The sequence below is a fragment of the Ambystoma mexicanum genome, chromosome 2p (genome assembly GCF_040938575.1).
Source record: "Ambystoma mexicanum isolate Mex_15411 chromosome 2p, UKY_AmexF1_1, whole genome shotgun sequence".
In the NCBI taxonomy this organism is placed as follows: domain Eukaryota; kingdom Metazoa; phylum Chordata; class Amphibia; order Caudata; family Ambystomatidae; genus Ambystoma; species Ambystoma mexicanum.
In genome coordinates, this window is record NC_090923.1 from 217015853 (window position 1) to 217087941 (window position 72089).

Consider the following 72089-nt stretch of genomic DNA (forward strand, 5'->3'; position numbering starts at 1 on the left):
TGCCCGGAAAAACGCCTCGTCCCCTCAAAAAAGAAAATGTTGGCAAGATGGTAAATAGCCAACCTAAAAGTGTTGAAAAGAATCAACAGAAAACTAGAAACAATGGAGGAAAACCCAGACAGAGTAAAATACCAACTACAATTCCGAGCATATTAACCGGAAATTCTCGAAGCAAAAAAGAAATACTAAAACGACTGGATCGCAAAAACAACAATTAAAAAGAACAGTTTAACATCATAAATGAGATGAAAAACCCACCAGGATGCAACAACTCACTGATACCATCCCAAAAATGATGATATGATCTTGCAGCCCACTTCAAGAAAAAAATCACCAGTATACACTGAGTAATACAAAGCAGACCATTCAACCAAACAATCCACCAGCTAGCACCAAACCCGGGACGAACGAACAAAATGCACTGCGTCCAACAGATGTTGAGAGAAAAACTACTAAATTTGGTGATAAAGAGCAACAAAGCAGATTCCCCAGATGGACCCCTGCCATCCAGACATCTACAAATCAATTCTCGCACAGGACACACCATCGGAATACTACCTAAACCTCTTCAATCAATTCCTCTCAAAAGGAAAAGTACCAAGAGCTTTCCAAATGGCCTACATCAAACCTCTACTTAAGGACACAATGGGCAATGTGGAAGACCTCTCAAACTATAGATCAATCTCGAACATCCCCTACTCAACAAAAAACTAGAGACTTACATCTACCAACAATTGTTGGAGCATGTTGAAAATAACCAACTACTAAAACATGTGCAAGTAGGATTCAGACCGTTGAGATGAACCAAAACAGCACTAGTCTCAATCTGGGATGAACGCTGACTCCAACACTAAATTAGCAGTGATATTACTCAGTCTCTCAGCTGCCTTTGACAGTCAACCACAACATCCTGATTAAAAGACTGGAAGAAATAGGGCTCACTGACACAGCACTGCTCTGAATCAAGTCCTTCCTCGCAGAAAGGTCGGAAAGGATCTGGCTAAAGCCTTTCAAATCCACGCCACAGGATTCCTTATGTGGAGTACTCCAAGGCTCCTCACTAGCCCTGCTTCTCTTCAACATCTACATGACACCGCTAATCAACCTCATCAAAGACATGGGGCCTCATTATGAGTCCAGCGGAAACCGTGCTGGTAAAACTGGCAGGCTGCTGCCGGACTCGTGATGATATACTGCTGCCTGACTTGCCAGAATAACTGTGGTATTACAGCCTTGGCAGTCCGGTAAGTCAGGCGGCGGCAATTATTATTCCTCATTCCCATTCGAGACCCATAGGACTCAATGGGAATGGGGAGGACGGAAGCACTGGCATTGTGCGCAACAGTGCTGGTGCTTCTATCAACGTCTGCTGCCATTCTGCCCGGGAGGGTCTGACCTGGTGGGAGAAACAGCACCCGCCAGCAGACTCGTAGTTTGCCTGTCCAGAAACAACAGCGCCGGTAAGCTTAAAATTTGTAATGAGGCCCATGGACTGACATTCTACAACTTCGCAGCCGATACAAACATCATCTTTAAATTTAGTGACATACAAGACATACAAGAAGAGAAAACACCCCTAGTAGAGTGTAACAAGGAGCTCTATCAATGGATGAACATTAACAAACTCATAATCAACCCATGCAAAACTGAAATCATGAATACACTGAAAGACAGGAAACAACCAACACATCCCATGGCCGACAGAACTGGTAACCCCACCGACACCATAAAGCTGCAAACAACCGTGGAATCATCCTGGACAAGGAGCTAACACTTGAACCCCAAGTCAATGGACCGTACCATTCCTCTCCTTAACGCACAAAATACTAGCCATCATATCCCTCATTATGTCCAGGATTGATTATGCTAACAGCATATACATCAGAATGCCAGAATGCATGCTGAGGAAACTACAATGAATACAAAACACGGCAGCCAGACTTCTCAAAACCAGCATAGGAGACGACATCACACCCACTCTCAGGATGCTACAGTGGCTCCAGGTCAAAAAGAGAATCTCTTGCAAAACCTTCTGTATAACGCACAGAGCAGAATGCGGCCAGGGAACAGACATTTATCCAAAAGAAATTCTCTGTCTGCAAACCAGCCAGAACCCTGAGATCCTGCAATGATGTCGACCTGGAAACCAAACGACACAAAAAGAAAATGCTGTTCTCATTCTTAGCCATGAATCTATGAAACTCCCTCCCCAGGCAAATACAAAACCATCAAGGACCAAGCAAAATTCAGGAATTTGATGATAATCTGTCTGTTCAATTCTGAGCACAACAAAACCGGCTCAACGACGTCCACACACTGCACAACCAAGCAAGCATGGGAAAAAAACAGGCAAAACAAATTTGAGTTGTGACCAAAGAGAAGCACCCCACCCCTCCGCTCACCCACCCCCTCGACTAATCCCCTGACCCAATTAGAGGGTTCCATGTGTTAATATCCCGGCAAAAATATCACCATACAAAAATGTCTGCATATTTTTGCGGCAATATTAAGCCATGGAAACTGCGGGGGACACCCTGCAACCCCCATATTTTTAAAAAATGTACCCCAAATTATCTCCACCAATAATATTGCCTATGGCCTTACCACACGACCATATCTATGGCGATATTATTGGTGGGGATGATATTACCTGATACCAATTACAGAACATCCGGGCAAAGAGAAAGTGATACGCTAGAATCGCCAGGTCCAGGAAGAAGGCCCATGGAAATCCAGGGAGGCTCACCAATAGGCATGCCACAAGTAAGGACAAACAAGAGGAAACTAGACCAACCACGAACCCCACCCCTACCAGAAATCTAAGCTCCTCAAGGAATGCAGTCAAAGAACCTCCCGCCAACAAGTAAGGGCAAAGAAGAAGGAACTAGATTCAGCATCAACTCCGCCCCTACTAGAAACTCCTCAAGGGAATCCAGTCAAAAAACGCCAGTGCCACCCACCGCCCCAGCCCGCCGCTGACCACCATCGGGGCAGAAAACTGACACCCGGACAGAAATAGAGCCAGCCATCAGACATAGTTCAGGCAGAAAACGATCTAGCAGTGCAGCATTGGAACCCATCGCCACAGAGGTGACCTCACTGATACAACTAAAAAGGGCAAATAGATGATGGGTAGGTATTACTAAACTGGAAAAAGCTTAAGATCTGCCACTAACAACAACGAAAAATAAATAAGAATACTTATACTCAACCCTTAGCACCACCCTTACATACTGCACTACAGACAACCAGAACTCCTCAGCACAGCAAACCGCACATACTTCGCAACAGCGCACAAATCCTTGCACAACACCTCATGACGGCTGCCTTCCGAATCTTGCACCCAGGCTCAGTGAATGGTCCACCCGAACTGAAGCTGCCAACAGCACATCACATCTCTCCTGCACTTTTTCCACGCTCCTCCCACTACCCTTTACCCCTCCCCCTCCTTATTTTCACAGAGATGCCATAGCGCTGAGAGACGAAGCAAGTGGCAACTGTGTGTGGTATAAAAACCTTTAACATTAACATCTGCCTTCGTGCTAACATTTTCCCTCACCTCAAACCTGCCTCTGTCCCTCACTTTCTCTGCCTTGACTCTAACTTAGTCACATCCCTGACATAGTTGGCCATACCACCTACCTCTACTTAAATGTCAAATGTTGATTGTCCTTAATCTATATAAGTGTGGCCATGTATTGTCCTTGGTACTGTTCCATATATTCCCCAAAACAACATGGTCAGAATTTCACTCTAACTCATCCCGTTGTAAGAATCTAACCGCTTCCTGTCAAATCTAATATCTTATCTACTGTACATTTTTTTGCGATTAAGTGTTTTTCCTGTATATAAAAAAGTATGAATACATAATTAAAGGTTTATTTTATAGTACTTTATTTAAACATGTATTTTATTTTGGGATTATTGTTTCGATGCTTCCATGCCATGCACACCCCTCTTAAGAGTATAGCCACTGATGTTTTATCAGTAGTTTGAAAAATATTACCCATAACTATAGTCCTACAGAGCAGAAGTCATTTAGTCCCAGTTACCTTTGGACTGAGTGTTCTTTCCTTAATGTTTGCATTTACAACCTTTGTGCCCTTACCTTTTGTATAGGTAAAATTAACCACATTAAGCCTTTTTTCTAAACATGCTGCTTTTCCACTGATTTATATGTTCACCCGACAATTCATTTAACTGATAGCTATTCTGCAAAATAACCCATAGAAATAAAAAGGAAACAGCAAACATATAAGAACATTATACGTTGGAACTTCACTATTCTCCCACACCTCTGTATACAATAATTCAATACAATTCTCAGCATGCAATTTGCTAATTGAGAGCTCTGCATTCCGCAATTGATTAAGTGCTTATTGAATAATACCGATGGGGCACATTGGCAAGTTAATAGCAGTGAATGCTCCTAATTGGAAATCAAGAGATACTGAGGTACCCAATGTTTTACGTGTTCACCTGGTTCCACCTTTTTCTCCAAAGACCAGCTTATCTATCACGGTTTTACTCTATTGGATGCTGATCACATTCTCTTGCAAATGGAGAATTCAAATGTGTTCACCACTTGAAATCAGGCTCTTACTTCTTGAATAGGGAAAGGAAATAGATTGAATACCGTTGCATTTCTAAGTTTAAAAAAAAACAAAGACCTTCTGGCAATTTCTTCCAGAAGGTTCTAACTTAAGGACATCCAGTGAACATGTGAGGCAAGCCTGACAATTCGCACAGGCATCAGGCGCATGAAATTAATGGATACGAAGATCTTTTTATAGCATGTGTTTCCTTTTGTGGCAAGGTGAACCGTGGTCCAGAGCTCTTATATGGAACAGATATTTCAGGAGGCATTGATAGGGGAAAGAGTATGAATTGAGATAAAGTGTGTCATGGGTAATGTATAGCCCTGAAAACGACCAATTAGACTGCCAAGATGGTTTGGACCTTGCTTAGATGACCGATAGGTTTGGGAAGGTCACATCACGTGGATAATGAAATAGCTTAATGGTCAGGTCAGGACACATAATCGACCCATCCATTTGAGTTCGATTTTCTTCTTCTAGGTTTAGAGTCCGTGTCAGGGTTCGTAAACTCCTCGCCCGCTTGCATGCCGGTAAGACAGCTCAGCGGGTTGCACGCTCACTGCTGCGATCGGAGCGTGATCTGCAAGTCGCAGGTTCAAATCCCGGCAAGGCCAACTCAGCCTTTCATTCTTCCGAGGTTGATAAATGAGTACCAATTTCGGTTGGGTGATATTGGATGTAAATATGTGCTCTGTAAAGCGCTTTGGATAAAGGCGCTATATACATAACACATCATTATAGACATGCAGTGAAGAATAAAAAAAGGACTGGCGCGAGGAGTCCTGCATAGAACTGGGAACCTTGACAACTATGGTCTTCTGAACAGTGCCCTCTGTGCACCCAGGGAGGGCCCTGGGCTCAGCAAAGCTCTAATGTATTTAGCAGTTTCCAAGGGTCCTGCAGCCTCCTGCCCCTCAAAACCACCTGGGTGTTGCCTCCCAGGGCCACACAGAGGCGGTGTGGAGGGGGTCTTTTCCAGAAGGTCAGGGGCCTTGCCTGCCTAGCAGTCAGTCTGTAAAATAACTATCGTGCCCCGGTTTGAACTCAAGGCTGGCAGTGGGTGCTACCCCTGCCCTTGAATAACTACCTTGCATGTGGGACAGACACAACACATGACCTGACTAGACCCGGCGGGGTCCTTGCACCTTTGTGGAGGAAAAAGCTCTAAAGCGCCCGTGCAGAGTTCCAGAATAACCAGTGGTGCTACCTCATCTTATGGGTGCCTGCCTTGCACGTGTCGACCGTTCACCTGCCCAGTGGCAGACCCGAGGTAGCAGCCCCTCCTAGGAGGGAAAATCTGTAACACTCCCCGGCCATAGCTCCAGGTGCTGCCCTCTCCCTTGGGTGCCTGCCTTGCACATGGGTTGACCACCCCTGCAAAGCTAAAATCCCTGGTGATCAGCCATTCCTTTGCCAGGGTGCCATGGTTCGTTCCTACCCAGGCCCATTGGAATGCATTGCACTACCAGTTGGCGCTCTTCAATCCAGGCCATCTGGTAGTCGGCTGTAGGAATGTATGGAGGGGCCAGATAGCGGGCTTGCTCTGGAAGTCTGGATGGGCATCAATTTGAATTTACTTTCTCCAGTTGGATCTATAAGGTGTCACACTTGTTCCCAGACCTACCCCTCTGTCACCCATGGTATACAGATTACAAGAAATCTTAGTCACCTTCACACAGATTACTTTAGACAGTGTATATGATTCCTGTCTGTGCTCCACATAGTTCTCACTGCCCAAACCAAGCTCTGTGGCGAAACCACTGCACACCCCAAGCCGGACAAGGGCAGCTCCCACCCAATGTCCCTGCAGAACTTGGCATGCTGGGGGCCACCTGTCAGCTCAACGTGCTAGGGGAAAAAGCATTTGGTGCTTTTCCGACAGGCCAACTTCTTTCCAGGCAGCAGGGTGCCTGGCCAACAAAAGAACATCAGCCGACTTGCACGCGGACAGCAGGGCAGCCTACCCATGTGAATTCCAACACTACATGGGATCATATATGTACACTTGATTTGTCTAGGGTTAGAATGTGTGGCCGGCCTCAGCTGTAGTTTCAAGCAATTAGCTTCCACCCGCCTTTGGACCATGTGAAGGCTATACCCCCTCAGGGAGGGCCACCTTATGTGGCTGGCTCTCCCCTCCAAGCAGAGCAAATGACAAATAGCCAGGAAACTCCCTAGTGGTCAGATCACAGTGGACGGGGTCGGGTAGTGCTAGCCACAGTGAAGGACCAATAAGCCATGCTGTCGCCCCTTCGCCTCCAAGCATGTTTCTGCACCAGTTCGGACCAACCATTCCGTGGGGTTCCAACCCCCCATGGTCACAACACCAGTGGTGGCATGTGGAAAAAAACCTCCTGCTTTAAATTGTGCCTGGCACAGCCTCTCCACTTTGACCGGCTGGGCTGCCGGTTTCCGTATTGGTTGACCTGTCCACCCCCCTCCATCTCCACTAATGTTGGTGGGGGTGGGGGAATGCTCTTATGCTTGGATCTCACAGTCAACCCTTAGGGTGTGAAGGTGGGCACATGACTCCCCCCATTGCCACACTCCAGCAGGTGCAGCTACCTGGTTGATCTTGCCAGTAGCATATATTTGTCTCAAAGATTAAGCCATGCACGTGTAAGTACACATGGCCAGTATAGTGAAATTGCGAATGTCTCATTAAATCAGTTATTTTTCCTTCGGTCTCTCCATCTGTTACTTGGATATATGTGTTATTTATAGAGCTAAAATATGCCTGGGCTTGCCTGGTCGCTTTGGAGACTCTAGATACTTGGGCCAATCACACGTCCCTGTGACACTGATGATATATTCTGATATCTGCCCTATCAATTTTCGATGGTACTTTTTGTGCCTACTATGGTGACCACAGGTAAATGGAAATCAGGGTTTGATTCCAGAGACAACTGAGATGCGGCTATTACATCCATGGAAGGCTGCAGGCGTGCAAATTACAAACTCCAGACCCAGGGAGGTAGCAACGAAAAACAATAATACAGGACTCTTTTGAGGCCCTCTAATTGGAGTGAGTACTCTTTAAATCATTTAACGAGGATCCATTTTAGGGCATGTCTGGTGCCAGCAGCAACAGTAATTCCAGCTTCCGGGACGGGCAAGGTTTCCTGTGTTGAGTCAAATTAAGCCCCAGCCTTCACACCTGGTGGTGCCCTTCCATAAATTCCTATAAGTTTCAGCTGTGCAAACATACTCCCCCCTGAACCCAAAGATTTTGGTTACCAGGAAGCTGCTCAGGAGGTCATGGGATTAATGCTGGCATTGTTTATGGTCAGAACTACGACGAACACTACTTGCCTTAGAGGCACCACTTTTGGAGGCTTCTGTGTAGAAGCCCGCCAAAAAGTGGAACAAAGGGCTCGACTTGGGTTGGGGTCACAGAAGCGAACACAAACGCCATTTTGGAACCAGATTTTGGAAAAAAATACTAACCAGTGAATTTATATTAATTTAATAAACCGGCGATATGTTCGAGGCTATATTAAAAAGTGGTAGCCTCGAACAATGGGAAAATCCCATAGGAATATATTTGCGATCGAATATAAAAAGTAGTATCCACTGCCACCAGCCAAAACTCAGTCGGGGGGGGACTGGACAGGGCCCCCTCGAACAACAGACCCCGGGGCAATTGAATTGCCCCAACCAGTACGTCCACAATAGGATGGTTTGTACTGGTTCTGTTCAAATTTTGAGACTAGTAAAGCCAATGGTGACTTTACATGCCCTGGGAGACAGTAGTCAGTCCCAGGGTATGGAGTCAATGTTGGGGGTCGCTACGACACCCCCGGGTTACGGCACGGAGGGTGCTGTGTAACCCACATACCAAAAACACATGAAGCCCTATGGGGTAAAGGACCCCATAGCCCATAAAACACATACAAAGTCAAAGGAACACCTCAAATCATGTCTAAGAGTGGGAGAAAAAGAGTGTCACTCTTAGCAGGAGAAGAAAATAAACCCCAAAAATCCAGCGAAGCTGCTGGGGGACTCACTAGGTTTGGGAAATTAGCCTTTTCAGAGAATTCTCCCTAACATGGCTGACTCCTACATTTGTCTCCGGCCCATCTTCACAGTGGCTTAATGATCAATGGGATGTGTCTTCCTTCAGGGTGGCTCTGCAGCGCAGGCAGCAGGCAACAACTCTGCATCTGGACAGAGGCGGGGAAGAGAGACTGGGCCCTAGTTGCGAATGGGGGCTTATATTCCAGCCCCGGGGAGCAGAGTTGGAGACTTAATCTCTGAGACCATGTATGGTAGGCAAGACCAACTCTGTGGCCGCCTGGGCATTGCTTGGTTTAGCAGGCCCGGAACATCTGGTCCGACCAACGGGCCTGACTGGCCATCTGGCTGGGGTGGTCAGACTGGATAGCCTGAGTCGCAGCTGTTTGGCTTTCTCATACATTGGTCTGTCGCCAGGCTCCATAAGCCCCCACCTTGCATGTCCTGGTGGGGGCCGTTGCCCTCTCCGAAGGCAAAGCTCTAAGACATCGAAGGCCAATCCGCGGATGGCCGGGGGTGCAGTCCTGCCCATGGGTGCAGCTGGGTAGACCATAGCTGTCAAGTTTCCCTCTTCCATGCGGGTCTCCTCGAGCCAGTCCTGTTTTGTTCTACCGAGCACTGCATGTCTACACAAGCGGATGAGACTTTGTAATCCCTGCAAGTATGAAATTTGGAATAGGTGGTAAATTGTTCCATTTGGAGGAAGTTAAAGTTGGACAAACTTCAGAAAATCTACTTACTTAAATCGAACTCTGCCAACTGCAATACATACATTTTTTTACATTTATTTTGTCATTAAATCCACACCTCTCATATCCTCTTGGTTCCTGAAAAGAGGGGTACATAAAATTATATTTAATGTTCAGCCAAACACTAAATACTTAGCCAGGTTTTCAGAAATACTGAAAACACATCCTAATAGTGTTTTGTGTGTGTTTTTTTGTGTTATAGCATTTCTAGAAATGTTGAACACACTTCATAAAATAAAACACCTCTTTAAATGTGTTCCATTTAATAAAACATTTTTTTTTGTAGCCTGAACATGTCAACAGAATGCCGCTTATTCTGTGGTACCGGTCCTACGAAGGAGTAATCCAGTACCAGTCCTACCAGCCGGGGGCCCATGGCAGTTGAGAGGGCCCCAGTTCCCGCACCCTCCAAGTGGCAGCTTATACCAGTTTATGCAGTATCTATTTCCATCACCCCGTAACTCCGAACATATATGCTGGCGAAGATCTCTTTTTTAGACGCCAGAGCACCAGGCAACATGAGAGGAGGCTTCCAGAAAGGAGGCAACTCTAGCTGGTAAGTGGGACAGAGAAGAGAGAACCAGAATCCCCATGCACCGGAGTCAAGCCTTACTTGATCCCTGCAGTTGCACAGCCACAAGGGAGAGAGAAGCCAGAGCTTCTGCACGGCTGTAGTCAAAGCCGATTTGGGGTAGTTTTACAGTGGATGAAAAGTCCGCGATGGAAATGACTGCATGAGAAATGTACGTTATACAAAATTGTTTGTACATTTCCATTTCGGACATCCACGGTAAAACAACCCCAAATCTATAGAAACACTAACCCCGCACCCCTACCCCCACCCACACCCCCACACCACAACACACCCCAACCACCTACTTACATTTAATTCTGATGCAATGTGTCCCTTCAAAGTTGGTTCCCTTTCACTTTCGTGATCGGGAACAGGCGCTGCAGGGTCCTTTTCTTTTTTATAATTTTTTATTTTTATTTTTGGTAGGGTCAGCTGCGTGGTTGTCTCCCCCGTTCACTATACTGTATAGTATAGCGAGCGGGGTGTTGCCGGGGACAACCCTGCAGCCTTTTTGTTTTTTGGGTCGGGTCAGCTGCGATTTGTCCCCGGCAACCCCCGCTCACTATACTGTACAGTATAGTGAGCGTGGTGTTTTGCGGGGACACCCCTGCAGCCTTTCTTTTTGGTTGGGTGCGCTGCGGGGGTCTCACACAACCCCCACACACTATACTGTATAGTATGGTGAGCGGGGTGTTGCGGGCGATTCCCCTGCAGCCCCCGTAGCCTTTTCTTTTTTTTTTTTTACCAACACCACCAAATAGATACTACAAAATGTCCTACGAACATTTAGTCAGTAGGACATTTAGTAGTATCTATTTTAGAACTTTCGGTGGTGTAGGTCATTTAGATTTGGTCATTTGGGCCGAAACCATCAAAGCCAATTACCAAACCTCTTCCTTGGCATGGGAACTACTGCAGTGTCTCTAGACTACCCCAAACAGAAAATAATGCCTAATGACTCCCCAAATATGAAATTACCTTAGGGAAGGTTGGAGCACGATTCCCCAAACTGAACCTGGACATGTTGAAGCAAAGGCCGCCTTTGCTGCCCCATGCAGAGAAAAATGCTGCTGTTTAGACCAGTTTGTAAACCTCATGTCATTCAGGCCCCTCTCAGTTGTGGAAGACAGGGCCAGCTTGGCCAGGAACAGAGAGCCCTCCTGAAATAGGAAGGGAAATGTTACTACGAAGAAACTACCATGAGAAGGAAACAAAGGAGAAGTGGAGTGTAGAGGGCTTTTCTGGAGCATGTGAGGTATTGTTTAATGAGGGCAAGTGGTACTGTTTAGGGAGTGTGTTTGAAGTGGAAAGCGTGTGGTTAAGTAACAGCATGTAGAGATTGAATCGGAAGTGTTTGTGTCAGTGAAAGTAGGGTGTATGAGTAGGAGGTGGGATGGAGGAGGAAGTAGTAGTTTGGAGGAGTGAGTTTTAGTGTTGTTCATAGTGGAGTAACATCAAAGAGTGGAGGAACGACTTAGAAGGAATGACAGACATCAGAGCAACAGAGGAGAAAGACGTAGGTAAGAGCCAAAGGGAGAAGATGTTGGAAGTAGGAGAGTTGTGAGAGAAGAATAAAAGAAAGATGGAGAGGAACACTTGGGCATCATAGCAAGGAGACCAAATCGGGCAGAATGTATGCCAGAATCCAATACCTCTTTAGATTACTGTCCCCAGGCGCATACTGCAAGGACAGTCTAGAAAGTCCCTTAGGGAGTTCAGATAAAGAAGGAACTTTGTCTTTAGTTCTCACTTTTAGCATGATACTCTCACTCCTTTTCTCAGGGAATATGGCGCATCTTCAGCGATGATGAATAGGATACTGGACTCTTGTGAGGCCTGGAGCACAGCCTGACACAACATATGCACAGCCTTTTGAACTTCCATGCCCATGCCAACCAGTGGTATTATTCTCTGCACTACCTCCCCAAACATGGTTGCAGGTGCTGCATTATCTGTTATCAATTATGACTTCAGCTTTTCAGCTAATCCAGAAATCGAATTCTGTCGGCATCAACATCCTGTTGGCAAACTTAATTTTGTATCCTCTGGGAGTTTTGATAGCGAGTGATCCTCTGAGGGCAAGGTTTTCGTGATATGATATGAAATGATATGATATGGCATTTGTAATGTGCCTATACACAAGTGTTTCAAGGCCCGACGAGGCAAGGAAGGGGGAACAGAGGGAGGACAGAGACAACTTACTAGGCCAAGTGACATTGTGATCGTGCAAGTGCAGGCGAGGAGGGAGGTGCAAATTGCCTGGGGAAAGGGGGGGCAGTGCTGTACATGGGATCAAAGTGGGGTAAACGCAATGACAAAAAGTTGGACCAGCAGGCAGGTGCAAGGGTAAGTGCAGACAGCAGGTGTCCAAAAGTGCAGGTAGGATGACTGTAAAGTTACAGATACAGACCCAAGTGCAAGGGATGCCGGGAGGAAGTGTGGGTGTGCAACTGGGCGGGTAGGGACCAGGGCCTGAAATCAGAGTGCAGCCAGGTGACCAGTGCAGTATCAGACAGGAAATCAGCAAGGGAGAGGAAGAGAGAAGGCAGAATCTTCAGAGAGGCAGGGAGGCTGTTCCAGAGGGAGCCCCCAACCAAGAAAAAGAGATCTACCACCAACTCGTTGCTTGGAGAAACGGCTGACCCTGAGGGAGTCGGAGGTAGAGGAAAGAAGGCTTTGTGGACAATGGGTCTTGAACTTAATCCTTGCAGCCACTGGGAGTCAATGCAGAGATTTCAGAACTGGAGAGATACGATCCCTGGGCTTGAGGACAAAGACAAGTCTGGCAGTCCTGTTCTGGATGAGTTGCAGAGGGTGGAGAGTAGCAGCAGGCAGATTTAGAAAAGGCTGTTACAGTAGCTTAGAGAGCACCTGAGCTCTAGACGCAGTGAGCTTCTGGGGGAAGGAGAGGAAAGGAAGAATATCTCTGAGGAGGTGCAGTTGGTAGTTTGACTTCTTAGAGACATCATAGATGTGAGGAGAAAAGGAGAGTGTGGAGTCCAAGATGACGCAGAGGTTCTTAGCCTCACAAGTGGGAGCAGGAAGAGGGCCAAAGGAGGCTGACCAGAGAGTGACAGGAAAGGATGGTGCAAGTGTGCCGATGAGGATAATCTCTGTCTTACTGGCATTAAGGCAGAGACTGTTAGCGGCACACCACTCCTGGATAGCAGACAGACAGTCAGAGATGAGAGAAGGAGAAGAGGTGGCAGAGGGGAGACTGAAAACGAGCTGTGTCATCCGCATAGAACTGAAAGTCGGAGCCGAGAGTGGCAATGCGGTGGGTGGGAGATGCCAGGTATTGTTTTAACAGCCACGGAGAGAGGTTAGACCCCTGGGGAACACCACAGGTAGAAAGTGAGATAGAGGAAAGGAAGGACTTGAGTTGGACCTGGGTGGGTCGATCAGAGAAGAATGAGGTCAGCCAGGCTAGGGCCTAATATGTGATACCCAAGTCATCACGGAGATGATTAAGCAGGATGGCATGGTTGACTGTGTCAAAGGCAGAAGAGAGATCGAGAAGATGAGGACAGAAGGGAGATTAGAATCAAGGTTAAAGAGCAGGTCTTCATGGATGTTCAAGAGAGCGGTTTCCGTGGTTCTGGCTGCTCTGAAGCCAGACTGATGGTCATGGAGACAGCCAACAGATTCAGTGTGATGATTAAGCTGGGAGATTGCCAGCTTTTCCAGAATTTTGCCCAGGAAAGGAATGATGCAGATTGGGTGATAGTTAGCCGGGCAGGAGGGGTCGCGCTTCACATTAGAGTGCTTCAGGGGTGAAGGGAAGGCTCCAGTGGCAAATGAGTGATTGCATAAGTCAGCCAGGGCAGTAGCAAGGGTGTCAATTTGGTCCTTGATGGTTTTGGAAGAACAGGGATTAACCTGTTTTGACGAGACTTTCATAGACCAGACTTGTCTAGAAACCTTTCCAGGTGTGAACAGAGGAAAGGAAGAGAAAGAGGGTGGCGAGCTGGCCACAGTGAGGGGTCAGGGGGGGGTGGAGGTAGAGGAGAGAGTAGAGGGAGGAGGAGGAGAGTACATGAGGGTGGACAGGATGTCCTGGATTTTAGAGATGAAATGAGAAGCCAGGGCCGTGCAGAAGGCCTGTGAGCAGACTGGAGTGGTAGAGACTGCAGCAGGATTGGCTAGCTCCTTGTAGATTTTAATGAGCTCAGCTGAGTTGTTAGATACTGCAGAGATGCTGGCTTGGATGTGGGCTCTCTTCCTAGTGTGGACAGAGAGCCGGTATTGCCTTTGGAGCAGGTGGCAGGCCAGTTTGTCAGAGGATGCGTAGTGTAGGTGCCTTTCCCCGACTTACTACGTGTGAGAGAAAATAAAATAACCACCCCTGTCGGGGAAGGAGGCACTGAGACCCGGCTGCAAGAGTTCAAAGAATGGTTTATTTCTCCAGCTAGGAAATAACCCAAAAAACCCCTACCAAACATTTACATCATACTTGTATATTTATCAATTAAAGTAACTCTAACAAAAAATGCTAAATGGACCCGATTGGCCAGGTGGTGTGGTGCTGTAGGTGTGGGTGGCATCTCTTCCTTCTGGTTGGCTGAGTGGCTGACGAGATGACGGACGTCAAATATCTTGTGCTCCCCACAGGTCAGGGTCCGGTCACTGAGGTCACTACCTAAGCTAATATGTTGCATTCGAAAAACACTAAATAACAAATGATCTAAAACATTTTATGCTACTTTACAAGTTACACATAATAATTATTGTCAGTACAATTGGGTCATTTGTGGCTTTAATTAGAGGCCTTGACCTTTGTGCATGTAAAAAGAATCAAGCTGTGTTTCACATAACTCCTAAACTTCAAACCTATTAGTATGAGAAAAAACATATATTGTAGTAAAATGCTTAAGGTTAGTAGTGGGTGTGTTGGGTGGGTTTCGCAGCACAGGCGAGGGTCTGGCACTTGAAAGAAATACCTTACAGGGAGCGCAGGGTCAAGATGGCAATAAATTGTTCTAAATGGGGACGGGTGGCTTGCACGTTTATGGGGACGAACAAGCAGAAAGTGCTTAGCTCATCCTGGTTCACATGCTGGTTCTCATGCTAGGAAGAAAACTGTATCATATTGGTTGTTGCAACTTTCTCCGGCTTCAGCGTGAGAATGGGAGCGCAGAGCTTTCCTTCGCAGGGGGAGTGCAAGGGTGGGGGCCAGCCAGCTGCCTGCGCGCCTTGTGTGTGTCTCTGTCCTTGGCTGCTGCGGTGGAAGGGGAGCTGAGCATTGCTGTACTATCGCAGTGAGGCCTGTTTACCCAAGATGGAGTCGAAAGGGGGCACAAAAGATGGATGCCCCGTGTCCTACTCAGTAGTCCCATCTATGTAGCGGTCAACCATGGTTAACTTTACATAAGGGCAAGGGGCAATCCCACTACCGGAGGCACGTGGTTCAAGCCCTGTATTGAGGAGTGTACGGCGCGAGGGGGCCTGGGGACCCCTCACTCCCATACAGTAGGAAGCTAGCCATTTCCTCTTAGCCACCCGGCACTTGCCTTTGAGGGTGATGAATAATATGTCTGTTGTATCCTCGCTTAGTTCATACCTTTTGGATGGGTGTTTGACTATGGAGTGGGCACTGATGAGCAGGCTTTTGTTGCCAATCACTTTTGGTGCCAATCACTATTATGTGGTGGGTTACTGTAGGTGGGTAAACCTAAACAGTTGCAAGTAATTGAGAACGAAGAGAATAGAATGTATGCAGATGCAGTTTAGAAATTAACATGGCAAAAGAAATAGAAGGTGGCGGGCGGAAAAATACAAGGAATGGGACACGGACAGATAGACTTCAGTGCTCCATCCTAATGATGTCCATAGGCACACACACAATGCAAATCAAAACTCAACATCTGAGCTCAATTCAAATGCTTTACTCATAGAGGGATATTACCTGAATAAAGCTGGGTTTTAATGATTTGATAAGTTATGCAGTCCCATGTACACTCAGTGTCCAGAAAGGGGCGAGCAACCGGTTTATGTCCTTCATTCTATGGAATTTTCTTCATTTTAGAATAGAGGGGGATCACATCAATCCAAAGACCTCTTCCCTACATTATATCATCCTTCTTTGCTTACCCTTTTTTAACTGTTCCATTTATTTTACCTCATAAGCAATACATATATTTAGGACATTTGTCCAAGGCCTTGGAAAGACAATTTAGCTAGACCTTTCAAGAAGAAGACACAGCCCATCAAGTGGGAGGACCCTGATCAGCAATGCCTACAATATACCTAGGATAACCTGAACGCATCTCAAGTTCTTCACTGATCCATTTTTCACATTCACATATATGTTTACTATACAACAATCTCCACCTATAGAACAGAGGCTTACATGCCTTCTCAGGCAATTCAACAATGTGTACTTCTACACAGCTCTATCTCATTGTATTACACCATTTTCCGGTCAAAACAACCTATGCAGACGAAGGTCCTGCTGTCCCAGGGTGCGACTTGATGAACCTTAATTCGGACAAAGATTATGCGCTTTGAGACTACTATGGTGGTGAGCTGTTGCAGTACAAAAAAACAAATAATAATGATAATACAAATGATAAGATAGATCATAGACAGTAGTGGTCAATAATCAATATCAGGTTAAGGATTCCTGGTTTAGGGAGATGCTGCTTTTCTAGCAGAGAGAGAGCAATGGCCATAAGGCCCATTAAAACCCTAATACAAATACATGAACAATCTGTGAGACTTGGAGTATTTTTCTAGCCATTCTTTACAGTTGTCAATCAATAATGTGGTTAGCATGACGGTAAGGGGATATTAGGAAGGGTGACCAGTGAATGAAGGTGAGCGGTCAGCATTTATGGCAGCATACTAATGAGTGAGACAAGGTAATACATGTGTCCAATAGAGTGGCCAGTTAGTGGGCCAAGTTGACAACTGAATGAGAAAAGTTAGCCAATGATAAAGAGGTGGCAAGGGAACAATTCAGGATGTTGAAGGGATGAGGAAATGAGCAGGTAATGTGGCAGTGAAAAGGGAATGGTGTATGTACGAGTAGTAAATGAGGAAACCTCAAGAGAAAATTAAGTAGGGTGATGACGTAATGGGGCAGTGAGTACTGAATGAAGCAGTACAGCAGGCAGCATGTCCTATGAATTAGACAAGCTTGGCAGTGACCCGTGGACTAGGGACTGTGCAATTAATGATGCAGATTGACCAGGTAATAAGGCAGCGTTCCCCTATTTGCTAAGAACGAGCACTTGATAATGTCCATCTCGCTCAGTATGTGTCAGGCGGCCCATTCATCCCTTGATGTATGACTCATCTTTCATATGGATTCTCTTCTCAGGAATACGTGAGGAAAATATATGAATCCATTTCAAGAGCTGTTGGGTCATTGCCATTTTTCTCAGAAAGATTTGGTCATAATCAGAACTATTTTTAGCCAAAATTCCACTTTCCAAGAGTTAGGAAATATTGAGTTGTCATGTGGTACATATTCATTTCTCTCCAGCTCTGACTCGCTCACACTCGCTCCAAAGAAATGTATTGACGCATACTTGACAAAGCAACACATTTCACTTTCTGTTACAGTGTTGTCGTTTCACACTATTGATGAAACAGGGTTCTACGTTAGCCCAACCAAATTACTCTTAATATTATAATTTTTTTTTTAATTTGGGAAGACTGAACGTCTTCTAGAACCACACAGTATCCAAGCTTGTCACTTTCAGTTCGCAGAGAGATTTTATTCTTTTTTCATATCCGCATTGGGTCCATTTCTGTAGGGAACCCAAGTCTTATTACGTCAGCGATTGGATGTGATGCCATCATTTCTAAGCAGGGAGAAGAGGGTTGTGGAGATAATGCTGTGATTACGTACTGTAATCTTCATTACTCCTAACCCTACTCATCCTCGTAACAATGATTACTTTGGAGACTCCACCATCCTCACAGGAACCACTCTTATCAAGTCTCCCTTATGACCCCGCCCGATCTCACTTGGATGTGTAATACCTCCACTTATCATAATCCCCTATTATCTTTTCAAGCTGGATCATGAGACCATCCACACCCAGGGTGGACATGGAAGGAAAATCAGTGCTGTGACGGGGAAGAGTAGGCATAGAAGAAATTAAGATCATCAGTAAATTAAAGCAGCATTACATCCCTGTCACTATTCCTTATCCCGGTACTTATGTCTTTAAGTTTACACATTTACTACATGTGGAAGGGAACCCATGATAATCAGTTAAGACACAATGTGCTGCTGCTTCCCATCACCACGTTATTATTATTTCCAGATCTTACCAATTTTCATTTGATACCAGCCATGAGTGTCCCCGCACCAAAGGATCCATCTGCTGGGTTGTCTATACTCAATCTGTAGTGTCTAATAAACACACTTGGATCCAACCAGGTCGCATATCCTGGGATTTCCTATAACAAAACCCTTTGAACATCTTCCAAGAAACCACCATACTCTTGGTTGATCTGCCTTGTACCTGGTCTGGCAGAGGTGGCCCAGATGCTTCATATGCCATGTCAATGAAAGATCTGATCAATCACGTTATGTTCACTACGGAAGCCCTCCTGTCAGCCCCTGCCACCCTAAAGGTCACCAAAAGTGTATCCAACCTCTGGAACCTCTAAGTTCAATGCAGGTGTTCCAGGACTGCCCAGCTCACATCTATGCAGTGCCACGCCTCTTCCTCCTGAGGTATGGGACTCTGAAAGAAAGCAGGGAAAATCTCCCCTTTTCATATCCTAAGGAAAGCAGTCTGCATAACAGGGTCCCAATTTCTCCCAGCCTACAGGCTGATGTGCTGGAAACTAGAAACTCTAGTTTAAAGGTCAAGGACTTGATATTTATCGATGCAATAGGGTGATGGGGTGTCCTTGCAGGGTTTTCATTACCAAGGGAAGATGCCAGGAATGTGCCCATCCCATATGGCACTGACCTGGGGGAGGTCACTCTCTTCGGTAACCTGCCCAAAAGGGCTTTCCCTTCCAATTTCCCCCCTTAATTACCAGTCAGGATTTTGTAGGCAGCCCATTGGGCCCTCAGGGAGGAGACAGAAAACGCCTTGTGGAGTCTGTCCTGTAGAAACTGTGATATAGCTGCTATCCCGCATTGAATGGTGGACCGCTCTGTGCCCCTCCTTTTCTTATGTCAACACGGAAACAGAGCGGAAAATTGAGGCATAGAATCATTACGCCTTCTTTTAAGTGTCCGTTTTCCACTCAGTACATTTCAAAGCAAAGCCCCAAGCGCAAGGAGGCAAGACTGGAGGAGGCAGTTTGTAGGAGTGCTGAGACTAAACAGCATTTATCATTCAGAATGGTAAAGTACTTTACTACAGGTATGTAACATTTATAGTTATGTTATGGATGAGTGTTTGGTAAGAATGGGTGCAATCACACTGTGTGAGACTACACACAACTTATCTGCTTGGTATTAGGTAACCCACCTTTTGGTATAGGTCTGTGCTACACAAGTTTGTAGTGTGACTGGGCAGCCAGGTCTATCGCAAGAGGGGTACATGTGAGCTGTAGAGCTGTACAGGTGAAATCTGTCAATGCAAGTAACCAAGTAACACTTACACTCAAGGTTTTAGTTAGGCAATAATAATTTAACATCACTTTTAAATAAACATTATTTAAAAAGTCAATGCTTTGTAACTGTTCAAGTAAACTGGAATTACTTTTCAAACTCAATAAAGCTGGTGAATACTCTTTGGAGATGCCAATACATTTCTCCTACACCCAGAAGTGCCTTCAATAACAAGGATAGTATTTCATTAATATATCACAGCAATACACTTTAAAGATTCTGAGTTTCAGGAAGGAAGGGTTAAGGAAAATATAAAGGTTACAACTGTTTCTTATAATGGGAGGACAACTGAATCCTCCAATGAAATCTAGGTAAGCCTTTCCCAGCAGCAACTGTTCAACACACTACAGCCTTTGATGGGACACGGACTGCCAAAGTCAATGGATTCAGGAAAGAGCTTTTAGGGAGCCAGGACAGCCAAAGTCTATGTTTCTGATATATTTATTGAATAGAAACTTTCACAAAGTTAGATAGTTCAAAGGAAATCACTGAAGACACACACACTGTTAGGCCTGTGCACAGCAGAGTTGAAATCAACTCAGGAAGTTAAAGAAATGCAAGTCTCAAGCGAGACCTAACTACTTAAGGCAAGAAGGTAAGTACCCCCAAGCCCAAACAGTGCCACTGGTCAGAGGAAAAGTGGTCCAGTTTAGTTCAGTCATACTACAGCCAAGCAGATCCTGGTTCCTGTGCCTCAGTCGTGGGGAAAAGAGGGAGGGTGGCAGTACTCGGGGAACCGGGCAGCGTACCTACAGATCCAAGATTACTTGGAATCCAATAATCTTCTAGGTCTACGACAATCTGAGTTCCGCCCTAGACATGGGACTGAAACGGCTCCAATAGATCTAAAAACCCAAATTGAGGTCTTGAAGGACAAGGGCAAACTAGCATGTTACTTCTCCTCGACCTCTCTGCGCCTTTTGATCTGGTCAACCACCAAATCTTATGCAGGCACCTTCACTCTGCTGCCCACTTCTCAAGCTTAGCCACGGCCTGGATCAAATCCTTTCTGAGTAATAGATTTTTGAGGGTCTTCTCCCCTTCCGCAGCTGCGGACCCCTCCCCAATTCACTGTGGCGTTCCTCAGGGATCTTGCTTGTCACCTACTCTCTATAACGTCTTCACTAAACAGCTCTTTGATGTACTTGATTATCTGGGTGTTTCCTACACAAACTATGCTGACGACACCCAGATACTCATTCCTATCACTGGAGACTATTTAGTTGACTCCAAGGCCCTTAACGACGTCTACCTGGTCATCCAGGCCTGGATGGCCCAACACCTACTATGCCTCAATGATGACAAGACGAGCTCCTCATCCTGGGCTCCTCGCAACGCCTTAGTAAACTAGAGCCTTCCTACCAGTCATTTATCATAGATGGCAATACCATCCAAGTCTCGAAAGACACAAAAACCTTAGGTTTTTACCTTGACGCCACTCTATCCTTATCTCGACAAATAAATGCAGTCAGATCAGCCTCTGCATACACTTGTAAACTCATTGCAGCATGCAGAACGTTTCTGACCACTCCGAATAGTGTCACACTAGCCAGAACCCTCATTATGTCTAAAATTGACTATTGTAGTGCCCTCTACTTAGGAACCAGCCAAGGGAATCTGAATAAACTACAAATCACCCAGAACAATGCTATCAGAGCAGCCCTAAACATCCCTCGAAACCACCACATCTCCGAATCCAGAACTAACCTACAGTGGCTACCTGTCAAGCAGAGAATCTCACTGAAAACTCTTGCCCTCACGCACAAATGCCTGGCTAACAAGGCCCCCCCCTTACCTCTGCAGTCAGCTGTCCTGCTTTTCTTCCACCCAACCTCAAAGAACCACCCAGACCCATTGTCTATCAATCCCTAGGTTCAAACTCCAAAAAGCGGGGGCACACGCTTCCCTGTTCTAGCCTCCAAGTTGTGGAATGCCCTGCCCATCACCATCAGATCTGAAGACTCATTTAACACCTTCAAGTCCAAAACGAAATCATGGCTCTTCAACCGGAACTGAGACATTCTCTGCACATCAAAGCCTTACAAGCACCAGCCCATTGATCCTGCCTGTTGTACATTCTTGTCTTTATGTCTCATGTCAACATTTGCTTTGTAAATTATGGCTACCAGTCATTTGGTCGACAACCAAATGGTCGAAATCCAAATGGTCGAATTTTTTTTTATTTTTTTTTTTAACATTTTTTTTTGTTTGGGGGGGGGGGGTTCCCCCCCCCAACCCCCCTTTTGAAAAATTATTTTGTTTTTAACCAAACAAAACAAAAATATATATATAAATAAATAAAAAAAACATTTCGACCATTTTTTTTTCGACCATTTGGTTTCGACCAAATGGTCATTCGATCTTTTTTTTTCGACCAAATGAGCGGACACCGTAAATGATGTATATAGCTATGCTAGCTTATTATCCTTGTATATATGTGTGTATGTATATATGCACTGTATGTAACTTTGCACAAGTTGCGCCCTGATTCCTCCGGGCCTGATGGTGCGCGGTACAAATAAAACAAATACAAATGTCGTCGGAAGCTATGGGCTCTCTTCGATTCAGCAGCACTTTGCAGTTTCAGGGCCTCGCAAACAGCACTGATGCAGATCAAATATTTCCAGTTGGACTTTCCTTGCTCCCTCAGTCCTGGACCCTGGTGAGGGGACTCTGGATCGGGATTCCCTGCTTCTGGAGTGTCCTTAGGAGGCTCCTGGAGCTGTTGGCCAGATTAATTCTGCAGCAGACGTTGCACTCTGTTATGGACACTTGACACATGGCATTGGACTTCTGCAGCAACGGAGAGGCACAGCAAGTCAGGGCTTGCGACAAAATGGAGTTTGTCTCAGATATAGTTGGTCCCACTAACCCAAGGGAAGATATCATCCTTTTTGGAGCTTCTCTTTCGATATGAAAAAGGAAGTCAGCACAGCAGCAGGGCTTCACCGGTACTTCGAGGTCAAGGAGGTTGCAGCGGGCTTCTCTTTGCGAATTCTGCTTTGGATGTTTCTTCCAGTGGTCAACACTGCCTCTGGTCCCAAAACCCTCACCTTTTAAGAACGTTTTCCCATTATTGCACAGCCTAGGCTGTCAATTAGACAGCAGAGTGGCTGTCCTTCTAGGACAGCCAGTCAGCCAATCAGGACTGGTTTCATTCAGGCACTGCTAGAGACAAAGGACAGGGGAGTTTTGGGACCCTCCCTCACATCCTGTCCGTCTAGACACACTGGAGCAAGGGGTGGGCTTCAGGGGTGAAGCCTGCCAAAGGCAACACAGACAAAGGTCTCAAATCTGTCTCAATGCATAGAGTAAACATGAGGAAAGATCTCAAAAACAGAATTTGGCGAAAAAGAAGAATGGGGCAATTTTGACAAAATGTACACCCATGGGTGCTGCTCTGCTGCTGAGGATTCGGCATGCGGTAGAAAAGCAATGAAACAACTGCCACCAGCCATTTAAAGTAGGCAGGGTAACAAAAACTGTTACATGATAAAATAGGATAAGGGGCTACTAAGTAACCCCCCAACACTCCACATAATATGGTGTGTGCTGGAGATACAAAGTAGAAAGGTAAGTAAGATCACACAATAGCAAAGCATTCACACTCTATGGTTGCCCACCTTGTTTCTGGTTCCTTCAGTTTCCTGCTGATGAAGAAAATGGGGTGCTCCCTACCTTTCTCATCCAGTTCACTAAGGAGTGCACCTATACCTGTATTGGATGCATCTGTCTGCACAATTAAGGGTTTGGCGATAATCAGGAGCTCTTAGGACTGGAGCTTGACAAAGGGCTTTCTTCAGGTTTTCAAAGGCTTGAGTGCACTCCTCATTCCATCTAACCTTTTTAGGGAATTTTGGAGAGGCGACTACATTCAAGGGAGAATCTATGGTCCCATAGTGCTCTATGAAATTCCTGTAGTACCCAGTGAGACCTAGGAATGCTCTCACCTGGGTTTGAGTTAAGGGTGGCACAGTTTTGTACAGCTTGTACCTTGCTAGGCAATGGCCTTATTTTACCCCCTCCTACCTCATGACCAAGGGAGACCACTTTGCTCTAACCAATTTGACATTTACTTGCCTTTATGGTCAGATGGGCCTGCTCAAGAGCCTGCAATACATATCCTAAGTGATCAACATGTTATTTCCAAGTAGGGTTGAACACTACAATGGCATCCAAGTATGCCATGCAGAAGTCCTCCATCCCATTCAGAACTTGATTGACCTTCCTTTGAAATGTAGCAGGTGCATTCTTTAATCCAAAAGGCATAACCTTAAAGTGGTAGAGGCCTGATGGGTTTGAAAATGCAGTTTTCTCCTTGGCATAGTCTGCCAGGTCTATTTGCCAATAGCCTGACGTCAGATCAAATGCACTGAGGTACTTGGCTGCACCAAGTTTATCCACCAATTCATCTGTTCTGGGTAAAGGATGGGCATCAGCCTTGGTGACTGCATTTAGAGCTCTATAGTCCACACATAATCTCAACTCCTTGGAACCTGCCTTTGGTACTAGAACAACTAGACTAGAACATGGATTTGTAGATGGCTCTATAACCCTGAGATCAAGCCTCTTGTTCACCTCTTCCTTTATGTGGGTTCTTACATGGTCTGAAACTCTGTAACCTCTCCTGTTCACAGGTAAACAGTCACCAGTTAGAATGTCATGCTGGCCCCAAGCAGTCAAGCCTGATGAAAGTGAAAACAGGGAGGCAAACTGATTTAACAGAAACGTGCACTTCTCCTGTTGTTCAGATGTCAGATGAGAAGAGAGATTAACTCCTTCTATTTTCTCGTCTAAAGGGTGGCCTCTGAGTAGGTCAGGTAGAGGTTCACTCTCCTCCTCCTCTTAGCTGAAGCTAGAAGCAAAGCTCCCACTTCTGGTCTCGAGACATATGCCTTCAAACGGTTGGTGTGAAAGACTCTGGGAGCCTCCTTAGGTCTGCCTAAATCCACCAGATAGTTCACCTCTCCACGTTTTCCCACAACCTTAAAGGGTCCTATCCATTTGTCCTGCAAGGCCCTCTGCCTTGTTGGCACGATAACTAGTACAAGCTGGTCTTGAGCGAACTCAACCATGTTGGCCTTTTGGTCATACCAATGTTTGACCAGAGCCTGACCTGCTTTCACGTTATCTCTAGTTTCTGCCATCATGTGTGACATTTTCCTCCAGAGACCTATCACATAGTCAGTCACTCTGACTGGCTTGGGGGAAGGAACACTCTCCAACCCCTCCTTTATCAGGGCCAAAGGGCCTCTGACTGGATGGCCATAAAGAAGTTCTGTCAAACGGGAAATTATATTGTGCCTCTTATAGCAATGAATATATTTATATTGGCCTACGCCAAGCTGCTTGTAAGCTACTTGCGAAGAAATCCGTGTTGCAAGGTCCCGACCTTGGAATCAATGAAAGCCGCCATTTTAGGTCAATCCGCCATTTTAGGTTCTCTCTGCAAAGTTACCCTGTGAGCTAAAATGGTGGACGGTGTCATTCTGAATATAAAATGGCCGTCTTGACCTCTGTGTACAAACTAATATGTAACTTGCCTGCAGGCTACATGTTGGGGACGTGAACTGAGACCTTGTCCTTCGTTGACCTGTGTGTAAAGGATTACTTGTGCCAATGAAGCTAATCCGCGAGCATATGTTACAAACAATGTATCCAAATATTGCACTGAGAAAACTTGTTTAAACTACATTGTATTAATGTTTGAGAAGGCTCAATGAGAAATCCTAAAGTACACTGACGCCCTTAAGGCTTGTTGGCGAATGTATTAAAGGCAAACCTTAAACGTACAGATGTGTGAACTCTGCACAAACCCTAGATCTGTAATGTATTAACGAAATATTAAACCACAGTAGGGTTGGACATCATGTTTTAAAAAGTATATAAGGTACGACTATTCTAATTTACAGTCCCACTCACTGAGCACACCGAACCATGCTGGAGTTCGCTGTGTTGTACTGAGGGCTGATAGCTATCCGTTGCTTTGTCCTTTGAAACTGTTCAGTATAAAATAAAAGATCTTTGTATGTTCCTTTGTAACCCGTGTTCGGTGTATTTCCTTTTGGGGTACTCAGCCTCGATATTTTCTCTTTGTTTTCACAGCTCAAAGGGAATGTGTCCAACTCCCTCCTGAGGGACTTCTCTATAAGCAAAGAGAAGGCATGGCAGTAGATGGTCCCACTTTCTTTTAAGGGGTTCTTCTAAAGCACCTATCATGCTCTTCATAGTATGATTAAACCTCTCTTCCAGTCCATTGGTTTTTGGATGGTAGGCTGTAGAGAACTTGTAAGTGACACCACAGTTTTTCCACATGGCTTGCATGTAGTGGGACATAATATTGGATCCCCTGTCGGATATCACTTCATTAGGAAACCCTACTCTGGTAAAAATACCAAGTAGAGCCTTAGCCACAGCCTGAGCTGTAACAGTTCTCATAGGTATTGCCTCAGTATATCTTATAGCATGTTCTACTACAAACAGGATAAACCGGTTTCCTGAAGATGTGGGAGGGTCAAGGGGACAAATAATGTAATGCCCACCCTCTAAAAAGGAACTCCCACCACTGGGAGAGGCACCAACGGTGCCACATTCTTGGCTCCACTCTTGCCAGAGGTTTGGCAAGTGTGACAGCTCCTGCAGACTTTGTCAACTTCTGCACCCATCTAAGGCCAGTGGAAGTATAAAGAGAGCCTTCCCTTGGTCTTTTTGAAGCTCAAATGATCAACCAAAGGTATCTCATGGGCCAACTGTAGGAAGTGGAGTCGGTTTTCTAGGGGCACTACAAGTATTTTGCAATCCCCAGAGATAGACTCAGTCGGTTCACTGTAGAAGAGGCCATCTTGCCAGTGCAACCTATGCTTCCCAGCCTCTTGCCCATCATGCTGAGAAGATGCCTGTTGTCGAAGACCTTCAAGAGTAGGACACTCTCTTTGTCCTTTGCTTAAGTCTGCCCTGTTGGGTCCACCTTCTGCCAGTAAAGACTGCAGCTCAGGATGGTCAACAGGATCCAGATCTCCAACTAAAATAGTGTCTTCTTCCAGATCTGATCCTTCAGAGACTGGATCAACCACACAGGGTTGTACCTCACACTCAGCCTCAGTGGAGGAGTGGAGGAGTCACAGGTGTGAATTTGGACAATCTTGGGGATGTCCTTGTTAGTAGCACAGGGGTGCCATCTGCTTTCTTCTGGGGGGGGTCTTAGGTTTCCCCTTTGCCTCTTTCTTTTTTGAAATAGCAGTTAGTAGGTCCTGTGGACTGGGGGTGATAGTTTCCTCTATCAAGTCCCCTGGAGAGCCTTTCAAGGTCATCTCCCTTGCGGGCCTAGTGAGCTCCTGTCTCCTTTTACTGGGAGGCCTGTGGGTACTAGACACTGCTCCAAGAGTTTTCAGGTCATTACTCAACAGGACTCTCCCAGGTACTTCACTCTGCACACTAACAGGTATCTTGATAGTCATGTCATTGCACTGGATGAGAGCTGGTAACTTCAGAAGCATTTGCATAGGGCCTCCAGCTAACTTGGTTAGGTGTTTGTGTGCCTTAGCAACCTCCTCTACCTTGAACAATGATTCATCAACCACAGTTATGCTGGCTCAAGTGTCTCTGATGGCAGGAGTCTCTTGGCCATTCACAAGAACACTATCTTTATAATACTTTTTAGTATTGTCAGTGATGGAATTATAGACATCTAAATGCGTTTGGTCCCACAAACACAGGGACACTAAAGAAACACTAGCTGAGACTCTCATGGGTTCATCAGCCAGTAGGTGAATGTTTCCACTTGCCATAGGTACTTCTTCCTCTGGGGAGAAGGCTAAGGAAACAGTGTGGACCCCTGAAGATGTGTCCTTGCATCTGGGATCTCCTTTCACATGGTCAGTTGACCCACAAACATAACATTTCCCAAGTGTTTTGATGAATGGGGGCTTTTTCTGACCTCCATCTGGTTTGGGTCCAGATGGTTAACTAGCCTGATTCAGTTTCTCTTGTGGCTTGCCCTTATTATGTTTGGGGCCCTCTTTTGGATTGGAGGTATTAGAATTCTCCTTGTTATCTTTCTTTGGCTGCTTTCCCTCGTCCTTCTTCTGAGTTGCCAAAGAATCCTTGTGAGTAGCCTTGTTCGCAACCCACAAGTCAGCAGCCTTAGCTAACTTCTTTGGATCTATCTCCTTAGAATCAGCCAAGTGCTGTCTGAGCTAAGGAGAGCAGGCATCATAAATTGACTCCAACATGACAAGATGTCTCATACCTTCATAAGTGTTAACTCTGTAACCCTTAACCCAACCATCTAAGTTTTTCAAACATTCACATACCCAGGTAGCCCAAGGGGTACCATCATGCTTTTTTAGGGTCCTAAACTTCTTAAAGTACTAGGAAGGGGTCTTCCCAAATCTAGTAATTAAAGCTAGCTTCACACATTCATAATCCATCCTATCCACCTCCCCCAACTCCATCACATCAGATGCAACAGTGGGTAGCCTAGAAAAGAGCCAGGGAAAAAACTGATTCCCTGTAATGTCTTGAATCCCATGGTTATACTCAAACATTGCCCACCAATCCAAAAATTCAAGCTTAGCCTCATACATACCCACAATTTCTTTAGGCATACGTGGTCTCTTAGGACTGGAGGACCTAGAAGACTCTGGGAGAGAAGCATTCTAAATAGACAATTTTTCATTTCTAGTGCATGGTTCATCTCCATTTCTCTGAGCTTAAGTTCAGCAAAGTTGATGCTTTTGTTCAGTGTAAGCATTAATACGTTTGAATTTCAATTCAAGACTCATCTTTTCTAGAGCAATTAATTCAGGACTGAGTGTAGGACCTGTAGGGTTCCCAGTAGACAAAGGTTGAGGTTGCAGAGCACACAGAGGAGCAAAAGGGCCTACATTGTGAGACACATCTAACTCATCTAGCTCATCAATAATATCTGACACATTATCATCCTCATCATTTTCCACATTTGCTGGAGGGTTAGGTATTTCAGACCCACTCCCCAAACTTTGTTTCTCCAACAACCTTTCAATTAATTCTGACTTTTTTCCTTTAAAAGAGATATTCCTTTCTCTACACAGATGTTTCAAATGATCAACCTTGTAACTAAGGTGACTTTAGCTTTCCATATCAGACATGATTAAAATGTGCTTTTAGTGGTGTTTGGCCTTGTGGTTAGTTGAGCCAAGGTAATAGCAGCTTTCTAAGTGTAATCACTATACTTAATCCTCACCACTGTTGACCAGTGTTAGGCAGAATCATATGCAGTACCCTTTCGGAACACCACACACAATTAACACTACAAGTGCAAGTACACATTCACCTTTGGTACAAGCCAGTGCTACACAGTAAAGTGGTAGCGATGGCTGAGCAGCCAGACTTATCTCAAGAGTAAAGTGAGCAGTATCAGAAGTTACACAAAGGACAGCAATTACTATGGTTCAAGCATACACTGATTCAAGGTTTCTGAGTAAAAGAATATACATGTATATACACCATACGTTATAAAACAGTTCACTAATGTAAAGCAGCAGAAAATTACAATGTAAATGCACTACACAACACCCAATCAATTCTGGAAAAGTTAAGCTCAAAATAAAGTGTGAGCAAAATGGTACTCCTGCAATTTAAAAGGGAGGGAAAGGACAAGGTTTTCAATAATCAACAACACCAACAAGTAATAGGCAGGGCAGTCTAGAAAAGACTTACTACAACTAGGATTCAAATCAATGGGCCTGGCCCAATGTTAATGGTTCAGAGTCTTTGCAGAGGATCACACTGTTCAGAGTAGTTTGCGGTTAAGTCTTTGCCAAGAGTTCAAAATGAAGTTGGTCCAAGGAAAAGTTATTCAAAAGAGTAGAGAAGGACAAGCCTTCAGAGAGGCGAAAGATTTAAAACACTTTCACCACGGTCGGACGGAACGAACAACCGGATTTAAACAGTACCTTAGAAGAAGAAGAATGCTGTAGCTGAGGCGGTTGTTCCTGGCAGTTCCTGCAGGCTCACGGTTCCTGAAGCGACTGTCGTACTGACAAGAAGGAGAAAGACTGGAGGGTCCTGCGCTGCCCAGGGAAGAAACCAGCAACGGAGTAAAACGTCGAATAAAAGGTGCACTCCTTGAAACCAAACAGGTTACTCTCCACCTAGCTATCCGGTTCACTGCAGCGATGCACAGCAAATTCGACCAGGGAGAGGATCGTGTCTGGCGTTTGGCGAGCTGGTTGGTTTCCACCAAGCTCAAGGGAAGAAGATTCCTTGCAGATCTTCTCTGTCGTCGAAGTTCAGGCGATTCGGACCTGCAGCACGGCTTCACCAGGATGTCCAGTAGTTGCAGCAGTCATCTTCCTTCAGCTTCTCCTCAGTTCTCTCAATCCAGTGGCGACTCTGCCTTCCAAGTCCCACAGACCTGCTTTTAAGCAGTTTTCCCCCTTTCACACAGCAGGGTGGCTGTCCTGGCAGGACAGTCACCTAGCCAATCAAACTAGAGTGCGACTTGGGTCTCGAAGGAGACCCTGTGCAGGGGGCCTCAAACCCCTCCCTCACATCCTGTCAACCCAGACACTCAGGCACCTAAGGAAGGCTTCTCTGCAGAAGCCTGCCAAAGGACGGTGAACAAAGGAACAAAACACTAGTAAGACCTTTACAAAATGGCGAATAAAACCAACTGGAACCAAATAAAAATAAAAGGGATCCAGCGGGTTATAATTTGAGACTACCACCATAGCCTCTAAAAGTACCAAGGCTATTTTCATAGCTCGAGGTAGAATAAAAATGGTAGATACCACTGCCACCAGCCAAATATTAGAGAAAGGGGGAACAAAATGATGTTACATGAGAAACATACAAAAGGGATACCTATTAACCCTTCCAGTACTCTATGGAAGATAGTTTGTACTGCGTCTGTAAATTTAAAAAGAGTAGTAAAGTCAACGGCAACTTTACATGTTCTGGGAGACAGAAGTCAGTCCCAGAAAATGGAGTTTAACAGTGGGAAGTCTAAAAGACAACCCTGTGTCACTGCACTAAAGGTGCTGTGAGACAAACAGTAAAAAGATGATGCCTATGGAGTAGGTGAGACTCCATAGTCCATGAGCACAAAGGGGCCGATTCATGGAACAAACGTGCGCCGAAAATCTACGCGCAAGCAGGCGCAAGCAGGCGCAAGCAGGCGCAAGCGGAAAAAAAGAGGCGCACGCGCACGCGTGCGATTCAGGGAAGTCCCTGCGCGTGTCTACCTCGGGATGTGCGCCAAACCCGTGCATGGCGCACACGTCACTGCAACATCGCGAAAGGTGTGCGCGATGCGCACAGTGAAAGCGCACAACCGCAGCGCACACACCAGAAAGTGGGCGGGAGATGGGGCGTAACGCGCGGAAAGGGGAACAACACGCGAAAATAAGGGCGTAACTGGGGATGTACTGCAGGGAAGCAGACGGAACGCCCACACGCACTCGAACCACACGTATTCATGGAATCGAATAGGGCAAAGCCACGCACAGCCAAAGACACGCACAAGCTGAAACACGGCCGCCACACGAAGGCAGGCGGTAGAGTCCCAGCGCATCAAAAAAGTGGCGCGCGGGAAGTTAAATACGCGATTGAGCGGGGTACGTGGATTTCAGGGGTGCGCGAGAAATTCTACACGCGATTAGCCTGGGTACGTGTATTACAGGGGTGCGCGAGAAAATCTACACGCGATTGGCCTGGGTACGTGGATTTCAGGGGTGCGCGAGAAAATCTACACGCGATTGGCCTGGGTACGTGGATTTCAGGGGTGCGCGAGAAATGCTACACGCGATTGGCCTGGGTACGTGTATTACAGGGGTGCGCGAGAAAATCTACACGCGATTGGCCTGGGTACGTGGATTTCAGGGGTGCGCGAGAAATGCTACACGCGATTGGCCTGGGTACGTGTATTACAGGGGTGCGCGAGAAAATCTACACGCGATTGGCCTGGGTACGTGTATTACAGGGGTGCGCGAGAAATGCTACACGCGATTGGCCTGGGTACGTGGATTTCAGGGGTGCGCGAGAAAATCTACACGTGATTGGCCTGGGTACGTGTATTACAGGGGTGCGCGAGAAAATCTACACGCGATTGGCCTGGGTACGTGTATTACAGGGGTGCGCGAGAAAATCTACACACGATTGGCCTGGGTACGTGGATTTCAGGGGTGCGCGAGAAATGCTACACGCGATTGGCCTGGGTACGTGGATTTCATGGGTGCGCGAGAAAATCTACACGCGATTGGCCTGGGTACGTGTATTACAGGGGTGCGCGAGAAATCCTACACGCGATTGGGCCTGTGCGAGTGGGGCAGTGTATTACGTGGGTGTGCGGGAAGTTGAAGAGGTGAATTGCCAGTGTGGGTCCTCCCAGGTCTCCCCTCTACCCCCTCCACGACCTCTGCAGGCAGCCCACACCACAGGGGACTACCCTGCACCCCTGGTCATGTCCCGCAGGCAGCACATCCACCATGGGCATGCCCCCCAGCCAAGCCACATGTCCCCTTGCACCCCCACCCCCCAGCACCGTGGGGCACCTGCCAGCAGGCCCCCAACCATGTCCCACTCATGTCCCCTTGCACCCCCACCCCCCAGTCACCAGGGGCAGCCTCCACCAGGCCCCCACCCATGTCTCACACCACCCCCACCCCTCCAGTCACCAGGGGCAGCCTCCACCAGGCCCCCACCCATGTCTCCCACCACCCCCACCCCCCAGTCACCAGGGGCAGCCTCCACAAGGCCCCCACCCATGTCTCACACCACCCCCACCACCCAGTCACCAGGGGCAGCCTCCACAAGGCCCCCACCCATGTCTCACACCACCCCCACCCCTCCAGTCACCAGGGGCAGCCTCCACCAGGCCCCCACCCATGTCTCCCACCACCCCCACCCCTCCAGTCACCAGGGGCAGCCTCCACAAGGCCCCCACCCATGTCTCCCACCACCCCCACCACCCAGTCACCAGGGGCAGCCTCCACAAGGCCCCCACCCATGTCTCCCAACACCCCCACCCCTCCAGTCACCAGGGGCAGCCTCCACAAGGCCCCCACCCATGTCTCCCACCACCCCCACCCCTCCAGTCACCAGGGGCAGCCTCCACCAGGCCCCCACCCATGTCTCACACCACCCCCACCCCTCCAGTCACCAGGGGCAGCCTCCACCAGGCCCCCACCCATGTCTCCCACCACCCCCACCCCCCAGCAGGCCCCCACTCATGTCCCCCTGCACCCCCACCCCCCAGCACTGTGGGGCACCTGCCAGCAGGCCCCCAACCATGTCCCACTCATGTCCCCTTGCACCCCCACCCCCCAGCACTGTGGGGCACCTGCCAGCAGGCCCCCAACCATGTCCCACTCATGTCCCCTTGCACCCCCACCCCCCAGCAGGCCCCCACTCATGTCCCCTTGCACCCCCACCCCCCAGCACTGTGGGGCACCTGCCAGCAGGCCCCCAACCATGTCCCCTTGCACCCCCACCCCCCAGCAGGCCCCCACTCATGTCCCTCTGCACCCCCACCCCCCAGCACTGTGGGGCACCTGCCAGCAGGCCCCCAACCATGTCCAACTCATGTTCCCCACCACCCCCACCCCCCAGCACTGTGGGGCACCTGCCAGCAGGCCCCCACCCATGTCCAACTCATGTCCCCCACCACCCCCACCCCCCAGCACTGTGGGGCACCTGCCAGCAGGCCCCCACCCATGTCCAACTCATGTCCCCCACCACCCCCACCCCCCAGCATTGCGGGGCACCCTCCACCAGGCCCTCGCCCATGTCCCATCCATGCCCCCCTGCACCTGGGTCCCAACAATCCCCAATCATGTCCGTAATGGCCATCCTCCCCTGCCAAAAGGCCCAACCAACTATCACATCCACCCACATATCAAAGGCAATTACATGTTACACACCCAATGTAAATAATGCAAATGAACACATGTCTGTCACACACAATGGCTGCAAGTGAATGTTAAAACACCCAACATGACATGCATGAAAGCAATGAGATGATACGACACATTGAAGGATGAAAGTAAAAATGTATTGAAAATCAACTAGAATGGAAATGAAATGAGAAAAACCACAAAGAAAAACAACAAAAAGAAGATGAATGTCCATGAAAAAAATCCAAAAAATCCAAAAATCCATAGAAGAACCATTTACAAGACAATCCCGGGTCCATGAGCCCAACCAAATGAAACCTAACTATGTCAACTAACTAAAAACTGAACTATATACAAAAAAGTGGCGCATTGTCCAATCGCAACCAAATAAAAAAAACATTTCAAAGGAAACCTACCACTAATTATATAACTATATACAATGGCAGCGGGCAAGTCCTGCGGCTCACTCTGTGATGTTGCCGGCCAGGGCATCATCGAACTCCATGTCGATGTCCCGGAGGCGGGACTCTGTCCTGGCCCCGAGGTCTCGCAGGGTCAACCCCGTGTCCACCTCAAACTCCCTGCGAGCTTCCTCGAGGCACTCAGCCCGCCTCAACGCCCGACGCATGGAGAACTCCGCCCTGACCATGGTGAGCCGCTCCTCTTCCGCCCGCTGCCGCTCCGCACCTATCCGCTGGACCAACTGCTCCCACACGGAAGACACTGCCATCCCAGGGTTCGCCTGCCCTCCGAGCGATGCCTGCCCCTCTGATCTTGATGGCCCCGAGCCATGATGCCTCCCACGTCGAGCCTGCTGCTGCCTCCGACGCCACTGCCTCTGCCAGCACGACGGCATCCAGGCTGATGGAATCCACCGATGCCGTCGTGCACGTGCCGTGCCAGATGATGCCGGCACATCCTCCATCTGCAGGAGGACAGTTGCTGGTGTGTCCACCCCTGCTGGACCTTCGACTCCCGACTGTGGCAGGGATGGGGTCCCCACCGAGCTGGCTGCGTTGGTCGGGGCAGGTCCACAGGGAGCCCTGGTGGCATCTGGGCCTGAAGACGGCATGGAGCACGACTGGCGCATAGCCCCCACAGAGGAGGAGAGGGTCGCCAGAAGGCCACACACATGTAGGAAACCCCCGACCATGGCGGCTCCCAAATGGTTCACGTACGCACGGTGCTCTTCGTGATGATGTGCATGCTCCTCCCGGGAAGCATGCACCTCATCACGAATGCCAGCCGTGCGCAACGCGACACCAATCAGGACCCTCTCCACACGGCCAGGGGTCCCCTCGTCCGCAGGTATAGGAGTGTCAGATGACATGGACATCTCCCCTACCTGCGGACGGGCCTGGGATGGGGCATCCCTGCTGGTGCATGGTGGTGCAGTCACAGTGTCAGGGACAGTGACATGCACAGGCACCTTCACGGTGACCTGTGCTGCCTCCTGCCCCTGGCCCTGGACTGCACCACTTGCACCAGCGGGGATGCCCCCACCAGGCCCCATGTGTGGCTCAGTAGCGGCCTCCTCCCCCTCTGTGGAAACCACCAACCTGGATGTCTCCACGCTGTCTTCCGCCGGTGCAAGCCCCTGTGGGGGCTCACCCACCCCTTCCGCTGCAGCCGTGGCGGCATCCCCGCCGCTCTGCTCCACAGCGCCTTCTCCGCCCTCTTCTTCACTTGCCACTGTGTAGAGGGAGACATAGAACACAAGCATCAGGGTACTGTACAATGGTCCCCTAGACAGGAAGCAACAGCAGATGAGTGGCACTGTCATACATCACTTCCATCATGTCCCTCCACAACACATGGGTCAGTGCAGGCAAAACACATACAGTAACAGGCATGGCGCATGCCATGGACATTGGCATACATGACCAAGGGACTCATGATTCATACAATGTTGGTTTTAAACTAACATGCATCATGGATCTTGCCATCACATGCACACACCTCACCGTAGTTCCATCCATCTGGCCTCGTACACCACAGACGCAGTGGATACAAGGATGACTAGGCTGCATCAGTGAATCTGAACATTGTCACAGACATGTGTCATGCATCCATGGCATTTACAAGTCACAGACACGCAGGTCAGACACACACACATGGACACCATACGTGTACATGGGACCAGCACCCATCCCTCACCCCCACCCATGTCCAGGAACAGAGACTGCCATGCTTCCATGTGTCCATTCCGCACAGAGCCCCCCATGTTGCAATAGAACACATCACTGTACTCACATGCCTGACCATGATGTCCCTGCACACACACATACGTACATGGCCTATGTCACACATACAGGCAGGTATCAGACAACCAGCACACTGCAACATGCCCTGTCTCACACAGTAATGCTTGGCCACTTACCGGCCAACTCCAGATGGGTCTGCCTCCGAAGGATCTGGGCGTGGAGCACTGGGTCTACGCGTTCCAGGACCCTCATCTGGATGTCACTCAGGCGTGCCCGGCCCCCCTCCGCGAGGCGCCGGGCCTTATTGAGGGTCCTGGACCTCAAGTCCTCCCAGCGCTTCTTGATGTGCTTGATGTCGCGGGTTGCCACCCCCTCCGCGTTGATGGCAACCACTACATCGTCCCAGATCCTCTCCCGTCCTTCCTTGTTGGCGCGTGGTCTTCCGAAGAGGGCATCATAATGCCCCAGGACATGCTCCACCAGGACACCAACTTCCTTCTGACTGAAGCTGGTGGCCCTCTGCCTCTCTGGCTGGGGGTCGCCACTGGTCTCAGATGGTGCTTGCCCCGACATGGCGACCCCCGAGGCAGGCGTGGGTGGGCAACTGGGTCCTGGGGCTGGGCTGTGGAGCGATGGTATCCCAGTCGGGAGTCTACTGTTCCAGCAGGGGTGGACACAGCAACTGGACCCCTGCAGATGGCTGATGTGCAGGCACCAAATGGCAGGGCACGGTGGCAGCAGGCAGGCAGGCAGGCAGGCAGGCAGGCAGCAGCAGATGGCACGTGGGAGGCTGCTCGGGGCACTGGGGGGCAGTGATTCGGCCTTCTGGGCAGGAGCGTGGTCTTCCGTGTGTATTCGCGTGGCCAGCTTGATACGGAGTGATTTGGCACGCGAAAAATCTGCACGTCAGCGTGTAATTCGAGGAAAGGCCCTTAGCGCGTAAGCGCGTCTGCACGCATACGCATTTTCATTGGACCAAAGGCCCTCAGCGCGTGAGCGCGTCTGTGACGTGACGTGCGAGGGTGTATCCCTCATTGCACGTGATGACAGAACACACGTGGATTTCAACCAATCGCGTGTGAAAGTTCACGGCACCCCGGAACACACGTACCCAGGCTAATCGCGTGTGGAAAACTGCACGTCCGCGTGTAATGCGCGTAATCGCATGAAAAACTGCATGTCCGCATGTGACGTGACGCGCGCGTGCGTTTCCCTCAGCACGGGTTAAAGGTGAGCGGGCCCAGCAGTTTGCTGTACGTGCCTTCCGTGGAGACCGACGTGTGTTGCTGCTTCCAGTTGTTTCGCGCGCCATCTACTTCACAGCTCTCAAGGACGTATCTCTTCTTTTGGCGGGGGTATTGGCTACGCGTGTTTTTCTGCATCGCGCTAGTCAGACGGTGAGTCGCAAACGCTCCTTTTCCCACTGCGGGTGCCCCTGTGTATTGCACCCATTTACGATGTCACCGTAGCCTGCGTGTCCCACGCGTACGCGTTATTCGTGTTACTGGGTGCCACCGCGTACTGCGGGAGGTTAAATCCACGCACGTAGGCTGCAGGGTTGCGTGCACGGTTTTACTGCAGTTTTGGGGTGCCTGAGCGTTGCGTGACCCGTCACCACATCACCGGGGTCACATACAGCCTTGCAGGTGCAGGGGGGCTGTTAACATCTTGCTTCCCACCCCCTTCACCCCAATTGCCCAGGTCAATTGTGCTGTACACCTCCCATTGGCACCACTCCATCTGTGCCAGCACTATTACATCTGTGCCATGGTTGGGAGGCCACCAAAGGTGAGGGGCGCATCAGCTGGGCGTACTCCTCGTGGCGGGCGTGGTCGGGGACGTGGCTGTGGTGACCAGGGAGTAGGGGGACTCCAGGGTGTCCAGGGCAGCCACAGAGGGGGAAGAGGCAGGGGTGCGCCACTTGAGCACAATGTTGTGCCATGTGTTGGTGCAGCCATGCCACCACCCCCTGTGGTTCCGGGGGATGCAGCTCCTGCATCTGGCACTGGCACCCGTATGACCCGGCAGTCCGTTCCATCGACTGCCACGGGCCCAAGGGCAGCGGTAGCTGCAGGTGCAGCTGTGGACACCGCCACCCAGGCTCAGGGTCTGCCAGCGCAGGCTGCGTTGGCACTTGAAGAGCCCTTGGTAGATCTCCAACAGGCCAGGGGGGAAACCATAGGGGCACGCCGGGCTGCTCAGACCAAGACACGTGTCCCTGGGGCAGTCATGTCATCTGCTGCCCCGAACAGCCGGGTGTTGGCAAGTGCAGGGGCAGATGCACCCAACAGCACCCCGGTTGTGAGTCTGCCAACCAGGACCGTTGCGGTCAATGACCCTGCCACAGCTGATGTTGCTGCGCAGGGTCCATTAGTGGGCACCCAGCTGCCACTGACACAAGTCAGGCCTTTGGTCATCCCTCCACCTGCCACTCCCTCGGCTCAATCCACCGAACCCACTGGCCATACTGGTCAGGGCGGCATTAGCCAGCCAGGGTCTGCGCCACTGTCCAAGAGGAGGAAGGTTGCACCTGCAGCACAGGCTGGGACCCCACACACAGCCACGACCTCCTGCACGTCGAGGAAGAAGCCTTTCTGTAAGCAGGAACTGGACTTCCTCGTGGACTACGTGCGGGGACACAGCCGTGACATGCTAGTGGGTGCCAATAGTCAGACTACGGCTGCCCAACGTGACACCCACTGGAAGCATGTTGCGGAACATGTCAGTTCATTCGGCCATGAGGTGCGCACGGCGCAGGAGTGCAAAAAGCGCTGGAATGACATCAAGCGCAGCACTAAGGCTAAGCGTGCCTCAAATTACAACTTGACTCTGGTGACTGGCGGTGGGCCTGCACCAGAGGAGGAAGAACTCACTCCGCATGAGGCTCTCGTTGCGGAGTTCATACCACCAGAATTGGTCGAAGGTGTGGGAGAGATGCTGGACTTTGATGCCCAGTCCAGTGAGTGTTGATGCGTAGTTGTTGAGGACGTGTGTGTTTCACTTGTGGGATGTGTTGTGCATGATTGCTGCTACATGTGACGTGTACATGGTTCTGATGTGTAAGTAATGCAATGCTACCGTCATGCATGTCTCCTCTGCCTGCATGCGGGACTCCATGTGGGCATGCTCCCTTGCCCCTCCTCCGCCACTCTGCACCCCAGTTCCACCTTTGCACTGGTCTGCTACATTCTTGCCAATGTGTAGTTTCTTGTTCATGTGTCCTGTGTAGATGCTAACTTGCAGCTCAGAAACTGCCAGACATATGCCGTGTGGTACAGCCTTAGTACTCGATGCAGGGTATCCCACTTGTACTGTGCATGGGTCAGATGTCCCGCAGGGACATGAGTGCCCATTCATGCTCCATGTGCATTGCACGCATGCCCCTATGTATCCTTGACTGGATGATCACTGTAATATGAGTCCTTGGTTACATACATTGCCTGCCATATTATCGGCCTCCCCATGTCAACTGTGGCTCAGTCCTGCGTTGCACACATGTTTAGGCTCTGACAATCTGTGTGGCTCACAGGCCTCAGCCTGTTCAATGGCCAATGACCCAGTCCAACTCTTGTCGTGTCTTCTTCACACGTGGCCGGCCTCCGGATCTTCCATCTTGTGTCCTGCCCACTGTCCCAGCATCATTTGCAGTGTTGTAATTTGAATCACATTAAGCTGTTGATGCCAGTCAACACTGCTTGTCAATACACAGGTGTATGGGCAGCCTTTTGATACCATGCTAGGCATCCCTGCTTTGGTACTGGGGTGGAGGGGTGCTTGGCTGCTAGACATGGTACACATTGAATACACAATGCACGTGATGTCTGATTTTGACATTGCACTGCCTTCACATTTCCTGGCACACACCATGGAGTGCTTGTACATGTAGGTAGTGAGTGGCGTACACATTTTCAGCATTGCATAGACCCACTTCAATGCAAACTGCCACCTTTCAACAGGTCTGATCACAGTAGCTAATCAAAGTAGACCCAGCATGCATGACAGGTCATATGTTGTGTGTCACATGTCTGCCGGATGCCTTTGCTGTCGGTGTGTGTGTGTGTGTTGTGTGCTACTGACATGTGTAGTGACCTTTTCCTCTCTATTTTTCAGGTGATGACGCAATGGATGAAGAGGATGGTGTTGTCATGCCAGACACAGGGTTGGTAAGACCACATCAACCCGGCACTAGTGGGGGTCGTGGGGTGGTAGGCCACGAAAACCCCCAAGTGCTGCAGTCCATCCTGTCTCTGGCTGCCTATGAGTCCAGACTCTGACGTCCATGTTGAGTTGGATGAGCATCAAGTCCATGTGTCAGGGGTGAGTGATTCTGATGTGGACACTCCTCTGTCTGCGACACCTGCACTGAGGGATCAGACAGTCTTGGTTCCTCCGCCCGTGGTGGATCGGGACGCAGGGTCACCCTCCACACCAGTCACTGATGTGCCTGGGACATCACGTCGACGGGGGCATGTAGTCGTGCAGCCGCAGGCGGTGCCAACACAGCGAGGACCCCCGGTCCTTGGGTCCCGCAGGGGTCAAGCCCGGCAACGCGGTCGCCGCGCGCAACCGCTGTATACTGAGTGGGAGCAAGACATGACTGCCAATTCCGAATGGCAGGGGGCAGCAATGGAGAACATCGCTGACAGCATGGAGCGTGTGGCCCGATCTGTGCTCCCCCCTGCTAGGCAGGTGCTTCTCCAGCAGCAGGCGGCACGGTCCACGGCCCGCTCGCTCAGGCTGGGCATGGCGGCCTCAGACAGGGCACGCCAGGCTGAAATGTCGTTTCTGCGTCAAGCAATTGCTGCTCACGCAGAGGCGCACATGGATGCCCTGAGGGAGGAGTATGCCTCCCTCAGATCCACTCTGGGTGTCCTTATGATGTCCCAGAGGCAGCAGGCAGAGGAGAGGTTTGCACAGCTTGAGCGCACCATCTTGGCTGAGCTACAGGCTTGCCGGGAGGTGCAGCGGTTGTCCAGCCAGGCCTTGCAGGAGGAACTCCGTGTTACACGTGCTACCTTGCAAGAGGAAGCACGTGTATCACGTGAGGTTCTGCATGCAGACCTATGTAACATCGCCACACAGAACCAGGCTCACCTGTCCGGCAGACTTGCTGCCGACGAGGGGCAAGCTGCGGCTAGGCGTGGCCAGGCTACTGTGCCACGTCCTCCTTTACAGGATGAGCCAGACTCGGACGACCAACTATCTCCCACATAGGTCGTGCTGTGCAGGCGTTGAGCCCATGGAGGTATTTTTTTTTGGCTCAGCATCATCGCATGTGGATGTTGAGCAGCACCCTGTACCTCCCCCCTCCTGGGTGCCTCCCCTCCCCCCCGGGTCGTATGTGGCCATTTTTGATTTTTCTTTTAGTTTAGTTAGTTAAGTTTCTGTTTGATAGTTAGTTTAAATAGGTAATGTAGGTTTTCCATTGTCAGTGTAATTAGTTAATAGTTGAGTTAGTTTAAAATTTGTAGTCTATTGTGCTTTCATGTGACAGTGCGGTGCCTTGTGGTTTTTGAAGGCATCCACTGTCTGTTCCAGCTGGGCCCTTCATGGTTGTCTTGTGTATGTGTTTGCTGCTTGGGTTCCTTGACTCACATATGCCACTCCTGCCTCCCTTATCCATGGGCTCGCAAGGATGGTTCGGTGTTACAGAATTTTACACAAGGGCTTTGGACTGTCATATCTGTGGCATGTCTGGTGCTTTGTGACTTGTGTTGACACCCCTAGTGGGGATGATTTGGGTGTAATTGTCCACTGTTCAGCTTTTGCTAGATGGGGTGTGTCATGATTAATGTGGACATTGATTGCTATGCATTGTGTATTATGTCTCATATCTTTCCTGTACACGTGCCTGTTGCAATTCATGCTGTAGATAGTGTTCCACACTTTGGAAGTCAAAGACGGGCTGATGGTGTGATTTGTGATGTGACTCTCTGACATGGTCAAGTAATGAGATGCCTGATGAGACACACACAGATCACTTTGATGCATTAATCATTTGTTTCATGCACTTTCTGCAGGGGGATGAGGCACCAGAGCACCTTTGGCAGCAGACATGGCCCATTGGACGACGGAATTCCTGACCCGTTTCTTGGTGCCCACATGCACATGTGTGCACGAGCAGAGCCACAGTGATTGCAGACCCACATCCTAGAACTGCTGACATGTTCCAAGGAACTCCTGGCAAGGTGAGCATCACAGGGGGGCCACGACACAGCAAAGCTTGCACCAGGCGAGTTGCACATGCAGGCTTAGTCACAGCACTGAGGGTGAGCTTAGACGAATATTGGTGTTGAAGCACACAATGCAGCTCAGATGTGTTTGTGGACTGATGGCTGTTGATAGTAGGGTTGTCTGGGACACATGCAGGGGCAGTGGCACATACCCTGCGGTAGACCAAGGTTCATTGAGGCACTTGTATCAACCATGTAGCCTTCCGAGACATGGAAAGGGGCAGCTCACAGGGACATACAGCAAGGGACATACTTGGGTGCAGTGCATGTCTATTCCACGTACTTCATGATAAATGCACTGCCAACTTTGTTTTGGTCATGGTGGTACGCAACTTGCTCTGTAGTCATGGCTTGCCATATGGGTCTGTCTGCTTACCCAGGGAACATTGCATGTTGTGTGAATTGTGACACATTGGTGTTCCATTTGCCACGCACCCACCAGCGCCTGACTTACTGCATTGACTGTGTATGACCCGTCACAGGGGTGATGTTATATATGGGTACGAAGCATCGAGCACTGATTGTCTGTTTGTAGAGTAGTTAGTTGCTATGGGGCATGTTTTGTGTTGTGTTTTCGTGTAATTGGCACATACATGTTGTTGACTGTGTCTCTCTTTGCAGCATTGGAGTGCTCCTGTAACCGGCCCTGAGAGTGCGCAGGCAGGAGGCCAGCACTCAAAACCAGAGCTAAGTGTCTTGTTGTTTTCCTTACAAACTGCCCTGCATAGGCTTGCTGGGGAGTGTACTGATGCATGGATGTATGTGTGGTCCTATTTGGTATGTTTTTTTCCCTATTCACCCGTGATCCTATGCAATTATGAAACCTGTACCCTCTACCCGGTGTTCCTGTTTCCCGTGCCTATCCAAGCAACGTTCCCTGACCCTCTTTCCCCACTGGGGTTGCGGATGCCTGTGTAAGCCCCGAACTTGCAGGCGCCAAAACCCTAGAGGGGGTGGTTGGTTCGTACCACTCCTGAGCCTGGACTACAGAAGGCCATGACAATGATGTCCAAGTTTGTTTGGATTGTGTATGTGTTCATGCAGGTTGTAAATTTGCGTGCATTCCCTAGTTTCATGTGTCATTCCTCCTCCCCTCACCTGCCACTCATTCCAGTCATCCAGTGTGTATACTGGAGGGGTGGGGGTGGTGGGAGACATGGGTGGGGGCCTTGTGGAGGCTGCCCCTGGTGACTGGAGGGGTGGGGGTGGTGGGAGACATGGTTGGGGGCCTGCTGGCAGGTGCCCCACAGTGCTGGGGGGTGGGGGTGCAGGGGGACATGAGTGGGGGCCTGCTGGGGGGTGGGGGTGCAAGGGGACATGGTTGGGGGCCTGCTGGCAGGTGCCCCACAGTGCTGGGGGGTGGGGGTGGTGGGAGACATGGTTGGGGGCCTGGTGGAGGCTGCCCCTGGTGACTGGAGGGGTGGGGGTGGTGTGAGACATGGTTGGGGGCCTGGTGGAGGCTGCCCCTGGTGACTGGAGGGGTGTGGGTGGTGGGAGACATGGGTGGGGGCCTGGTGGAGGCTGCCCCTGGTGACTGGAGGGGTGGGGGTGGTGGGAGACATGGGTGGGGGCCTTGTGGAGGCTGCCCCTGGTGACTGGAGGGGTGGGGGTGGTGGGAGACATGGGTGGGGGCCTGGTGGAGGCTGCCCCTGGTGACTGGGGGGTGGGGGTTGGTGGGAGACATGGGTGGGGGCCTGGTGGAGGCTGCCCCTGGTGACTGGAGGGGTGGGGGTGGTGTGAGACATGGGTGGGGGCCTGGTGGAGGCTGCCCCTGGTGACTGGGGGGGTGGGGGTGCTGGGAGACATGGGTGGGGGCCTGGCGGAGGCTGCCCCTGGTGGCTGGGGGGTGGGGTGGCTGGGGGGTGGGGTTGCTGGGAGACATGGGTGGGGGCCTGGTGGAGGCTGCCCCTGCACTGCTGGGGGCTGGGGGTGGTGGGAGACATGGGTGGGGGCCTGGTGGAGGCTGCCCCTGGTGACTGGGGGGTGGGGGTGGTGGGAGACATGGGTGGGGGCCTGGTGGAGGCTGCCCCTGGTGACTGGAGGGGTGGGGGTGGTGGGAGACATGGGTGGGGGCCTGGTGGAGGCTGCCCCTGGTGACTGGGGGGTGGGGGTGGTGGGAGACATGGGTGGGGGCCTGGTGGAGGCTGCCCCTGGTGACTGGAGGGGTGGGGGTGGTGTGAGACATGGGTGGGGGCCTGGTGGAGGCTGCCCCTGGTGACTGGGGGGTGGGGGTGCAAGGGGACATGAGTGGGACATGGTTGGGGGCCTGCTGGCAGGTGCCCCACGGTGCTGGGGGGTGGGGGTGCAAGGGGACATGTGGCTTGGCTGGGGGGCATGCCCATGGTGGATGTGCTGCCTGCGGGACATGACCAGGGGTGCAGGGTAGTCCCCTGTGGTGTGGGCTGCCTGCAGAGGTCATGGAGGGGGTAGAGGGGAGACCTGGGAGGACCCACACTGGCAATTCACCTCTTCAACTTCCCGCACACCCACGTAATACACTGCCCCACTCGCACAGGCCCAATCGCGTGTAGAATTTCTCGCGCACCCCTGAAATCCACGTACCCAGGCCAATCGCGTGTAGAATTTCTCACGCAGCCCTGAAATACACGTACCCTGCTGAAATCGCGTGTAGAATTTCTCGCGCACCCCTGAAATCCACGTACCCAGGCCAATCGTGTGTAGAATTTCTCGCGCACCCCTGAAATACACGTACCCTGCTGAAATCGCATGTAGATTTTCTCGCGCACCCCTGAAATACACGTACCCTGCTGAAATCGCGTGTAGAATTTCTCGCGCACCCCTGAAATCCACGTACCCAGGCCAATCGCGTGTAGAATTTCTCACGCACCCCTGAAATACACGTACCCTGCTGAAATCGCATGTAGAATTTCTCGCGCACCCCTGAAATACACGTACCCTGCTGAAATCGCGTGTAGAATTTCTCGCGCACCCCTGAAATACACGCGCCCAGGCTATTCGCGTGTAGAATTTCTCGCGCACCCCTGAAATACACGCGCCCAGGCTATTCGCGTGTAGAATTTCTCGCGCACCCCTGAAATACACGCGCCCAGGCTATTCGCGTGTGGAACTTCACGCGAACCCCTGAAATACACGTAGCACGCTCACCCAGGCCCGATCGCGTGAATCAATTCACGCGAACCCCTGAAATACACGTAGCCCGCTCCCCCAGGCCCGATCGCGTGAATAAGTTCACGCGAACCCCTGAAATACACATAGCCCGCTCCCCCAGGCCCGATCGCGTGAAAAAGTTCACGCGAACCCCTGAAATACACGTAGCCCGCTCCCCCAGGCCCGATCGCGTGAGTGACTTCACGTGAACCCCTGGAATACACGTAGCCCGCTTGCCGTGCTGGTACAGGGTTAGCGCAGCCCTTTGCGCTGGATTGGGGATTTTGATGGCTTTTCCCTGCGCGGAAGGCGTTCTTGGGGGCGTAACTGGCGCTGCTGCAAGGTCGCTGCGCCACTATGCGCCACGGCTGGTTTTGGTGGCTGGAATCCATGAATACGCTGTGCGCGGAAATGGGTTTTGGCGCACGCGGCTGGCGCAGGGATTCGCATGCGCACACTGTGCGCCAGCCGCGTGCGCCACTTGTGCGCCGAATTCTATGAATTGGCCCCAAAATGTACAAAACATAGCCAAAAACACATGTAAGAGTGGGAATAAAAAGGCTCACACTCTTACCAGGTGAAAGGTTTAAATCCTAGAAATCCAGCAATGCTGCTGAGGGACTCAGTAGGTAAGGGAAATTAGCCATTCTGGAGAATTCTCCCTAACAGTCATTGTACCATCAGTTGGCAAATCCAGGATACAAGCATGAACACTTTCGTTCCATAGTCTTGAATTTGTATAACAGTTTATGCCATCGTTGGAGGCGATTGCCTAAGTTTTACAACACCACAGCTGAACAAACCAATTTCTAGCCTTTCACCATACGGATGATATGTTAGTTTTTATAGCAACCCCTATCTGGTGCAGGTACATTTCTGATAATAGCAGATGTTGTTCGGCAAAATCAAGTACATATGTAGGCAGGCTTATAAACTTCATTCATAGGAAAAGCTCAGCCATATGAACACATATCTCTTCAATGGGTGCTTCACAAATTGAGCTAACTTCTGAACCATTGTGGCACTCAATTTATCAATATGCATTTCACTGTTGCCTATTGCACATGATCAACATAATTTCCACCGGAAGGAAAGAATGCTACAGAGTTGTGCTGTAAGGAACACACAAACTATGTATACCACAGTGAACACAGAAAGCAAAACATGATGAATTGATCAAGGCAGAATGTACTTGTCAAAACTGAAAAGCAATGGGTTTAGAGCCTCAGCAGCACCCCATAAAATGTCCTGACATGTGCTATTTAAGACTGGTGAACAATGGAATCTTACTTCTTCGGATCAGGCAGCCCTGTGGGGGCCCCCTCCAAGGTGGGGGCCCTGGGCAAGTGCCCCACATTTACCCTTCCATAAAAAGGTCTCTGTGAATAAACACAATGACACCGCCTATGTTGGTGCATCCCCTTCCATCTGTGGAACCCGTGCACGTACATGCAACTAAAGCCTTTGACTACATGCCTTGACACAAAAGTGCCCCCAGTTGCTCCACACAGAGGAGTAATTTCAGAGAGGATACCTTAGCTGCAACATGGCGTCTTCCTTCCCTCAGCTTTCATTTAATCCTAGCCCAAGGCTCAAGAGGCCGAGCTTCATATTCAAGGCAATTATCTCTCAGAGGGGCCTATATTTTCTGGAACTAATGGCCAATTATCCAATCACCTTTTTAGCGGCTGTGGGCACTAACTACAAACCCATTGCTAGCTGCGGCAGAGGAGCGACCGGAGCATTAACAGTTCGCATCCAGCGAGTAAAGGCAGGGAGGGGCGTTATTCCTTGTCAAACAAGCAAATGTGGGGGTTTTGGACGGGGTCTTCTGATTCATTGCGTTCACGAGCTCCTGCACGTCTCTTAGTGTTCACGCGCCTCCCCTGCTGTTCCCCAGGGTGCATCTTAGGTAATTGATGGGGACTTTCATTGGACCTACTCACCTTGATCTCTGTCCCTTCAAGGTTTAATTTCAGGGCAATTATAGCGTCACAGAGATTCCCTCTTGCCTTCGCTACCCACATGCAGTGCTGCTAAGCAATATTCAGCAGAGCACTGGTTAAAACTAAAAAACAAGTAGGAGCTGAAAGTCTGTGTTCCCTTGGCCAAATTACAAGTAATTATCTGAGCTGCATTAAGTGCGGCGAGCCCTGGTGTAGTGGCAGCGCAGGTACGGCACGGAAGGAAACTCATACACTATTCATGGCAGTGTTCAAACCTGAACATTAATTCTGTCGCCGATTCCCCGTGTCAATACTGCTTCATTTCAAACCCAGTTATTAAATTCACATCAGACAGATCCACCCACCGCACACCCTGCTCAGAGGGAAGTGGCTGGCAATGAGACGCCTTTGTGTGCACGATTGCCCTGCGGTAGACTGGTTTTCCATGCTGGCCTTCTAGCAGGTCTGCAGCAGAAGCCATGAGGGTTCGGACAGCTCCTACTTGCGTTGTAGCAGGCGCCCTAGCCTCACACTTCCATGGCCTTTCATGGATGCCTTCCAGTCCTCCTGACATTTCTGGAATATGACCTGCTCCTATTCCATGCAAGCATCAGGCTACACGACCCAACGCTCACAGGTGTGCACCTTCCCCCAGCACTGACAGAGACCGTCCTTTGGATACCAGATAATGGAGAGCCCTTCTCGGATCCAATACCGCTCTCGCGTTTCCCCTTGCCATGTGCTACAAGGCATTCTAGTCCTATGTTTTCGTTACATTTGGGAAATGCAGTGTTCCTAAATTTAAAATGAGAAACAAAAAATGGCAAGCCACGGAATTTAAATTTTGAAGGAAAACAACAACAAAAAAACGAGGGGATAAATGGGGAGTTCAGGATATAATGACTGATGGGCACCTAGGAGTGTGTGGGTGTATCATGTATGCCAATATGACAAATTTAATTCGGGACATGTTGGTCTAGTCCTGGTTTTAAGTTTGCATTTTGGGACTTGTAGTCCCGGATTTCCCCATTATAAACCTTAGTCACTGAATGCAAAGTTAAAACCAGGTCAGGATCAGCAACACCTGAAGGGAATGATGCATGTTGGCAAGTACAGAGCGCACACGTTTGCCGTGTCGATGAATGAGAAGACCATACCTTCCGAATTTGCTTGGAATTCTGGGATTTGTAGTTTTCCTATCTTTTAGCAGGTAAACAAAAAACTACAAGTCCCAGAATCAAAAACGAAAGGAAACAGGACGGAATTGACTTTTCGTGAACGGCCTCTGGAAACATGGAATCGCTCCATGTATGTTGTATGCTTTTTGTGACCCTGTAACACGCGATGGATCCCCTGTTTGGCATTGATGGAATCTCTGAGGCAGTGTAATGCAGGAAAGTGTGATGTCGAGCAGTCGATATGTCAGCGAGGGAAGCCTGTTTCCAGTGTGCATTGAGTTTTAATCATTTGGATTTTAAACCAGATTGTGCTGAACCTCAGCTGTTCAGTTGCTATGAGACTCTCCACCCTCCCTCCACCTTTTGGGCTCACTTCTAATGTACCCCATGTCTCTGGTCAGCATTCCAATTAGTCCACCTTCTGCGTTACTGTAGTATAGTATAACCACTCGGGGGAAATGGAACATTCACTTTTTATTTTATTTTGTGTTCTTGTATTTATTTAATACTTGCATCAAAAAGGTAAACATAGACCAATATCTTGTGGGGTAGGTTAGGCTAGCCAGAATGGAATGTATATCGAAAATGAAAGTAGAGAAAATGGACACAGGAAGAGGGATTGAAGAGAGAGAGGGAGAGCAATACGACACAGAGGCAATGAGAGAACATGCACGAATATAAGAATATTATGTTATGAGGAAACAAGTGTGAACAAGAATACAAGGACAGATATGCCCTTCGGGGAGTAGTGGGGCAGAGGGGAAATCAAGGACGATGTGCAGGGTGGGGCAATGCCATGTATGCATGTTAACATGAGGCCAAATAACCGAACATGAAGCTGTGAGGAAATGCAGGAGAGATAAACCAAGGAGAGATTTGTGGAAGAAGGAGAACCTGTAGGGAAAATAGACAGTGGAGCTGAAAATCAGTTGGTGGTTGAGCAAAAAGCAAGGAGCGAGTTAGACTTGGGTTTAATTTGGAGCATTGTTTGCTGATGGGTGACAAAGGCGCCCAGGCTAAGGAGAGAGACTCGGTTCATGCTTTTTGTTAGAAGGCATTTGGACGCAGTTATTTAAAAAAAATGCGGCAGTAATACATGAATAATGCAATACATGTCATGCAGTTTTTTCAGGCAAGCTAATTACACAGCTGTAATGCAGGAGTGTTTTGTTGCGGGCACCACCGCCAAGGAATAGTCCTGGAGGAAATAAGGAGACCCCATGAACCCACCAGACACACCGGGCCTCTTTGCCCGTACTAGATCAGTACAATTCGATGAGCGCCCCTCATGACAATTTAACCATTCTGCACCGAGCATCAGCCCACAACTCGGAGGAAAATCTCTCTGCCAATGCCCCCACAATTTGAGCCCTGTGTACAATTCAATGCAAGGTGGTCCCATTATTCAATGTCCATATCTTTTATGAACATGCCTGCATTCTTGAAGATGCCTGGGGGAGAAGCCAAATGAGCCCCGTTCCTTGCCTCCTTTACATAGACCTGCCACAACACCAGTGCAGGGCCATCTAAAGATAAAGACATAGGTCATATTAACAAGTTAATAACCTCGTGTGATCAGCATTTCCCCTCACTCTCGCTTGCATCAGTGCATCCCAACCCTTGTGGGGCTCCTGTTACAGGGCAACTTCACCCCTTCCACAGAGTACCCCTTTGTGGACCTATAACCCTTCACACATCAGGGACCAGAGTACTGATAACACCCAAGAGAGGTAAGCTATGGCCCTCCCATAACACCCTGCTGTGGTCTTTGGTTGTGGACCCCACCACCTGCCGTGGGTACCTCGGGATTAACCTGCTTGTTCACTACCGTATTTCGTCTTAAAACTACACTTACTAAAAATACCACATTGACTGTGGCTATTTCATTACATAATTTGCTCCACAATCTACTACACATCTCTCAATGTGCCTCTATATATATATATACTCCTATACATGTCACTATACACAACTGCCTGCTCTCTCTTCTGCCAATAACCTAGGCCCTGGGAAATGTTGCCTAGTCTCTAAGAATCTCTTACAATCCTTCAACTGTACCCACCGCCTGGAGCGTGCGATGCAACCTTTTGTCTTTTGCTAGGTGTCTGGTCCCTTCACATATGCCACCTGTTCCTAAATTTACCAGGAACAAAACCTATGCTTAGGCTATGTAGTGCATGTGTTGCCAATCTGTTGGGCCCAAAGACTAAACTTGCTGCACACACGCAACAGAACAGAATGTCAACTGTGCCATCCTTCACTATGCCACAACCTACCCTTTTATTGCCTGCAAGACACTCAGGCAACCCCTTTGTGATCATACTCATGGCTGTAGGGAGAAACCATTCTGTAACTGCCATTGTTCTTCTCCACGCCCCACTTCATGAGAATGTAAATGGCTACTTGGAAAATCCCCTTCTCCATCCACCATTACTCCGCACCAATCCCTAATGGTAGCATGTACCCACCTACTGTTGCACTCATGTTACCCTTGTGATGGGCGATTATGCAACACTGATTTGACACCTATAATGGCATGTCTGATGGGGCCTACACCCACTTATTCGACAGGCAGATACCTAATCATATTAGGCAGCCACGTCCACTCATCATCTGTGAACCTCTGAGATGGCTACTGGGATGATCTTCTCCCATCTCCCTCTGTATCTCCCCACCTATCACCCCATCATCATGTGTAATGTGGTATTATGTCACTGTTCCATGGGCATCACCGGGGTAATAGCCCGTGTGAAGCAAGGGCAGTTAACATGGGCTACGGGATGTTACCCCCTGGTGATGCCCGTGGAACAGGTACTTAAGGTCATTAGCCCCGTCCCATGGTCTGGGACGGAGCTAATTTGCGGTATTTTCGCTTTGTGAATGGGGCGACTCGCGGCGTCCGGTTCACGGAACAAAAAGACTGTTCCAAGATGGCCACCATGGAAAGGTAATGCAGGGGCTATGTTTGGAGCCCCTCTTCCCTTTCCATAACAACCGACGAGAGAAGATCGGAAGGTGCGGCTGTGACAGTGAGTGCTGCCGCAGCCGAAATAATGTAAGTGGGGGATGGAGTAAATAAAAAAATAGTAAGGGTACAGAGGGTCGGATGAAGACAGTGGCGGGGTGAGCCGGCCGTTAGACGTGTGCGATGCAGGATTTCACTGCTGATTCATGCCTGCCTTCCTAGCCTCCTGATTGGCTGACTCCCCAGCCAGGGTGCTAATGACTGGTAGATTCCCTTCAGGCACCACGCTATCCATGCAGCCCCACCATTGGGCCCATATACCATAGATCTTGGGCAGCTGTAATCGGGTGACTGCTAGGCCCTTCAGCTGCTCATTCAACAACCCGTTAGCACACCCAGCCACACTGTTGCTTCTGCTGGCCAGTTGTGATCATAGGAAACACCTTCTAGAGCCCTTCCTATCCTGAATGGGCCACCTGATGGGCTACAATAATATGCTGTTCCTCGGACCACCTATACTGAGAAAGCAACCTCTGCAGCCGCCAATGTCTCTTCACAATAATAACGCTGTGCCTGAATTATCTCCCAACCACAGCTGACTATTTACTGCCTCAAGGGGGCCTGAGTGTTTCTTCTTTTCCCTTACATCCATTCCAAACACCACCATTCCCGCATACCTGCCATTATCCTCTTGTCACTCATACCTATCCTCATTCGTTGATCAAACAAAAGCACTGGTGAAGATACCAACCTTGTAGAAGGACAAAACTTCAAACCTCCTTATCCGTCCAATGGGTTCAGACAACCTCAATTCAGGACCATTCCTGTGCCACGAGACAGGGCTCTCGCTGCTCCACACCTCCCAAAAGTATTTCCTGAGTCAAAAGCAACCTCAACCAACAGCCTGATGCCTGAGCACCCTCATACCTCTCACCAAAAATAATTCATCTCGGCATCAGGGTCTACTCCAAGGGTGGGCTTGGACCCCCCAAGGAAACAAGTAATCTTCCATTACCCAGACTGTAATCCCCCTCCTTGCACTTTTGCATATCTACCGTGTCAGTTGCCTATGAGCAAAAGCATGGCCACATCACTTTCCAATACCGACCCAGAGCCCAACATCCAGAGGAGGTTTGCATCAAAATCTAGACAATACATTCACCTCCTGCACGGGCCATAGACCACCTTGTAACCTATAACCATCCTGCCACACATACACCTAATAGAAAGGTGTTCCTTGAGGGCGCTCCTCGGTCCTCTGATATAACCTGTAACCTTCCATCACACAGACCATAACCCCCTCCTTGAGGTCCTTGTCCAGCTGCCTGTGAGCAGAAGCATGGTGATATCCCCGGCTTGTACTGACCACCAATCTATCATCCAGTGCTGGTTCTCATTGAACCCTAAATAATTTCGGTGATATCTTGGTCCCACCAAATGTGCTTATGTTCTTTTCTCTGCTGTTGTTTCATGGCATAATACCCAATAATCGTATGGAGAGCTGCCTTAGGGATTCCTGTGGTTGTGATTTATTCCAAACCTTCTTGATGATTCTCTTCAGTGTTTTACAGTTCTGATAAATACACATCTCCTTGAAATTGGTTCCTGTGCATCAGGGGTGAAGTTAAAAAAAAAGACTCATTTAAAAGTGGGGCTCTCATTAATGATAATGATTTGTTATTTATATAGCACCTTAATCCAAAGTGCTTTACAGAGCACATATTTACCTACAATATCACCCAACCGAAATTGGTACTCATTTATCGACCTCGGAAGGATGAAAGGCTGATTTGGTCTTGCCAGGATTTGAACCTGCGACCTGCAGATTGCGGTCAGATTGCAGCAGCGAGCGCTCAACCCGCTGAGCTATCTCACCAGCATACGCAATGGGATGTAACATCACCAGGATTAGCATATTAAGGTGAAATTTGCACAATATGCACTTGACCAGCAGCTGCAGTGCGGACAGGAGCCCCAGCAGCCCCTTGCAGCAGACCCTACACGTGCAACAGCACATGAATATCCAGCGGCCCTGCCTGAAGCTGACCGCCACCTAGATGCCCCCCTCACCTCTATGCTTGCAGCATCAAGCATAGAAAGTCAGCGGTAGCCATCCACCTAGCTCGATCCTCACTGAAGATCCCTGGATCAGCTGGTGAAGCTCTGCATATGACGGCCTGCCCCAAAATGGCCACTGCAACGAAAGCGTTGCTCCGTTGCTAGGAGACGCTTTGTTTATTTGTAACCTAACATCCGTCGGTGAGGCAGAAGCCGGCCCTCCTGGGAGAGGGCCGACAGGAAAAGCCCTGTTTCTGTGCCCTCAAGCCCCACTTGACCAGCAGCTGCAGTGCAGGCAGGAGCCCCAGCAGCCTCTCGCAGCAGCCCCTCCACGTGCATCGGCCCGGGAATATGCAGCGGCCCTCCCTGAAGCTGACCGCCACCTGGAGGCCCCCTCACTTCTATGTTTGCAGCATCAGGCATAGAAAGTCAGCAGTAGCCATCCACCAAGCTTGATCCTCACTGAAGACCCCTGGATCAGCTTGTGAAGCTCTGCGTACGTACGACGGCCTGCCCCAAAATGGCCGCCACAACAAAAGCGTTGCTCCGTTGCTAGGAGACACTTCGTTTATTTGTAAACTAGCATCCACTGGCGAGGCGGAAGCCGGCCCTCCTGGGAGAAGGCCTGATGGGAAAAGCCCTGTTTACGTGCCTGTTTCGAGCCGATTGAGCCTGGGCCAGGAACGCTACCCCTGTAGGCTGAGATCCTATTAGCACACTAACGCTACAACAAGTTCGGGTAAGGCTACCACCCCTGCCCCCGTGCATCTATCCTCGCCATTGACTTCTCTTCTCTGAAGCACTGCTTCATTGCATAACCGCCGGCATATAAATAACACCGCATCTTGACACTATTTTCATTATAGCATACGCGTAACTACTCAAAGGCCTACTATGCCGCACAATTGCAGTTAAATCTTTTGAGCATGCCTCCTGCCATCTTTTTACTAAACTTCCTTAACGCATTGCCTCTTTCCTAGCCTACTGTACCTACCACGTGAAACTAGCATCAAGCCGGCCATGTAGCCCTTCTCGCAGGCTACACACTTTGGTCTATGCATATAATTCTCCAGCCTTATACATGCCAGGCCTAATATATGTGCTATCTATATTTAGCCTACCTGCATATATGCATGGCTGCGCACTTTCAACCTGCCTATTACCACCACTTCCTCCACTTCATGCCCCTAGCCTGATAATTGAATCTAAGCATTGCTGTGTATGTTTACCTGTGTCTGACTATCACCACTACGTGCATTTCATGCCCTTATCTTGATAATTAAATCTAAGCATTGCTGTGTATCCTGTGTCTGACTATCACCACTACGTGCATTTCATGCCCTTAGCTTGATAATTGAATCCAAGCATTGCCTTGTATGTTTACCTGTGTCTATCACCACTACGTGCATTTCATGCCCTTCGCTTGATAATTGAATCTAAGCATTGCTGTGTATGTTTACCTGTGTTTGACTAACACCACTACATGCATTTCATGCCCTTAGCTTGATAAATGAATCTAAGCATTGCTGTGCATGTTTACCTGTGTCTGACTATCACCACTAAGTGCACTTCATGCCCTTATCTTGAGACTTGAATCTAGGCATTGCCGAGTATGCTTACCTGTGCCGGTTATTACCACGCTCACCAGCCTCACGCCTGCTTGTTTACTCCATATGTGTATCTTTCCTATTGCAAAGCCATAGGTTCCTATGTACAGGCACCATGCCAAAGTTGCTAGATTTACTATGCCACGCACGCAAATAGACAGCAGCCTTACACTGTATTATCCTATATGTGTGCTATATGCTCAGCTGCCAAATTATAGAGCTGTGGACCCACGAGTTTATATTCCTGAACCTAACTCCAAGTCTTATTTATAAACTTAACGTGATAGCAGCCTACACCCTATCTCTATCTACGGGCCACCTACAACTAGTTCTACACATACAATATGTACCTCCCACCGCTCTACACCGTTGTACTTAGGACTATCCTCTATATAATCACCACACAAGATCTCACTATGTTACAATACCTACCTCCACTAGTGCCTATGCATAACCTCCCTAGGCAGGCTGACATGATCACTAGACCTTGTACTTTACCACAGAGGAACCTCAAATTACACGCAAGACTCCCAAGATTGTACGACCCTTTAACCAAAAAAGTGTCAAATAATGTCACTACTGGTCCTCGCAAAACTTGCCACCTACAGCACCCCCTTCAACTTAATAGCAGACTCTTCCGAAAGCCCATTTATGCCCCAAAATGTAATCTCAAGGTACAGCCATCACTGCCCATACCAGCACAGTCTGTGACAAAGGGTGCACTTATAAACGCTCGCTCTATGGTTGCCCACGCAACAGATATTGCAGACTTACTACAAACTGAAAATTTAGATTTCCTAGCCATTACTGAATCCTGGCTCCACCCCACAGCTGGTCCAGCAATTATGCTAGCCATCCCAGATGATTACACCCTTCTAAGATTAAATCGCACTACCTCTCGAGGCAGAGGTCTTGCCATAAAAGCTAAAACCAACCTTACACTGAGACTTTCTTCACCTCATAACACAGAATCATGTGAATCCTTAACTGCCAAGTTAACCATATCTAACACACAATCTGTATCTATCCACCTCATATACGGATCTCCAGGCCCCCTAGGATCCTTTGAAGAGGACCTAACAAACATCCTGTCTAAGAACCTTAAAAACCCCTCTCAGAGCCTTATACTAGGAGACTTTAACCCCGGCTTCATTGACGCTTTAGACCAGAGGTCGCCAAACGGTCGATCGCGGGCGACTAGTAGCTCGCCTGAGACTCTTCAGTCGCCCGCGCTGGAAATACTGAAAAATGCTGTGTTTTATGCGATTATTTTCCTTGATCAGGATCCGAACCCTGGTCGTCTCAATTGCGGGCAGGGAGCTTGGCTGCTGTGCCACATGGAGCTGCTTGCAATTTCCCTGGCAGATGTCAATATCACGTTCTGCTTCTGCAGGCCGCCTATAGTACCAGAGTTGGCCTTGTGCGTCCCCGACACTGTCTTGCTTAAGCAAGTTGCTCTTTCCCAGAGATGTCAGAGGGGTTGGGGCAGGATCAGGATCATTGTGACCACGCAATGAAAATATCACAGTAGCACTAGTGCTCACCTGGAAATGTTCAAAATAATATTTAAAAAATGGTGCAATTTCTTTCATGTGCATCTTTCCAAACACCACACTGTCAATTTCCACTTTAAATCACTTCCATGACACAGGTACACACACTTTTAGTACATTAAGCGATCCATAGACACGTTGTACAGTAGGAGCCTACCAGGGTAGCTCAGCAGGTTGACAGACCAATGCTGAGATGTTATATGTTCAAAACAAAATGCTGTATCATATCATATCATAAGTGTTTCAAGGCGCGACGAGGCAAGAGAGGGGGAACAGAGAGAAAACAGACAATGATCCTACTAGGCCAGGTGTCATTCAGGTTGTGCAAGTGCATTAGAAGGGGGAAGGAGGAAAGTGCGGGGGCAAGGGGAAGGGGACAGTGCAGTACATGGGATAATAAATAACAATCAGTAGTGTCCGGCCAGCTGGTGGGAAGTGCAAGGGTAGTGCAGACATCAGGTGTCAAGTGCTAGTGGTGGAACTGTAAGGGTACATAACAGTCCCTAAGTGTGGGGGGTTTGCAGGAAGGCAGTGCAGGTGTGCGACAGGGGGGGCTGGTCTTGAGAGCAGGGGGGGTTGCCAGGTGACCAGTGCAGGTGACCAGTGCAGTTTCAGTATCGGCCAGGAAGTCAGCAGGGGAGAGAAGGAGACAAGGCAGAAGCAAAGAGAAAGGTTTTGAGGTGCTTCCGGAACCGGAGATGATTCTCCAAGTTTCAGGGAGACGGGGAGGCTGTTCCAGAGGTAGGCCCCAGCCGAGGAAAGAGATCTACCACCAAATCGTTGCTCGGAGAAGCGACTGACAGTGAGGGAGTTGGAGGCGGATGAGCGAAGAGCTCGAGAAGGAAGATATTTTGGAAGAGAGAGCTGTATTGAGGCCCCAGGGCTCAGGCCCCAGAAGGCTTTGTGGACCATACAGAGGGTTTTTAACTTAATCCATGCAGCCACTGGGAGCCAGTGCAGAGATTTCAGTCCTGGAGAGATACAATCCGTGGGCTTGAGGCCAAGGACAAGTCTCACAGTCCTGTTCTGAATGTGATGCAGAGGGCGGAGAGTAGAAGCAGGCAGATTTAGAAAGAGGCTGTTGCAATAGTCCAGCCTAGAGAGAACCAGAGCTCTTGAGACATTGAGCACCTGGGGGGAAGGAGAGGAAAGGAAGAATGCCTCTGAGGAGGTGCAGATGGTAATGTGACTTCTTAGAGATGTCAGAAGTGTGAGGAGAGAATGAGAGTGTGGAGTCGAAGATGACCCCAAGGTTTTTAGCCTATCAGGTGGGAGCAGGAGGAGGGCCAACGGAGGCCGGCCAGAGAGTGACAGGAAAGGGGGGAGTAGGTGTTCCAATGAGGAGATTTTCGGTCTTACTGGCATTAAGGCAGAGATCATCGGCAGCACACCACTCCTGGTTGGCGGACAGGCAGTCAGGGATGAGGGAGGGAGAAGAGGTGGCTAAGGGTAGCCTGAAAATGAGCTGAGTGTCGTCCGCATAGCACTGGAATCATAGAAAAAGTGCTATAAAATGTGTTTGGCCAGGGTATGGGTTGAGCTGGTTGCTTTCTTATATTCAGGATGGAGTTGGGGATATTTCTGCCCCTGCAGTGAAAATCAAAGGTTGGCACCCATGAACCCACAGTTTAATTTCCTAAAAACTGCACAAAAGAAGCATTTTTTTGTGATTAACCAGTGTGACAAGCATATAACATCTTTATAAATATAACCTGTGCTAAAACACAGAGGGGCACACAAATAACAGAGTATGTGTGGTGTCTGACAAAAAAAAACATTTCAACCAAAACTAGTGAACGCAAGCAGCATTTTCCAATTTGGAAATTATTATATTTTTTTTGGATGGAAGTGTGAAATGCGCATTTGTAAAACAAAAGTGTGCCTAGCATGTAGAAAGCATGCATAAAATGCAAAGGAAGGGCACACAATTTACAGGATATTTGTGTGGTAGTCCAACAAATATCTGTCTTTTTGAGACAGCTACTAATAAATAATAATGCAACAAAGAGGTTTTTGAAGTTCTTAATATAATCGTGAAGGCATATGTTATTCCATCTGTTTATAGAGAGGAAAAATTCAGAGGTTTATAAATATCCCCACCCGGATATCGCCCGCTAGTAGCTCTCCACTGTTGGCCTCCACTACAAGTAGCTCTAGCTAATGTAAAGGTTGGAGACCGCTGCTTTAGACCCTAATGTCTCTCAAATCAACAACTCCTTAGAGGAATTAGGCTTCACCCAAAAGATCACAGGCCCTACCCACACCAAAGGTAGAACCCTCGACCGGATCGCTGAGCATAACTGCCCAATCACGGTCACGTCCATAATGCCCCGGCCCTGTTCTGACCACCACCTCATCACGTTCTCACTAGAGGCCTCACCTCCTTTGCACAGCGAAAGTATAGCCCAAGCTGCCCCCACCAGAAATAAAAGATCATTACTCCCGAAAACCTCATCCCCTTGATACTACTCACTCTTAACTCTATTTCAGACCACACAGATCCCTTCAACATGGTAAATATGTACAACAAAGTGATGTTATCATCCCTTGACGTCATAGCACCATTGAAAATGAGAAAGAGTAAACCTCGTAAACATGTGAATACCTGGTTCTCTCCATATCTAAAAGAAATCAGACAAGAGAAACGCTGATGCGAAAAAATATGGAGACTAGATCCATCAGAGACCAACACAACCTGAGTAAACAAGCCTCCCTCTACAAAAAAGAAATCATCATTGCCAAACAAATGTCCTACAACCTCTGAATTTCGCAAGCTAAGTACAATACCAAAGAGCTTTTTGCTATTCTGAAAGAGGTAGAATCCCCCATCCAAACTCCAGACTCTTGCCTCAAGGACAAAAACTGGTACACGGGCATACTAAATGCTCTGGCCAATAAAATTACAACCTTGCAAACAAAGATCAATAACAAAAAAGATACTCTTCTCACCACTTCCAAACCTAGTAACACTAATGCAACAGCACCGCAATCCATCTTGACTCCACCACATGCACATGCGGCCATTCCCCACTTTAACTTTCGCAAAGTATCCACCAAAGAGGTTGAAAAAGTAATCCTTACTCTCAAACCTTAGAATTGTCATGGTGATTTCTGCCCAGCTCAACTCATAAAAGATGCAGCTCGCGAACTCTCCCTTCTTATCACCAAACTTATAAATGTATCCTTCACCTCAGTCACCATACCTAATAATCTGAAAAAATCCTGGGTCCTCCCACTCCTCAAAAAACAAAATTTAGATCTCTCCATGCCTACTAACTACCGCCCTATTACCACAGTGCCATTCCTACTTAAAATCCTTGATAAAATAGCATACCTTCAAATCCAACAGTACCTCAAATACAACCACCTTCTAGGAGTCCGACAGCCAGGTTTCAGAACCCAACTTGGAACGGAGACCGCTCTCGTAGACCTTAAAGAACAAATAGATGAGCTGAGAGATGAGGGTAAGAAGGCATTACTGCTGCTCCTCAACCTCTCTGCAGAATTTGATCTGGTTGACCATGAGATCCTCTACAACCACTTACAGTCGGCAGCCCATTTCTCCCAAGAGGCAATCGACTGGATTTAGTCCTTTCTCAATAACAGAACTATGCGCGTCTTCTCCCCGTTAGCAGCCGCTGACCCAATGCCCATCACATGTGGAGTGCAACAGTGCTCCTGTGTCCCTCCCACTCTGTACTATATCTTCACAAAGCCCCTTTTCGATGATCTTGATGGTCTGGGTATCACCTACACTAATTACGTCGATGATACTCAGATCCTCATCCTGCTGAAGGGGGATTATGAAAAAGATTTGGCCTTTGTTAACAGAGTGTACCTCATCATCCAGGCATGGATGGCCTCACACGGTCTATGCCTGAATGATGACAAAACGGAACTCCTCATCTTAGGCACAACAGCTAATCTCAACAAACTAGGCCAGAACTACTCTTCGTTCGAAATCGACAATAACATCATTGCCGTGGCTAAGGAGGTTAAAACCCTCGGATTCTATCTAGACTCCACACTAACATTCAAAAAACAAGTAAACGCTATGGCTTCCGCTACCTCCTATACCTGCAAACTTATCAGAGCAGCCAAACCTTTCCTCTCTTCTAATAACTGCATTACCCTGGCTAGAGCCTTGATCCTGTCCAACTTGGACTATTGCAATGCTCTCTACGTAGATAGTAAAAAATACATTCCGAACAAGATTCACATTTTGCAAAATAATGCCTCAAGAGCAGCCCTGAGTCTCCCGAAGAAAGCCGACATCTCAGATACTAGAAGATCTGTCAATTGGCTCTCCACGAAAGACAAGATTTTCCTTAAATCTGTCTCTCTGACTCACAAATGCCTTCACCATATCGCCCCTCAATATCTTATAACGAGATTCACTAGACAAGTATCCTGCCATCCTTCCAGAAAGGCTAACTCCTACCTCCTACTGGTGACAAGATTCAAACGTACTACGACCGGGGGCAGAAGCTTTACTGTCAAAGCATCACAAGATTGGAACTCCCTACCGCCTTCCCTAAGAGACGACCTTCCGTACCTTCAATTTAGATCTAATCTTATCCACTGGATTAAGGAACATGACAATTAAAGTATCGATACTCTCACAGACCTTCTACGCTCAGCTATAATATAAAATTTGTAAACGTTTATATTTTATGTAAATATGACTTATCGTATCTGTTTTAATGTTGCTGATATGTCTAGCACTGTAACCATAGCTAGTCACCATCTACAGTGCCTTATGTAACCTAAGCTATACAATCCTCATGTTGCTCTTGCGCCCTGCTACCTCTGGGTTAGGTGCGCATTATAAATAATAAAAACAAACAAACCAACAAACATTTCATTTGATAGGCTTTGTATAACCGCACAAATTGCACAGGACAAATGGTATTTGCCTTTCATAAAATCAACACACACAAAAAAACCAACAGATAATATTTTCCTCCAATAGTGTTTTGAAAACATTAAGGGGGTAATTCATAGAATTCAGCGCACAAGTGGCGCACGCGGCTGGCGCACAGTGTGCGCGTGCGAATCCCTGCACCAGCCGCGTGCGCCAAAACCCATTTCCGCGCACAGCGTATTCATGGATTCCAGCCACCAAAACCAGCCGTGGCGCACAGTGGCGCAGCGACCTTGCAGCAGCGCCAGTTACGCCCTCAAGAACGCCTTCCGCGCAGGGAAAAGCCATCAAAATCCCCAATCCAGCGCAAAGGGCTGCGCTAACCCTGTACCAGCACGGCAAGCGGGCTACGTGTATTTCAGGGGTTCACGTGAAGTTTCTCACGCGATCGGGCCTGGGGGAGCGGGCTACGTGTATTTCAGGGGTTCGCGTGAACTTTTTCACGCGATCGGGCCTGGGGGAGCGGGCTACGTGTATTTCAGGGGTTCGCGTGAACTTTTTCACGCGATCGGGCCTGGGGGAGCGGGCTACGTGTATTTCAGGGGTTCGCGTGAACTTTTTTACACGATCGGGCCTGGGGGAGCGGGCTATGTGTATTTCAGGGGTTCGCGTGAACTTTCTCACGCGATCGGGCCTGGGGGAGCGTGCTACGTGTATTTCAGGGGTTCGCGTGAACTTTCTCACGCGATCGGGCCTGGGGGAGCGGGCTACGTGTATTTCAGGGGTTCGCGTGAACTTTCTCACGCGATCGGGCCTGGGGGAGCGGGCTACGTGTATTTCAGGGGTGCGTGGGAAGTTCCACACGCGATTGTCCTGGGCGCGTGTATTTCAGGGGTGCGCGGGAAGTTCCACACGCGATTGTCCTGGGCGCGTGTATTTCAGGGGTGCGCGGGAAGTTCCACACGCGATTGTCCTGGCCGCGTGTATTTCAGGGGTGCGTGGGAAGTTCCACACGCGATTGGCCTGGGCGCGTGTATTTCAGGGGTGCACGGGAAGTTCCACACGCGATTGGGCTGCGTGCGGGTATTAGGGGTGCGCGCAAAGTTTCACACGCGATTGGGCTGCGTGCGGGTATTACAGGGGTGCGCAAGAAGTTTTACACGCAATTTCAGCAGGGTACGTGTATTTCAGGGGTGCCGCGGAGTCCTACATGTGATTTGCCAGTGTGGGTCCTCCCAGGTGTTCCCTGTACACCCTCCACGGCCCCTGCAGGCAGCCCACACCACAGGGGACTACCCTGCATCCCTGGTCATGTCCCGCAGGCAGCCCACCCAACATGGGCATGCCCCCCAGCAAAGGCACATGTCTCCTTGCACCAATGATCACCAACTCATGTCCCCTTGCACCCCCACCCCCAGCATTGCGGGGCACCTGCCAGCAGGCCCCCACCCATGTCTCCCAGCACCCCCACCCCCCCAGTCACCAGGGGCAGCCTCCACCAGGCCCCCACCCATGTCTCCCAGCACCCCCACCCCCCCAGTCACCAGGGGCAGCCTCCACCAGGCCCCCACCCATGTCCCCCACCACCCCCACCCCCCAGCACTGTGGGGCACCTGCCAGCAGGCCCCCACCCATGTCCAACTCATGTCCCCCACCACCCCCACCCCCCAGCACTGTGGGGCACCTGCCAGCAGGCCCCCACCCATGTCCAACTCATGTCCCCCACCACCCCCACCCCCCAGCATTGCGGGGCACCCTCCACCAGGCCCTCGCCCATGTCCCATCCATGCCCCCACCACCCCCACCCCCCAGCACTGTGGGGCACCTGCCAGCAGGCCCCCACCCATGTCCCATCCATGCCCCCCTGCACCTGGGTCCCAACAATCCCCAATCATGTCCGTAATGGCCATCCTTCCCTGCCAAAAGGCCCAACCAACTATCACATCCACCCAAATATCAAAGGCAATTACATGTTACACACCCAATGTAAATAATGCAAATGAACACATGTCTGTCACACACAATGGCTGCAAGTGAATGTTAAAACACCCAACATGACATGCATGAAAGTAATGAGATGATACGACACATTGAAGGATGAAAATAAAAATGTATTGAAAATCAACAAGAATGGAAATGAAATTAGAAAAACCACAAAGCAAAACAACAAAAAGAAGATGAATGTGCATGAAAAAAATCCAAAAAATCCAAAAATCCATAGAAGAACTATATACAAGACAATCCCGGGTCCATGAGCCCAACCAAATGAAACCTAACTATGTCAACTAACTAAAAACTGAACTATATACAAAAAAGTGGTGCATTGTCCAATCGCAACCAAATAAAAAAAAAAATAATTTAAAGGAACCACTAACTATATAACTATATACAATGGCAGCGGGCAAGTCCTGCGGCTCACTCTGTGATGTTGCCGGCCAGGGCATCATCGAACTCCATGTCAATGTCCTGGAGGCGGGACTCTGTCCTGGCCCCGAGGTCTCGCAGGGATAACCCCATGTTCACCTCAAACTCCCTGCAAGCTTCCTCGAGGCACTCAGCCCGCCTCAACGCCCGACGCATGGAGAACTCCGCCCTGACCATGGTGAGCCGCTCCTCTTCCGCCCGCTGCCGCTCCGCACCTATCCGCTGGACCAACTGCTCCCACACGGAAGACACTACCATCCCAGGGTTCTCCTACCCTCCGGCCGATGCCTGCCCCTCTGATCTTGATGGCCCCGAGCCATGATGCCTCCCACGTTGAGCCTGCTGCTGCCTCCGACGCCACTGCCTCTGCCAGCACGACGGCATCCAGGATGATGGAAACCACGGACGCCGTCGTGCACGTGCCCTGCCCGATGATGCCGTCACATCCTCCATCTGCTGGGGTCCAGTTGCTGTGTTGTCCACCCCTGCTGGACCTCTGACTCCCGACTGTGGCAGGGATGGGATCCCCACAGAGCTGGCTGCATTGGTCAGGGCAGGTCCACAGGGGGCCCTGGTGGCATCTGGGCCGGAAGACGGCAAGGAGAACGACTGGCGTATAGTCTCCACAGAGGAGGAGAGGGCCGCCAGATTGGCCGACACATGCAGGAAACCCCCGAACATGGCCGATCCCAATTGGGCCACGTCGGCACGGTGCTCTTCGTGATGACGTGCGTGCTCCTCCTGGGAAGGAGGCATCACGAATCACAGCCATGCGCAATCAGGACCTTCTCCACACGGCCAGGGGTCCCCTCGTCCGCAGGTGGAGGGGAGTCAGATGACATGGACATCCCCTCTACCTGCGGACGGGCCTGGGACGGGGCATCCCTGCTGGTGCAAGGTGGTGCACCCACAGGTTCAGGGACAGCGACATGCACAGGCCCCTCCACGGTGACCTGTGCTGTCTCCTGCCCCTGCCCCTGGACTGCACCACTTGCACCAGCAAGGATGCCCCCACCAGGCCCCATGTGCGCCTCAGTGGCGGCCTCCTCCTCCTCTGTGGAAACCACCAACCTGGATGGCTCCTCGCCGTCTACCGCCATAGCAGGCCCCTGTGGGGGCTCACCCACCCCTTCCGCTGCAGCCGTGGGGGCATCCCTGCCACCTTGCTCCACAGCGCCGTCTCCGCCCTCTCCTTCACTAGCCGCTGCATAGAGGGAGACATAGAACACAAGCATCAGGGTACTGTACAATGGTCCCCTAGACAGGAAGCAATAGCAGATGAGTGCCACTGTCAAAGTACACTTCCATCATGTCACACCACAACACATGTGTCAGTCCAGGCAAAACACACACAGTGACAGTCACGGTGCGTGCCATGGACATTTCAATGCATGTCCAATGGACTCTCGATTCATACAATGTAATGGGACTCACATGCATCATGGGTCATGCCTATCACATGCACACACTTCTCCTCAGTCACATCCATCTGGCCCCGTACACCCCAATCACAGTGCATACAAGGATGACTAGGCTGCATCAGTGAATCTGTACATTGTCACAGACATGTGTCATGCATCCATGGCACTCACAAGTCACAGACACGCAGCTCAGGCACACAGACATGGATGCCACATATGTATCTGGCATCAGCACCCATCCCTCGCCCCCACCCATGTCCAGGAACAGAGACTGCCATGCTCTCATGTGTGCAATCTGCACAGGGCTCCCCATGTCGCATTCAAACACATGCAACAACCGTGCGGTTCACACATTACAGGTCACACATGCATTCCCATGATGTCCCTGCACACATACATGCGTACATGGCCTATGTCACACATGCAGGCAAGTATCAGACAACCAGCACCCTGCAACATGCCCTGTCTCACACAGCAATGCTTGGCCACTTACCGCTCAACTCCAGACGGGTCTCCCTCTCAAGGACCTGGGCGTGGAGCGCTGGGTGTGCGCGTTCCAGGACCCTCAACTGGATGGAACTCATGCGGCCCCGGCCCCCCTCCACGAGGCGCCGGGCCTTCATGAGGGTCCTGGACCTCAAGTCCTCCCAGCGCTTCTTGACCTTCTGGATGGTGCGGGTTGCCACCCCCTCCGCGTTGATGGCAACCACACAGTCGGCCCAGATCCTATCCCGTCCTTCCCTGTTGGCGCGGGACGATGCGAAGAGGGCATCATACTGCCCCAGGACTTGCTCCACCAGGACACCAACTTCGGTGGCAGTGAAGCTGGTGCCCCTCTGCCCCTCTGGCCGGGGGTTGCCACTGGGGTCAGATGTGGATGTGCCCGACATGGCAACCCCAGGGGCAGGAGTGGGTGGGCAACTGGGTCCTGGGGCTGGGCTGTGGAGCGATGTTATTCGAGTCGGGAGTCTTCTGTACCAGCAGGGGTGGACACAGCAACTGGACCCCTGCAGATGGCTGATGTGCAGGCACCAAATGGCAGGGCACGGTGGCAGCAGGCAGGCAGGCAGGCAGCAGCAGATGGCACGTGGGAGGCTGCTCGGGGCACTGGGGGGCAGTGATTCGGCCTTCTGGGCAGGAGCGTGGTCTTCCGTGTGTTTTCGCGTGGCCAGCTTGATACGGAGTGATTTGGCACGTGAAAAATCTGCACGTCAGCGTGTAATTCGAGGAAAGGCCCTTAGCGCGTAAGCGCGTCAGCACGCGTACGCGATTTCATTGGACCAAAGGCCCTTACAGCGTAAGCGCGTCTGTGACGTTTTGCGCACGGGCGTTGCCCTGGCAGGGCTTGGAGATCCCGCGTGCCTTTATGTTCTGTACGTGCTTTTCGTGCGGTGCGTGTGTTTTCCATCCGTTGGGGTTCACACGCTATTACTTCACAGCGGGTGTTGGCTACGCGTTCTACTACACGCAAGGTAGACGGTGAGTGGTACCCCGCTCCCCCAGGCCCGATCGCGTGAGAAAGTTCACGCGAACGCCTGAAATAACCGTAGCCCGCTCCCCCAGGCCCGATCGCGTGAGAAACTTCACGCAAACCCCTGAAATGCACGTAGCCCGCTCCCCCAGGCCCGAACGCGTGAGAAACTTCACGCGAACCCCTGAAATGCACGTAGCCCGCTCCCCCAGGCCCGATCGCGTGAGAAACTTCACGCGAACCCCTGAAATACACGTAGCCCGCTCCCCCAGGCCCGATCGCGTGAGAAACTTCACGCGAACCCCTGAAATACACGTAGCCCGCTCCCCCAGGCCCGATCGCGTGAGAAACTTCACGCGAACCCCTGAAATACACATAGCCCGCTCCCCCAGGCCCGAACGCGTGAGAAACTTCACGCGAACCCCTGAAATGCACGTAGCCCGCTCCCCCAGGCCCGATCGCGTGAGAAACTTCACGCGAACCCCTGAAATGCACGTAGCACGCTCCCCCAGGCCCGATCGCGTGAGAAACTTCACGCGAACCCCTGAAATACACGTACCCCGCTCAATCGCGTGTGTAACTTCCCGCGCAACCCCGAAATACACGTGCCCCGCTCGCACAGGCACTATTGCTGTATGTTGCCACTTTTGTAATGCGCAGGGACGCTACCGCCTGCCTTCGTGTGGCGGACGTGTTTGGGCTTGTGCGTGTCTTTCGCTGTGCGTGGCTTTGCCCTATTCGATTCCATGAATACGTGTGGTTTGGGTGTGTGTGGGCGTTCCCTCTGCTTCCCTGCAGTACATCCCCAGTTACGCCCTTGTTTTCGCGAGTTGTTCCCCATTCCGCGCGTTAAGCCCCGTGTTCCGCCCACTTTCTAGTGTATGCGCAGAGGTTGTGCGCTTTCACTGTGCGCGTTGCGCACGTCTTTCGGGATGTTGCAGTGACGTGTGCGCCATGCACGGGTTTGGCGCACATCCCGAGGAAGACACGCGCAGGGACTTCCATGAATCGCACGCGTGCGCGTGCGCGTGCGCCTCTTTTTTTCCGCTTGAGCCTGCTTGCGCCTGCTTGCGCGTAGATTTTCGGCGCACGTTTGTTCCATGAATCGGCCCCTAAAAGTTGTGCCTGTTTTAAGATCCAAGAACCAATACCAATATTTTCCATGGATCATGCACTCTGGAAATGTGACATTGCATCTTTAGTTGGTTGCTGTTTTTCCTCCGGTCATATGATGCAGTCGTGAAGTGGCTGATCTTTGAACCTGATGACTGCAGGTCATGTCTGAGATTGAGGTCGATATACATTCAAAATAGAGAATCAATGTATCTCATTTTACACACGGCCTCTAAAATACCAGGGCGGACGGTGTCCGCCCTTGAAAAAAGTGGTCAGACGCCATCCACCTGCATGTACCCTCCTCTTGAGCCCTGCTGTACATCTAAACTGAGTAGTAATTGTGCAATACTTGAGATTTGATTCCAATAATTGACAATGGAGTCCATAGGATTTCAATCTTTAAGTTGTGTGAATACCTTGTCCTTTGATGCCATTTGCTGGTATGTCATAGTAGTACCTGGAACACAGTATTAGTTCATTGTGTAAGATATATGTTGGTCAATGTATGGCTATTTTCATTAGGTAGGCAGCACTGATCTAAGGCTACCCATATTTTACCGTTCAAACCACAATCTGGGCAGGAACTGGTGGTTTGACCAAAATTATGATTTATTCTAATCATTGAATTAAAGGTGGTATCCAAGCTTTATGCAGGGGAAGTCACCACAAAATTCAGAATTTGCAGGCAGATTGTTCACAAAAAACTAAAATTACCTGGCTGCTGGAATCTCACTATTTTTCAAACAGTTTGAGATTATAATATGACTTCTAATTTCACTTCTGCCAGTAATCCCGTCCACTGTGTCAATACCTCCTTTACATCAAAGCATTTCCAAATAACACATGAAGATACATTTGCAAATTGTTCAAATACATTGCTTTCCCTAATCACACTAATACATGCTAGAATCAAAGAACCGTTCCAGGCTCATACTTTACTTGCACATTTGGTGATGTGGGTTTCTAACATGTGTGGGCAGTTTACAATATACTTACAATAATTTATATTAAAATGTTGCAAGTTTTGGATTTGTCAGCAATGTTTTCAATTAAGAATGCACAGGCCATTTGGAATCAGCCACCTAATGTGCACCATTTGTATGGGAATATGAATGACACAATTGATATTGTACTAATCTGGACAATAATTCCAGGGCCTTAGCTAATAATATTTGGGGACTTTTCATTTAAAGTTTTTCTTTGAGGCATGATGCAGGAGGGACCCTCTAGGAATGGAAATCCCCCTCTCTGGAAGGCTCTTATGATCTGTGTCCATGTAGATAGGCCGGCCTCTGGTTCAGCTGGTTCCAATCTGTTATCCAGATTCAGCATGGAGACAGGCATTCTTCTTCCCTGACATTTTTCCAATGTCAGAATCCTCTGGCTTTTTAATATGTAAAACATTCCCTTCCTGTGTCATAACTACTGATGCTGTTTTATTGGCCTGACATTTCCTTTGGTTTCCCCAACAGCCAGATACATCCAGAGACTACACACCCCCATTCTTCATTGACAAAACATAATTTCTATATTTTTAACATAAGCTAAGAAGGCAGTTTATTTCACCTCTACAGCTAAATGCCATTTCATTTTTAAGACTATAAATCATGGTGGCAAACAGCATTCTCAATGAAATATGGATTATTGTAATCCGCTGGTCTAGCCGTGCATTTTCATATTTGGTATGAAGCTGTGTTGTAAATCTTAACTTGATGTTAATTTGAAGAAGAGACTCACCTCCGCGAGGCATAGCATCCCATGTTCATACATGGAATGGTTCCAACGATATGAGCCAAAAAACAAATACATAGGTAATGCATTTGCAAATGTCCTTTCTCTTTTAAATGGTGAATGGGTTCCATTTGGATTCCCAGCCTTGGTTCTGGTTCTGGGGAAATGAAATTCGTGATGCTAGCAGACCACTCAGTCAGTGTTTTCTGTTTTGGGTCTCACGACATGTCCCTTTTTGCTGATTCCATTAACCTAACCATGAGGTCTGTCTAATAAAAGCCAGAGTCAGAAGGAACACTCTAAGCACAATAATGTATTCTTTGAAGTCTGAACAGGCCCCGACTGTCAGGTTACTTCAGATTTCAATCTATGTGAACGCCATAAATGTAATTTCTGTTGATAGTTTAGTGTTTATTTATCATACGATCTTGTTCTTAAAACTTGAAAATGTGGAGGGTGCTCATTACCAGGAAAGTCTATTCACAAGGCCTTTTGCCGAGGGAATTTAATGGGTTTGTCATGATTAAAGCACTCAATAAATCTTTCCATACGGGGAGACCCTGGCAAGTCCTATGCGAGTCTTAAACTCCCCCACACATAAAGCTGTATGTTTCTCTTTTCCTAAAAAGCTATTTCACTTTGTTCGATGTGTAATGACAAAATGTAAACCCACACAATATACCATACTTTGCCAGGTACATGGAAAGGTATTTGTAACACTAAATGCATCCACAATTGACATTTTAAATAACACATCATAAATAGATCTATTCTGGTATAGAGATTCAAATCTGCAATTCCGTAATTTCTTCCATATAGAGTAACAGGTGAATCTTTGAAAAATATGGCAGAATCCTATACAATCACAGAATTATTTCTTGTATGACATGCTATGTTCTATGGTTAACAAGATTGTATTTTTGACACACTCTCATTTTTAAAGCTGAAGTACTATAATTAATTTGTAGGCAAGAGGGCTTGCTCATCTTCCTTGGCAGCTCATAGTGACGGTGCGAGCAGGTAAGTATATTTTTATTATAATGTGTACGTATATATACACACATAAATGCGGGCACATTACATAAAATACAGCTGACATCCTCACCACGCTTATCCACACAGCATGTAAAGAAAACACATTCCTTCCCGCTTGCACAGGCATGCCTTCTCCCTTGCCCTGTCATTCCTTCTTCCTTGCACTGCCATTCCTTCACCCTTGCACTGCCATTCCTCCCCCTGCACAGTCTTTCCTTCCTCCCCTTTGAACTGTCATGCCTTCCTCCCCTTGTGCTGTCATTCCTTCCCCCTTGTGCTGTCCTTCCTTCCCCCTTGTGCTGTCATTCCTTCCCCCTTGTGCTGTCATTCCTTCCCCCTTTTGCTGTCATTCTTTCCCTCTTGTGTTGTCATTCCTTCCCCTTTGCGCTGTCCCCCCCATCTTAAGTTGTCATTCCCCATTCCTTCCCCAACGATAACTATATAATGCAATGAACAACTACAAATGCCAAAACTATGGGCTTTCCCAATGCTTGTTCCACTTGACATTGGTAATAAATTAGCCTTTAGGTGAAATCTACTCAAAGGTCCAATATATGTGCAGGTGATTACCGGCATCCCACAACTGTACCCTAGTCATGGTAGTGAGTAAGAGGAGGAAATCATAAATAAAATGATTTTTTTTTTCTGGTGCCTCTTCCACTTAATTTTGAAACAATCTCCATTGATCTTTGAATCTCCCTACACTGATCCGTCTGCCTTACACTTTAATAAAAAACAGTGCAGTTCACACTTTTCAGCACCAGTTTGATTTAGGCAAACAGTCTTCGGTTCCATTTATGGTGACATATATGAGACTCTTTGTCTCGGGTAGTTTCTAATGCTTGATAAATTTCTGTTTTTCCTGTCATCCAAAGTCCTGCTGTAAGAGATATTAGTACCCGGCAAGAGTCAAGCAGAATGCTACACACTCTCGCCGGGTTCTTACCTGGCTGAGAATCCTTCGATTCTTGGCCAGGATTCCAGACGCCTTGTCCTCGGCAGGGGGCGTGGTAGCCCCTCAGCCAATGAGGAGGCTCGAAGTGGGGCCATCCCCACTTCGAGCCTCCCCACGACTGAGAGGCTACCTTTGTCCCCCACCGGGGACTCAGGTAAGCTTTTTTTTTCTTCTTCTTTCCCTTCCCTCCCTTGCTCCCTGCCCTCCCCACCCCACTTACCTTCTACCCTTGGTCCCCGGTGGGGGACGATGGCAGCCTCCTGCCATGTGAAGACACGGAGCGGGGCCATCCCCACTCCGAGCCTCCACATGGCTGGAGGCTTCCATCGTCTCCCGCCGGGGACCCAGGTAGGTTTTTTTCTTTTTTGTTAATTTTTTTTGTCCTTCCCCCTCCCTTCCACCCTCCCAACTGCACTTACATTCTTTTTTTTCCGGAGCGGACGCGCTGGAAACGCTTCTGTTTCCAGCACGTCCGCTCCCGATGGCCGCCATGGAAAGGGAAACGGACTCAGTTTTCCCTTTCTCGGCTGCCATTTTCTTTCTTTTTTTTTTCGAAATGCCACAGCGTTTCAGGACACAAAAATAGCTTTTAGTGCTCCGGTAACGCAGTTTTTGCAGGTCGGGGTACTAATAGCTATATGCCCCTCGCGGTGGGGGGATTACCGACTCTGGTAATGCCCCGGGCCTTCGTTAACTATGGGCCCTGGGGCATTACCTGAGTCGGTAATGCCCCCGCCACTAGGGGCATATTGCTTTATTAACAACACAAGGCAAGCACACAATGATGGTTTATGAGATGCCAGA